The sequence below is a fragment of the Macadamia integrifolia genome, chromosome 13 (genome assembly GCF_013358625.1).
Source record: "Macadamia integrifolia cultivar HAES 741 chromosome 13, SCU_Mint_v3, whole genome shotgun sequence".
NCBI lineage: Eukaryota > Viridiplantae > Streptophyta > Magnoliopsida > Proteales > Proteaceae > Macadamia > Macadamia integrifolia.
This window is the reverse complement of record NC_056569.1, coordinates 22,196,932-22,269,020: the sequence shown is the minus strand read 5'-3', so window position 1 is coordinate 22,269,020 and position 72,089 is coordinate 22,196,932. Positions and strand designations below refer to the sequence as shown.

The 72,089-nt window shown below is 39.0% G+C and overlaps 2 protein-coding genes, 4 long non-coding RNA genes and 1 pseudogene across 7 annotated transcripts; 1 reads left to right on the top strand and 6 right to left on the bottom strand.

Moving 5' to 3' along the window:
• Positions 1 to 17,258: 17,258 nt before the first annotated feature.
• LOC122059408 lies at positions 17,259 to 18,102 on the bottom strand. Its single transcript, XR_006134034.1, has 4 exons — positions 18,014 to 18,102; positions 17,774 to 17,874; positions 17,480 to 17,555; positions 17,259 to 17,382 (listed from the first exon to the last, which is right to left on the bottom strand). It is a non-coding gene; the product is annotated as an uncharacterized LOC122059408 (long non-coding RNA).
• A 3,235-nt stretch (positions 18,103 to 21,337) lies between these two features.
• LOC122059300 lies at positions 21,338 to 22,493 on the bottom strand. The gene is made up of 3 exons (XR_006134021.1): positions 21,900 to 22,493; positions 21,688 to 21,816; positions 21,338 to 21,478 (listed from the first exon to the last, which is right to left on the bottom strand). It is a non-coding gene; the product is annotated as an uncharacterized LOC122059300 (long non-coding RNA).
• Positions 22,494 to 25,534: 3,041 nt separating this feature from the next.
• Positions 25,535 to 30,232, bottom strand: LOC122060143. Its single transcript, XR_006134266.1, has 3 exons — positions 27,121 to 30,232; positions 26,993 to 27,044; positions 25,535 to 26,086 (listed from the first exon to the last, which is right to left on the bottom strand). It is a non-coding gene; the product is annotated as an uncharacterized LOC122060143 (long non-coding RNA).
• A 167-nt stretch (positions 30,233 to 30,399) lies between these two features.
• On the top strand, positions 30,400 to 32,622 carry LOC122058721 (annotated as a pseudogene).
• A 6,963-nt stretch (positions 32,623 to 39,585) lies between these two features.
• LOC122059211 lies at positions 39,586 to 46,386 on the bottom strand. Of its 2 annotated transcripts, XR_006134001.1 has the most exons (5): positions 44,991 to 46,386; positions 41,131 to 44,893; positions 40,982 to 41,039; positions 40,110 to 40,222; positions 39,586 to 39,877 (listed from the first exon to the last, which is right to left on the bottom strand). It is a non-coding gene; the product is annotated as an uncharacterized LOC122059211 (long non-coding RNA). The 2 variants fall into 2 exon arrangements; XR_006134002.1 differs by lacking the exon at positions 40,982 to 41,039.
• Positions 46,387 to 46,608: 222 nt separating this feature from the next.
• Positions 46,609 to 54,772, bottom strand: LOC122059101 (heterogeneous nuclear ribonucleoprotein Q-like). Its single transcript, XM_042621796.1, is given in 14 exon segments — positions 46,609 to 46,773; positions 47,826 to 47,897; positions 49,281 to 49,416; positions 49,485 to 49,660; positions 49,763 to 49,898; positions 49,901 to 49,978; positions 50,834 to 51,004; positions 52,209 to 52,280; positions 53,019 to 53,087; positions 53,307 to 53,375; positions 53,575 to 53,628; positions 53,738 to 53,888; positions 54,510 to 54,576; positions 54,691 to 54,772. Coding segments are annotated over 12 exon segments (1,227 nt in total). The 3' UTR covers positions 46,609 to 46,773; positions 47,826 to 47,897; positions 49,281 to 49,314.
• A 10,761-nt stretch (positions 54,773 to 65,533) lies between these two features.
• On the bottom strand, positions 65,534 to 68,961 carry LOC122059418 (tryptophan synthase beta chain 1-like). Its single transcript, XM_042622190.1, has 4 exons — positions 68,064 to 68,961; positions 67,299 to 67,732; positions 66,666 to 66,760; positions 65,534 to 66,081 (listed from the first exon to the last, which is right to left on the bottom strand). The coding sequence occupies exons 1-4, from the start codon at positions 68,760 to 68,762 to the stop codon at positions 65,897 to 65,899; spliced, it is 1,413 nt and encodes a 470-aa protein (XP_042478124.1). The 5' UTR covers positions 68,763 to 68,961; the 3' UTR covers positions 65,534 to 65,896.
• Between the last annotated feature and the right edge of the window lie 3,128 nt (positions 68,962 to 72,089).

Genomic DNA, 72,089 nt, shown 5'->3' with positions numbered 1-72,089 from the left:
TTTTATGGAGCAAAGATGAATAAGTCATGGAACTAGTCGCAATGATAGTTGAGGAATCAACCGTGGCCTATTCCTGAAGATCTGAACAAGTTTTTCGGCTTGATGATCACCCCATCCATAAAAATGAGACGGAGCTGAGCAAAATGGATTGGAAAAGGTGAGAATAATGGTCCAGAACGGGATAATCATCCCATCAAAGAAGAAAGGCCGACCCGAACAAGATCTCATCCACGAGGAAAGGACGAGCCTACCCCAATGGTTGGTAAAAGATCTCATCGACAAGGAAAGGACGAGCCAACCCCAATGGTCAACAAAAGAAGACCTCATTCATGAGGAAAGAAAGGCCGACCTAAATTGGTCGGTAAACGATCTCATCCGCAAAGAAAGGCTTTGCCCCAATGGTTGGCAAAAGAAGACCTCATTCGTGAGGAAAGAAAGGTTGACCCAAACTGGTCGATAAAAGATCTTATTCTCTAGGAAAGGTGAGCCGAACCCTATGGTGGCAAAAGAAGACCTCATTCGTGAGGAAAAAAAGGCCGACCCAAATTGATCAGTAAAAGAGTATCTCATCGGCGAGGAAAGGCAGAGCTGAGTTGACACTTCAAGACCACTTCAAGACCTTATGCACTGAGGCACATAAATCTGAGCCTCAACTCGGCACCTCAAGCTTTAAGCATTGAGGCACATAAGTCGGATTTTCGGCTTGGCATCTCAAGCCCTTATACACTAAGGCATGCAAGTCTGAGTTCTGGCTCGACACCTCAAGACCCTAGGCATTAATGCACACAAATGCGAGTTTTGGCTTAGCACCTCAAGCCCTTAAATGCTAAGGCACATAAGTTTGAGCCTTAGTTCGACATCTCAAGCCTTTATGCATTAAGGCACGCAAAGTTAGAGTTCTAGCTCCATACCTCAAGCCCTTAGGCATTAAGGCACGTAAGTCCGAGCTTTGTCTCAGCACCTCAAACCCTTAGGCATTAAGGCACATAAGTCTAAGCTCTGGCTCCGCACCTCAAGCCCTTAGGCGTTAAGGCATGCAAGTCCGAGCTTTGGCTCGGCACCTCAAGCCCTTAGGCATTAAGGCACACAAGTCTAAACCCCAGCTCAGTACCTTAAGACCTTACACATTAAGGCACGTAAGTCTGAGCATCAGTTCGATACCTCAAGCTCTTAGGCATTAAGGCACACGAGTTTAAGCTCCGGCTCGGCACCTCAAGCCTTAGGCATTAATGCACGTAAGTCCAAGATTCGGCTTAGCACCTTAAGCCCTTAGAAGTTAAGGCACACAAGTTCGAGCTTTGGCTCAACACCCCAAGCGCTTAGGCATTAAGGCAAACAAGTTTGAGCCCTGGCTCGGCACCTCAAGACCTTACACACTAAGGCACGCAAGTCCAAGCCTCAACTCGGCACCTCAAGTCCTTCGACATTAAGGCACGTAAGTTCAAGTTTCGGCTTGATACCTCAAGCCCTTATGTATTAAGGCACGTAAATTTGAGCCTTAGCTCGACACCTCGAGCCCTTAGGCATTGAGGAGCGAAGTCAGAGTTTCAAATCAACACCTTAAGCCCTTAGGCTTTTAGGCATGAAAGTCCGAGCCCTGGCTCGGCACCTCAAGCCCTTAAGCATTAAAGCACGTAATTCTGAGCTCCAGCTCAACACCTCAAGACCTTACACACTAAGAAACATAGGTCCAAGGTCCGGCTCAACACCTTAAGCCCTCATGCACTAAGGCAAGCAAGTTTAAGCCTCAACTCAACACCTCAAGACCTTAGGCATTAAGGTGCTTAAAACCGAGTTTTGGCTCTGCACCTCAAGCCCTTAGGCATCAAGGCACACAAGTTCGAGCTCCGGTTTGGCACCTTAAGACCTTTCACACTAAGAGACGCAAGTCTGAGTCTCCACTCAACACCTCAAGACTTTAAGCACTAAGGCACGCAAGTTTGAGCTTCAACTTGACACCTCAAGACCGAGCCTCAACTCCAACAAAGACCTTACGTTCTAAGGCGCACAAGACCAAACCTTAGCTCGGCACTGAAGACCTTACGTTCTAAGGTAAGAAAGACCGAGCCAACGGGCTTGGTGGTCGACACTTGAAAGCCCAACTTTGAAGGTTGGTACGAAAAGATAACTGCAAAAAATCAAAAGTAAACAAAGATGTCTTCACTGAACTGAAGATCCATAACTGATCCTGGCACATAATCCTTGTTAAACTTTTACAGGCCAACCTACGAACCTCGACCTATAGGAGTGGGGGCTTATGATGAGGGTAAACATGCCACACCCTCGGGTCATCCCTTGGCAGAGCCGACCAAAAAAATCATTTAGGATGTGCGACAGGGCTTACTCAAGCTTTTTTTTTATTCATTTAAAAAGTGCTTTTTCTGAACTTCCTTGAGCTTCTTCTAGATCCATTTAGGACCTCGTGATTTTTTAGAGCTAGAAAATTTTTATTTAATCTTATAATAAACATCAATTGAAAACTTCCCTGCTTTTCACTCAAATTGACTGAATTAATAGAGATAAGTAGAAGTAGCATACCATCAGTTTTTTGACCTTTTGGAAATCTTCATTTGAAATTATACCATCAGCATTGAAATAATAACATCAGCAGAGTCTGATAAAGCTTGACCCCTCTAAGATCCTGTTAATCTCTTTAGAGCCCGAAGACTTGTGTTAGCAGCATCCAGTTGTCCATCAAAATCAAAAGGCCTTCTCTTACGCGCTTTAGATTTTTCCTCTTCTTGCGCCTTCCTCTTGTTCAGCTCCTCGTCCTTGCCCCCATCATCAACATTGTTAGAATTAATCAATTCTTCATTTCTCCCTCTTCTCATCCTCAGTCTCCATCATCATCATTACCATTATAAGAATCTTCCCTTTTATCCATCTCTTCATCTGATTTTACCCCGGCAACATCCTCACTCTCAGATTCTACACCAAATGACTGGTGTAATCATCACTAGCAAACTTCCCCTCATCGTTAGAGCTACTAAACACAGATTCATCTACAATAGCCTACATCGTACGCTTAAATGTCAGCAAGAAATTTATAAAGTTGAAAAGAAAACCATACCAAAAGCATATGTAGGGATATCTCCATCACTACATTCAATCCTACAGCTCTTGCCTTTTATCGCCTGCAAATGCAAAGTATATTTCATGAACCACCAATCAAAAAAATTGCAGTCCGACTTAAGAGGATATTAGAAGCACCTCCAGTTTTCCAGTGCTTGAAGTAGCAGCAACTTTTGATGGACCAAATCCCTCTTTTGCTAGCTGCCTCGAACCAAAGCAAGGAAAAAATGAAATATGTGACGAGCAATGCAGAAATAACTTCTACATATTTAGTCAGTTTAACTATTTTAAATGCACCAAATACCCCCTTTGCTAGCCGCCTCAAACCGAAGTAAGAGGCAAAGTAAAATAAGTGTTAGGTAATTCAGAAGCATTATACATTTAATTTATAATTCCATTAGGGGGGAGGAAGGTTGACAAAGTTTGGTAAAAGGAATAAGAATGCATCAAGGCAGTGAAAGTAAAGAAGACTATTGTGAGTTCAATTCTAATTCTAAGAGTTAAAAGTTTTTCTAGACTAGCCTGCTGAAAGAGGTTTTCTAAGTGGACCTATTTCTGCAATGTGGAGGGGTAATATGGCAATTCAGTGAGTGGGATCTTGGAAAATGATCTGGATAAGCTATGTGTCAAATTTCAGGCACAAATTCAATCAAATACCTCCCCATATTTGTCCATGAATTGGTGTATTTGTCAATTATCAATCCTTTTCCATGGACCCTCTTTACAGTCCTTAATTGATCAACACTTGATATTACCACTTGGACAACTTCGATTGGGATAAAACTTGACATATGGGCACCTGTCCACGAAATTACACCCCATCTGACCTGCCATATGGCAGAACCAAGGCCTGCCTGGAGAACCCTCTAAATACCAGCCCACATGGTAATACTACTTGAAAAGGATTTCTGAAGATAGGATCACTTAACATACAAAGAGCAGGTCTGTTTCTAGTATTTGCAGGCTCAAGTACAGTATGATAAACATTTCTACAATATTTAGAAGAAAATAAATCATATGTATAAGCAAGAAAGAGTTAAAGTGTGTTCTGCAACTTAAGATGATGTCTTTGATAACTGAGACTAATATATGAAGTGGAAATTGAAAGGGAAGAAAAAAAAACCTGAATTACCAAGCTTCCAACTCCACCTGTACCACCCAATACAAGAGATAGATTTACCTGCAGAAAATTCAGATCTTTCCAGACCCTTATGGGCAGTCTCAATGGCAAGAAGAAGGCCAGCAAGCTGAAAAAAATCCAGATTCTTAGGTCTTGGAGCCAACAATTTCTCTCAACAGCAGTGTATTCTGCTTCTGCAAACGACCAAACTGCTCAGGGTTTTCCGGAGCCTTATCACTGATGTTCCATAAACTTCATCCCTTTCTTTTAGGCTCTCCAGTTGGCTACCCACCTTTACCACCACATCAGAAACATCATAGCTTAAAACAGTCTACACAAAAACCCACAGATTCAGGAAACAACTTAAAATTTATAATGCACAATTTAAAGTTGAGAATACAGCATCGAGAGCCAAACTTTCAATATCCAAGGGAAAAATACAATAAAATATGAACAAGAAAAAGAATATTTACAGGTGAAGAGTCCATAATTCTACTTTGCCCCCTATTTTACTTACTATTGATGGTGGAGTCTAATATCAAAATAATTCCAGGTTATTTTATGTTAGAGACGGGATTGATTGTGTGTGGGTGGGTGGGGGGGTTCTTCAAATCGGCTTTAGAATTGGTCCTGTCTAACTTTTTTTTTTTGTAAAAAAGATGACTTAGAATTGGCCGATTTGAATCCATTCTAGTGATGACCGATGCAAAGCATTCAGAATCGGGATCAGTGACCACTGATGCCGATCTGAAAAGACTGATTCGTCAATCTGATTCTTAATCCTTGAAACAATGACCATTGGTCAATTGCAACTAGCAAGTGTTACATTAGAAAAAGAAAAAAAATTAGTCTAAAGCATGCAAACCTTGTAAGCAGATTAATTCAAGGAAAAATACGATTTAAGTGCAAGTTTGTAAAATGGAAAGAAAGGGACATGTTAGGAAGTGCAGGGTATGAACTGAGTTTTCCCAGACCTAACAAGCAGTAATGATCACGGGATTAGTAGAAAGATCAAATACGTATCATTCTTGAGAAGCACAATGCTTATGGGATTGGAAGAAAACAGAATGCAAGGAAGGGAAAGAAAATTCGAATGTATCTCACCGGAATTCCTCTATAGCTTCAATTATTGGTAGAGCTTCTATTTCACCTTCAAAATATCAAAAGAACAATAAGTAAAGGTGATGTACAAATGATCAAATAAACAAAACCTTGATGCCGTCAAGAATATATAAATGCAAAGAACAGGAACATGAATTAAGGGGTCGAAAACTAGCCCGAACTAGTAAAACTGAACTGGAAATAGCCGACCAAACCAAACTGAAGTCTTATTGGACTGGTCAGGATTTGGGATGTTATGACCCCAAAGCCAAACCGAACCAAACAAAAAACCAGATCTAAATCCAGACCCAAACCGAAACAAAACCGACAAGAAATCGAAATCAGCCCAAAACTCATTAAAAACCAGGTTTTTGCATAATTTTGTATGGCAAACCGAAGCCTAACCGGACCAAAAACCAAAACCAACCCAATTACAAATAGATACAACAAACCAAAGTCATACTCAACTGAAACCAAAATCAAACTTTCCTTATTTGTTAGGTTTCTGTGCCTGAGATCAAAACTGAACCAAACTGATTGACATCCCTAACATGAACATTTCATTTTTATAAGTTAACCTGAACGATGAAGAGATATATGAAATTTAACAAGCATGTGCAAAAAATAATTCTCATTTTTTTTTTGTGGGGGGTGATATTACACTTCAACACCATTTTTACTCCATATATAAGAATCAAGATTGAATGATACAGATATCACCGATACTTAAGAAGGCATGAACTTTCTTCAAGGATTTGATCACGAAGCACTGGATTAGTGGGAATTTAGTATCTTTTATCATGAACAAGTCCTCAGTAGGTTCTAGCTTTTTAGACTTGTACCTACCAAATTGCCGCCTTAAGCAAATCCTATTGTGAAAAGAACTGACATCTTTATCCAGTTGCTCTAAGACATTGAATACCCTTTAAAATTTTACCAAAACAAACCTTTTGTTATCAGCCTTCTCCTCTGTGGTCCTTGTGAGGCCACAACAGCGGTAGCAGATCAAATTGCTACAAGACATCCATCAGAGCTTTAAATTATAATAAGCTACAAAAAAATTATTAAATGCAGAAATCATAAGCAAGAAAAACAAGGCCCAACTTCAGCATGACGTTGATTTTTTATTAGCGCCTACTATTTAGATTAGAGGTTGAATATCATTCCATGTCATCAGTTTGTATTGAGATTGGCTTCATCGGTTTTTCGGGGATTTATCTATTTATTTTTCAAAGCCAACACCTATCTATACTGATAATGCTAGTACCATTTGAACAGCTTCCAATCCAATATTTCATGAGCGCACAAAATACATTGAGGTTAATTGTCAATTCACTCGTGACAAATATCTCAGTAACCTTATTTCTATTCCCTACATAGCTTCTGCTCATTAGATTGCAGACAATTTTACTAAATCTGTGTCTTCAGCTTATTTCTCTTCCCGGCATAGGTTCTACTCATCAGACTGCAGACATTTTACTAGATCTGTGTCTTCAGCTTGGCATTAGTATCTTGCAACCAAGATTATGCTATCCAGCCAGCATTAGTTTGAGGGAGAGTGTAAAGAGAAAGGATAGGATTCTTTCAATGTATTGCTGTTATAATTGTGTAGTATTTCTTTTCATGTAAAGCTCTTTCTTTCTGTAGACTCATCTTGTATGGGTTCACAAATTTTGTGTATTTATATGGTCTTCTACATGACAAGAAGAAAACAACCACCACGGAATCTCAAGTAAAATTCAGAACCCAAACAACTTCAACTCCAGAGAATAATTTTAATAGTATACACAATATCTAAGACGAATTGTTTCAGAAACACCATGACCCAGAACTCAGAGTCAATCGGAGAAGAGACCCCAGAAGGGCAGAATTCTTCTCTCTTAGAAGGCTTAAACACCCATGGAAGGTGACTTAGCCATGGTCACAGCTTGGGTTAATTCTATTGAGGACCAATCCAGTAGGTTTGCAGACATGATTACAGTAAATAAAAGGCTTTGCTTTTTAGGTGAACTGAACTGAAATGAGGTCTATAAATGACCTTGCTGATCTTATGACTAAGCAAGGGGAGATAGTGTGGCCTAAATGGGGTTATGTGTCTTCTTACTCTTGAAGCGTCTGGTTTGAGTAGCAATAATTGTAATTGTAGTGCTTTCAATTTCATATTGCAATGGGAGCCTTTGGTTTGGTATTTATATTCAAGTTTTCAAATCAGTTCCTCTATATCTGAAAGAACATCTCAACTTCCAATTTTCCACAGAATACAACTCAACATGTATTTTTATTCCTTTTCGATGTTTAATCATATTGAGTTCTCCAAAATAGCATCATTTAGTAGTTTTTATAATTGAGAACCATCCATGGCTTGTCTTTCCTTCCCTTTCACAAATCAGAATTGATGAGGGTACAATGCCGCCCCTCGGGTTATCCCTGGGCCAAGCCGACCATCTAGGACATCCCTAGGAAAATCGAACCCTTGGGTCTCCCTTGGCTGAGCCAACCCCTTGAGACATCTCCTGACCGAGTCAGCCATCAGCATCCCCTTGGGTCATCCCCTGGCCAAGCCGAACCCACGGACATCTCTTGGCCAAGTCGACCATCATCATCAGGGTCATCCCTACAAAACCCGACCCCTTGGATCATCCCTTGGCCAAGCTGACCATCCAAGTCATCCCTGAGAAGACCAACCTCCCAGGTCATACCATGGCCGAACCGACCCCTCGGGTCATCCATTAGCCGAGCCAACCATCCAGGTCATCCCTAAGAAGACCGACCTCCTAAGTCATCCCTTGGTCTAGTAGACCTCTCAGATCGCCTATCTACTTGGTCGACCCGTCAAATCGCCACGACAAGGAGTCCGATCTGATCCTCGCAAATGCTAGTACAATCCCAAGGATCACTCTTTGCTAGCTCAACAAATCTTATCACTAAGAGATTTCCTAATTAATAAGGTAACACTTAACTAATGGGACTCTTCTAAAAGATATACTAACAAAAGTGAACCACTTGCCAAAATAGGACTCTCCTCAACCATCTCTCTTCATTTGCTGCCTATAAATATCAAGGTAAGCCCCCCAAAAAAGGGAATCGATCATTTTATAAAAAACTCTCTTGAGTATCTATTTTTGAAGAAATCTAACTTAGACATCGGAGGGTCCCCTATCGCGTCAACCCGACTCTCCTCTGTTTGCTCTTCTGTGTTCTAGCGTGGAGCACGACGTCTTGCAAGAAAGATCACCCGGTCAATTTTTACAGCGATAGATTGGCACCGTCCGTGGGAATGACATTAGTAAGCTACAACACCGACATCTCATGGAGCGAGGATGAACAAGCCATGGCACTAGCCGCAACGGTAGTTGAATAATCAATCGTGGCTTATTCCTGAAGATTGGAATAAGGTTTTCAATGTGATGATCACCCCATCCTTAACAATGAGATCGAGTCGAGCAAAATGGATTGGTAAAGGTGAGAATCATGGTCCAGAACGGAATAATTATCCCACCGAAGAAGAAAGGTTGACTAAACAAGATCTCATCCACAAGGAAAGGACAAGCCGACCCCAGTGATCGGTAAAAAAGATCTCATTAAAGAGGAAAGGACGAGCCCACCTCAATGGTTAGCAAATGAAGGCCTCATTCTTGAGGAAAGAAAGGCTGACCCGAACTGGACGGTAAAAGATCTCATTTGCGAAAAAAAGGCCCATCCAAACTAATCGGTAAGATAAGATCTCATCCGCGAGGAAAGGCTGAGCGGACCCCGATGGTCAACAAAAGAAGACCTCATTCTTGAGGAATGAAAGGCCGACCCAAATTGGTCAGTAAAAGACTATCTCATCCGCGAGGAAAGGCCGAGCTGACTCAACACTTCAAGACCTTACGCACCAAGGCACAAAAGTCCGAGCTGCAGCTCGACACCGCCAACCCTTAGGTATTAAGGCATACAAGTCCGAGTTTCGGCTTGGCACCATAAGCCCTTATGCTCTAAGGCATGTAAGTGCGAGTTTCGGCTCGATAACTCAAGCCTTTAAGTATTAAGGCATGTAAGTTCAACCTCCGGCTCAGCACCTCAAACCCTTAGGCATTAAGGCACACAAGTCCGAGCTCCGGATCAACACCTCAAGCCCCTAGCGTCAAGGCACGCAAGTCTGAGCTTCGGCTTGGCACCTCAAGCACTTAGGCATTAAGCCATACAAGTTCGAGTTCTGGCTCGGCACCTCAAGCCCTTACGCACTAAAGCACGCAAGTCTGAGCCTCAGCTCGACACCTCAAGCCCTTACACACTAAGGTACACAAGTCCAAGCTCCGGCTTGGCACCTTAAGCCCTTGAGGGATGTAAGTCTGAGCCCTGGGTAAGCACCTCAAGCCCTTAAGGCATGAAAGTCCGAGCTCCAGCTCAGCACCTTAAGCTCTTAAGCATTAAGGCACATAAGTCTGAGCCCGGACTTGGCACCTTAAGACCTTACACACTAAGGCATGGAAGTCTGAGCCCCAGCTCGACACCTAAAGCTCTTAGGCATCAAGGAAAGCAAGTCTGAGTTCTGGATCAACACTCAAGCCTTTATGTACTAAGGCACACAAGTCTGAGCCTTAGCTCGGCACCTCAAGCCCATAAGCATTAAGGCTTGGAGTCCAAGTTTCAAATCGGCACCTCAAGCCTTTAGGATTTGAGCTTTGGCTCAACACCTTATACCCTTAGGCGTTAAGGCATATATTTAAACTCCGGCACACATATACCTTACACACTAAGACACGTAAGTCTAAGGTTCGGCTCGGCACTTCAAGCCTTTACACACTAAGGCATGCAAATTCGAGCCTCAGCTCAACACCTCAAGCCCTTAAGCATTAAGGCATGCAAGTTCGAGTTTTGGCTAGGCACCTTAAGCCCTCAGACATTAGGGCACACAAGTCCGAGCTACAGTTTTGCACCTTAACACCTTATACACTAAGACACGCAAGTTAAAGCCTCAGCTCTATACCTCAAGACCATACACACTAAAGCATGAATATCTGAGCTTTAACTTGGCACCTCAAGACCGAGCCTCAGTTCGAACAAAGACTTTATGTTCTAAGGTACACAGGACCAAACCTCAGCTAGACACCAAAGACTTTACGTTCTAAGGTAGGAAAGACAAAGCCAATGGGTCCGGTGGTCGACACTCAAAAGCCCAACTTCAAAGGTCGGTCCGAAAATCCACTACAAAAATCAAAAGTAAACAAAGATGTCTTCACTGAACTAAAGATCCATAACCTGATCCAAGCACATAATTCTTGCTTATTAAACTCTTACGAGCCAATCTACGGAGCTTGACCTGAAGGAGTGGGGCTTATAATGAGGGTAAAAATGCCTCCCCCAGGGTCATCCCTTGGCCGAGCGGACCCCTCGAGACATCTCTTAGCCGAGCTAACCATCATCATCCAGGTCATCGCTGGGAAAACCGACCCCTTGGGTCATCCCTTAGCCTAGCCGACCCCTCAGGTCATCCCTTGGCCAAGCCAACCATCCAAGTCATCCCTGAGAAGATCGACCTCCCAGGTCATCCTTTGGCTGAGCCAACCATCCAAGTCATCCCTGAGAAGACCGATCTCTTAGGTCATCCCTTGGCTGAGTTGACCTCTCAGATCGATACCTCAAGCCCTTATACATTAAGGCATGTAAGTTCGAGCTCCGACTCGACACCTTAAGCCCTTAAGGCATGCAAGCCCGAGCTCCGGCTCGGCACCTCAAGCCCATAGGCGTTAGGACAGGCAAGCTCGTGCTTAAGCCTGGAATCTCAAGGCCTTAGGCATTAAAGCACGCAAGTCCGAGCCTTATCTCGACACCTCAAGCCTTAAGGAATTAAGGCACGTAAATCCGAGTTTTAACTCAACACCTTAAGCCCTTATGCAATAAGGTACGCAAGTCCGAGCTCAACACAACACCTAAAGCCTTTAGGCATTAAGGCACGAAGTCCGAGTTTCAGATCGACACCTCAAGCCCTTAGGCTTTAAGGCACGCAAGTCTGAGCTCTGGCTCGGTACCTAATACCCATAGATGTTAAGGCATGTATTTGAGCTCTGGCACACATCAAAACCTTACACACTAAGACACGCAAGTTCGAGGTTCGGCTCGGCACCTCAAGCTTTTATATACTGAGGCACGCAAGTTCAAGCCCCTAGCTCTACACCTTAAGCCATCAGGCATTAAGGCATACAAGTATGAGTTTTGACTCGGCACCCTAAGGCCTTAGGCATCAAGGTATGCAAGTTTGAGCTCTAGCTCGGTACCTTAAGACCTTACGCACTAAGACATGTAAATCCGAGCCTCAACTCTACACCTCAAAACCTTACGCACTAAGCACGTAAGTCCGAGCTTCAACTTGACACCTCAAGACCAAGCCTTAGCTTAAACAAAGACCTTACGTTCTAAGGCGCACAGGACCAAACCTCAGCTCGACACCAAAGACCGTACGTTCTAAGGTAGGAAAGACCAAGCCAATAGGTCTGGTGGTCGGCACTCAAAAGCCCAACTTCAAAGGTCGGTACGAAAAGACAGAAGTAAAAAAATCAAAAGTAAACAAAGATATCTTCACTGAACTGAAGATCCATAACCTAATCCGAGCACATAATCTTTGTTTGCTGAACTCCTACATGCTAACCTACGGACCTCGATATTAGGGAGTGAGGGCTTATGATGAGGGTAAAAATACCTCCCCCTCGGGTCATCCCTTGGTTGTGCTGACCCTTTGGGTAATCCCTTGGAGCCCACCATCTAGGACATCCCTGGGAAAATCGATCCCTTGGATCATCCCTTAGCCAAGTCGACCCCTTAAGACATCTCTTGGCCGAGCCGACCATCCAAGTCATCCCTGAGAAGACCGGTCTCCCAGGTCATCCCTTGATTGAACCGACGTCATCCTCTGGCCGAGCCAACGATCAAAGTCATCCCTGAGAAGACCGACCTCCTAGGTTATCCCTTGGCAGAGTAGACCTCTCAGATCGACACCTCAAGCACTAATGCATTAAAGCACATAAGTCTGAGATCCGACTCGACATCTCAAGCCTTTAAGGCACATAAGTCCAAGCTCCAGCTTGGTACCTCAAGCCCTTAGGTGTTAAGGGACGTAAATCCGAGCTTATACTCGGCACCTCAAGCCCTTAAGAATTAAGGCACACAAGTTTGAGCCCCGGCTGGGCACCTTAAAACATTACACAATAAGGCACGTAAGTCTGTGCCTCAACTCAACACCTCAAGCCCTTAGGCATTAAGGCACGAAATCCAGCTTTTGGCTCGATACCTCAAGCCTTTATGTACTAAGGCACGCAAGTCCGAGCCTCAGCTCGACTCCTCAAGCCCTTAGGCATTAATGCACAAAGTTTGATTTTTGTATCGATAGCTTAAGCCCTTAGGCTTTAAGGCACACAAGTTCAAGCTCCGACTTGGCACCTCATGCCCTAAGGTGTTAAGGCACATATCTGAGCTTCAGCACACATCAAAACCTTACGCACTAAGACACGTAAGTCTGAGGTTCGGCTCAGCACCTCAAGCCTTTACATACTAAGGCACGCAACTTCGAGCCTTAGCTCGACACCTAAAGTCCTTAGGCAATAAGGCACATAAGTTCGACTTTCGGCTCGACACCTCAAGCCCTTGGGCATCAAGGCACACAAGTCTGAGGTCCGGCTCAGCACCTTAAGACCTTATGCCCTAAGACACGCAAGTTCGAGCCTCAGCTCGACATCTCAAAACCTTACGTACTAAGGCACGCATATCCGAGTATAAACTCAGCACCTTAAGACCAATCCTTAGCTCAAACAAAGACCTTACGTTCTAAGGCACATAGGACCAAACATCAGCTTGGCAACAAAGACCTTACATTCTAAGGTAGGAAAGATCGAGCCAATAGGTCTAGTGGTCGGTACTCAAAATTCTAACTTCAAAGGTCGGTACGAAAAGATAAATGCAAAAAATCAAAAGTAAACAAAGATGTCTTCACTGAACTGAAGATCCATAACTTGATCCGAGCACATAATCTTTGCTTGCTAAACTCTTACAGGTCGACTTACAGACCTTGACCTGAAGGAGTAGGGAGTGTTTACAATGAGAGTAAAAATGCCTCCCCCTTGGGTCATCCCTAGGCCGAGCCGACCCTTTGGGTCATCCCTTGTCTGAGCTAACCATCCAGGACATCCCTAAGAATCGACCCCTTGGGTCATCCCTTTGCCGAGCTAACCTCTCAAGACATCTCTTGAATGAGTCGCCCATCAACATCGAGGTCATCCCTAGGAAACCCGACTCCTTGGGTCATCCCTTGGCCTAGCCAACCTCTCGAGTCATCTCTGGGCCGAGATGACTATCCAAATCATCCCTCAGAAGACTGACCCCTTAGGCCATCCTTTGGCCGCGTCGACCTCTCAGATCAACACCTTAAGCCCTTATGCATTAAAGGACATAAGTTTGAGCTCTGGATCGGCACCTCGAGCCCTTAGGCGTTAAGGCACGAAAGTCCGTGCTTCGTCTCGGCACCTCAAGCCCTTAGGCATTAAGGCACACAAATCTGAGCCCTGGCTCGGCACCTCAAGACCTAACACACTAAGGCATGCAAGTTCGAACCTCAGCTCAACACCTCAAGCCCTTAAGCATTAAGGCACGTAAATTAGAGTTTTGGCTCGACACCTCAAGCCTTATGCACTAAGGCACGTAACTCCAAGCCTCAGCTCAACACCTCAAGCCCTAAAGCTTCAAGGCATACAAGTCCGAACTTCGGCTTGGTACCTCATGCCCTAAGGCGTTAAGGCACGTATCTGAGCTCCAGCACATATCAAAACCTTACGCACTAAGACATGTAAGTCCGAGGTTTGCCTCAGCACCTCAAGCCTTTACACACTAGGCACACAAGTCGAGCCTCGGCTCGACACCTCAAACCCTCAGTCATTAAAGCACGTAAGTCTGAGTTTCGGCTCGGCACCTTGAGTCCATAAGCATCAAGGCACGTAAGTTCGAGCTCCATCTCGGCACCTTAAGACCTTACGCACTAAGACATGCAAGTCCGAGCCTCAACTTAACACCTCAAGACCTTATGCACTAAGGCACGCAAGTCCAAGCTTCAACTTGGCACCTTAAGATCGAGCCTTAGCTCGACACGTAAGTCTGAGCCTCAGCTCGACACCTCAAGACCTTATGTACTAAGGCACGTAAGTTCGAGCTTTAACTTGACACCTTAAGAATCAAGATCGAGCCTCAACTCGAATAAAGACTTTATATTTTAAAGTGCACAGGACCAGACCTCAGCTCAACACCAAAGACCTTACATTCCAAGGTAAGAAAGACTGAGCCAACAGGTCTTGTGGTCGGCACTCAAAAGTCCAACTTTGAAGGTCGGTAAAAAAAGATAGGTGTAAAAAATCAAAAGAAAACAAGATTTCTTTACTGAGCTGAAGATCAATAACCTGATCCGAGCACATAATCCTTGCTTGCTAAACTCCTACAGGCCGACCTACAGACCTTGACCCAAAGGAGTGGGGGCTTATGATGAGGGTAAAAGTACCTCCACCTCAGGTCATCCTTTGACTATCCAGGACATCCCTGGGAAAATCGACCCCTTGGGTCATTCCTTGGCCGAGCCGACCATCATCCAGGTCATCCCTAAGAAACCCGATCCCTTGGTCATCCTTTAGTCTAGTCGACCCCTCCGGTCATCCTTTGGCCAAGTCGACCATCCAAGTCATCCCTTGGCCGAGCTAACCATCTAAGACATCTTTGAGAAGACAGGTCTCTCGGGTCATCCCTTGGCTGAACCGACCCCTTGGGTCATCCCTTGGTCAAGTAGACCTCTCAAATCGACACCTCAAGCCCTTATAAATTAAGGATTTAAGGCACGTAAGTCCGAGCTCTGGCTTGGCACCTCAAGCCCTTAGGTATTAAGGTACGTAAGTCTGAGCCTCAACTCGACACCTCAAGCCCTTAGGATTAATGCACGAAGTCTAAGTTTCGGACCGGCAGCTCAAGCCCTTCGGCATTAAGGAACTCAAGTCCGAGGTTCAGCTCGACACCTCATGCCCTTAGGCGTTAAGGCACGTATCTGAGCTCCGGCACACATCAAGACGTTTTACACTAAGACATGGAAGTCCGAGGTTCGGCTCGGCACTTCAAGCCTTTATGCACTAAGGCATGTAAGTTTGAGCCTCATCTCGACACCTCTAGTCCTTAGGCATCAATGCACGCAAGTCTGAGCTCCGGCTCGGCACCTTAATACCTTACGCACTAAGACACAAGTCTGAGATTCGGCTCGGCACCTCAAGCCTTTACGCACTAAGGTATGCAACTTCGAGCCTTAGCTCGACACCTCAAGTCCTTAGGTATTAAGACATGCAAGTTTAACTTTTGGCTCGGCACCTCAAGTCCTTAGGCATCAAGGCATGCAAGTCCGAGCTCTGACTGGGCACCTTAATATTTTACGTTCTAAAACACATAAGTTTGAACCTCAGCTCGGCACATAAAAACCTTATGCACTAAGGCACGTAAGTTCGAGCTTCAACTCTGCACCTCAAGACCAAGCCTCAGCTCAAACAAAGACCTTAAGTTATAAGATGCACAGGACCAAACCTCAGCTCGGCACTAAAGACCTTACGTTCTAAGGTATAAAAAAATGAGCCAATATATCTGGTGGTCAGCACTCAAAGCCTAACTTCGAAGGTTGGTACGAAAAGACAACTATAAAAAATCAAAAGTAAACAAAGATGTCTTCACTGAACTGAAGATCTATAACTTGATTAGAGCACATAATTCTTGTTTGTTGAACTCCTACGAGCCAACCTATGGACCTCGACCTGAAAGAGTGGAGGGCTTATGGTGAGGTTAAAAATGCCTCCCCTTGGGTCATCCTTTGGCCAAACCAACCATCCAAAACATCCCTGGGAAAATTGACCCCTTGGGCCATCCCTTTGCCGAGCCGACCATCATCATCTAGGTCATCCTTAGGAAACCTGACCCCTTGGGTCATCATTTGGCCAAGCCGACCACTCGGGTCATCCCTTGCCAGAGCTGACCATCTAAGTCAACCCTGAGAAGACGGACCTCCCAGTTCATCCCTTGGCCGAACCGACCCCTCAGGCATCCCTTGGCCGAGCTGACCATCTAAGTCAACCCTGAGAAGACGGACCTCCCAGTTCATCCCTTGGCCGAACCAACCCCTCAAGCATCCCTTGGCCGAGCTGACCATCCAAGTCATCCTTGAGAAGACCGACCTCGCAGGTCATCCCTTGGTTGAACCGACCCCATGAGTCATCCCTTGGCATAGTCGACCTCCCAGATCGCCTACATACTTGGCCGACCCATTAGATCACCTCGCCAAAGAGTCTGGTAGGTTCTAGTGATTACGGGGATAATCCCAAGGATCACTTGTTGCTAGCTTAGCAAATCTCATCGTTTGGAGATTTCCTAACAAATAAGGTAACACTTAATGGGACTCTTCCAAGAGTGAACTACTTGCCAAAATAGGACTCTCCTTAATCGTCTCTCTTCATTCATTGCCTATAAATATCAAAGACAGCCCCAAAAAAGGTGATCAATCATTTCATAAGAAACTCTCTTAAGTAGTTGTTGCTGAAGAAATCAAACTTAGGCATCGGAGGGTCCCCCTTCGGGTTAGCGTGGCTCTTTTTTGTCTGCTCTTCTATGCAGGTCTAGCGTGGAGTACCAAGTTTTGCAAAGAAGATCACCCAATCGATTTTTACTGCAACAAGAATCACACAGAACTTGCACTAAACATCTTACTAAATTTCTTTTCTTTTTTCTTAACCATTCAAATTGCAAAAGTTCCAAATCAAATAGTGCATGCATAAATCCTTACAGGAAATGTCACAAAATATGGATGGAGAATTAAGTATTTGGTTTTAAAGGAATTGCAAGGCAACTATTTTCTAGAAATAAAATAATGGGATTAGTTAAATTAAACCTGAAGTAAAAAGGATGTTCAAACCATGAGTCAAAACACCGCAGAAAAACAAAGGCTTATAATACTTTGCCTGTTGAAATTCAGTAGCTATACTCTCACATCCAGGCTTTGATCTCGACCCATCCAAGCAAGCTAGTGAAGATGCAACAAACTCCTCAGCCTACAAAGCAATATTGAAGTGGAAGGTAATATAGTTTTGGGCCTAAAAAGAAAGCGGTGCAAGCAAAATATTTGTGATGGTTAATCTAAAACTGCACCTCTAGATAGCACATCGCCAAGCGTTTTGCATAATCATCAGCCACATGTTACCTTTGTGGCTTTGTGTACCACTAACTGCATCAGGGTGTTAGGTAATAGCCAAAGCATTAGCCAATGTGTATGTGTCGAGCCCTAAACTGTTTCTACTTTCAAGAAATTCCAATTTCCATGCTTCTTGATTATACAGTTAGAAAATTTATAAAAATTACCCTCTTTTTTTGTTAACAATGTAAAGCATTTATAACTGAACCAGCAAGAATAATTTATTTATGAAAGGGGCTTAAAGATCTCACCAAATAGCAACCTCTCATCATTCTGACATAACCTTTGAAGGCTGGCCTAGTTGTGAAGTATCCTTACTATCCTGTCCAATATGCATTCATGATCTGTATACCTACGAAATGCAATTGAAATTCTCAAGGACAGGAAAACAATGGGAAAAAAAATTCTACATAAATATATATATACACACATATGTGTGTACGCGTGTGTGTGTGTGTGTGTCAACATTAAATGCAAAGTATTCAACTCACAGGAAGAAGTAATCCATCATAATAGGCAACGATTCATTTGTTTCATAGTTTGCATCAATGTAAATGGATGAGGCTGAATATAGTCACACGTCCATCCTGAGTATTCTAAACAATAATGATGTTAGTAACAGAAGAACAATTCCGCTGTGATAAAGTTCAATTAGTCATAGAATGTGAAATGATGTGTACACAATTATATGAAACTACCTACTTTAGAAGCTCAAGAATGAAAATATCTACGATAACAATATAAAAACTACAGAGGATGTGAAACCAAGCTAAAATGGATAAAACTGCCTCCTATAAAGCTCAAGAATGAAATTACCCTCTTCATCCCGCTAAACAAGCCACAAGATGAGAATTTCCTCCATGAAATCTTAATGATAAACTAAGCCAGCAGAACTAGCGCCAGCAGGTTCTATATGGTTTTTAAGAAATGCTATATTCCAAAACCAGATCATTAGATAACAAATATCATAGAACCCTGAAAATACATCTAGTGTTCAACTAAATATACCTAATGCTACAAAGTTAAGTTAATTCAAGCTATCCCACCAAAATATGGTTGTTTTAGGGCTGTGACTTGTTACAGGTCCTATACAGATTTTAAGAAATGCAAGATTCCAAGCCATGGATTCTTCTCATTTATCGTAAACAAAAGCATGATCATAAAAGAGTATCAACTTTTAACAATAGCACAAAGTCTAGAAAATATGTGGAACAAAAACAACACTCAAGATCCCAAGCTACAGTCACATTGTTGAATCAAGGTTCTTGTTGCCTTAATCTAATTTTTTGTTAAAGGTCTCTGTAGGGTAATTACCTTGTTGACATAATGTAGAAGCTTGACCATTTGCCTAAACCATGTGTATGCATATTGATATAGGAAGTTGTTGCCCATGGTCCTAATTACATTATTTGGAATTTAAGAATATATACACAATATGTTAACAAAATGAGATGGAAAGAAAGTCTTGTTTTTATAAGTATACATTAGATTACTAGATTGACTCTTACTTTAATTAGAAGCCAAGATTGGTGGAATCATACATGGGGTCATCATAATGAAAAGGATTCCGAAGCTATTGGACCTCCATCAACTCTTTCTTTGTCTTTCATCATAATTTATTTCAATCAAGGCAGTCATTCATTGGAATTTTAATTTCTATCTAGGTACAGTCAATTGATGATCTAACAAATTTCAAGGTGATTCATATCCATTAGGAACATAATTTTGAAGAGCTTTCAAAATTATCACATGATAGTATGACCTCTGAGGTTATATTGATGGTGGACAAACTAAAGACTAATACCTTGCGGCAGACAACGAACTAGAGAAACTATAGGAAAAAAAAAAAAAAGCAATCAGAAACAGCACAAAAATGAAGAGAGTACGTGAGCTCGGGGGTTACTGCGGTAAAGAAAATATCAACAGTCATTCACTCGCTCTTGGACGTCGTACTTAAACAGAAGAAAGTCACCCTTCAATTGAGAAAAGAAACATTAAAAGAACATATCCAAGGAGTACTTATCAGGGAAGTAAAAAGAGAGATCTAGGAAGACAAATACCTGAACGAGGGGAGATTCATCATTTGTATCGCACAAAGTATATATCCAATTGATTTCAGGCATCAAAGGCGAGAAATTATGAACTATATAATAATCAATCGTAATAAGCAATAAGCATCAAGCAAAAACTTCTTCAAGATTTTGGACTCTCTTTGTTTCCATATTGTTGGGCACAAAATGGTGTAAAGTTAAAACAAAAACAAAAAGAGAGTTTTCAACTTATACCAAGAATAATTGTATAAACAACACAAAAGCATATTAAAATGGCTACTTTCGTTCGACATGCATCAGAAAAAGGGGGGGAAAGTAACCCAAGTTTCTAATACTAGATAGGATAATTTACAGTGCCACCCCTTGGAGAATGCCAGTATTATAGGAACACCCCCTCTCTTTCACCAAATTAGACTCAGACCCCCTACTGTCAGTCTCTGTTAAGTGATTCTATGAAATGACACTTTAGCCCTTACTTCAGCCCTTATGAGTAAAACACCCTTATCTTATTATCCCAAAAATACCCCTCTCTTCACCTGTATACCATTTCATTCTCTCCTTATCACTTTCTCTCCTTCTATCCTTCTCTCCCTACCTGCTACTTGTGATTCCGACGAGTTCCAGCAGAGTTGCTAGTTCTATTGCCGGCATGTAGTTCCCCTTCCATCACCAGCGAGTAGTGCACCAAGTGTTTGGGATTTAGCTCCAAAGCCTCTGATAATAACTCAAACAAAGCAATCCCCAAGCTCCAGCTCCATACTTCCTTCAAGTATTCAAACCCCAAAACATCCAAATACAAAAAGCAACTAGTTTCACAGACAAGTAACTCTAGCAGAAAAGGTTTCAATATATCTTGAGCAACTAATTTATTCTGCATCTGAGTACCATTATACTAAGAATGTACTGAGAACGATCATCATCCAGCATAACTCAGTAATTCAGGAATTCTGCAGGGAAATGGATACAACAGACGGTCTCCAATCTAATTTGCAAAATTATGGCAGCAATGTTATCCAACTCTGAACTTTGAAAAATCCTTTGGACAGCCATATAAATTCATGCCAAGGATATGTAAAATCTGAAGAAGTAACATGGTCAAAAGCAAAAAAACGACTGGTTTATTCAATCCTTTAAAAAAGCCTGATTTTACAACCTGAAAGAACACCGAGAACTGTATAACTAAGTCTGACCAGTACAGTGAGAACTCAACAGGACATTAAGAAAAGAAAAAAAAAATGCATCTCATAATGATCATGAGGTACACATAACACATCAATGACTACCATCTATGAAGCAATATGCTGAAACATATCAAAAGACTAGCCTTATCAAGTATACCAACCGCATGGTGATAGTTATTTTTCCTTTTTCGTCTCCCTTAAATATATCGGTTATTTTATGTATGGTGTATCTTCAGTTGATATTATGCCTATCCTATTGAATTAACCAGAAGGCAATATTCCTGGCAATTGCCAAGAGATAGCAGATATGTCAATCAGATACAAATTTGGATAGTCAGGTACCCCTTTGAAATCTCTCCATTTACATCTCTACCAAAAATCCTACAACCAGAGCATACCTTTAAAAAGATTCTGCAATACTTTTGCAACAACAGCTACTTCCACTAGATTTTTTCTACTATGTCCAACATCTTCCAATATCTCTCTTCCATCAGTGATATTTGAAGGTGTAGGGACCATACATAGGTCCAGGAAGATAGCATCTCTCATAACTTTTATCCTGAACACTAGGAGCATCCAAAATCTAGTTGCAGTAGAACTTTGCTTTTGGAAAAATACTGAATTGAGGATGCATTCTATACTGCATATTAAGAAGGTGCTTTGGATGCTCAAGAAAACTCAACCTCTCAAATAGACTCCTTCCAAAACCAGCTTCACTAGATACCTACAAAAAAGGTCAGGGAACTACTATCATCAGTTACAATGTAAAGAACACATGCAAAACTCTAGCTGGATAGATCAATGGTATAAATATCCTCAAGAGAGATCAAACAAACAGTTTCCCACAACCACAATTCATGAATACAATATGTACAAGTACAAAGGTAAAGAAGAGTTGGAGGAGGGAGAAGGAAAGAATAATTTTAAGTTCACCTTGCTCTCAACCATTGCAGGAAGCTGACACTCATCACCAATGAGAATAGCATGTCAAATGCCTGGGAGTTGTAAAGGTATTGCTGATTCACATTCCTTTAACAGAGCAGCTATTCAAACATCATATCTCTACAAATCAATCAATCAATCAATCATCATAAGTTACTGATTAACATGCTTTAAATTATAGATTTTGATGATTTATGGCTTACCTGCAAACCAGAGGCAGTTCTTACGGATGGGGAGGTTAAGGGGCCATTGAGCAAAAGAAGGTGTCTCTCCAATCGGCAGCGGGAGACTTGAACAGATGCAAATCGGAGATATAGACGACCTTCTTGCCGATGATATTGTGAGTATAGAACTATTTCTTGACCTCCGTGTCTTGCTCATTAAATCTTCGAATGCCTTCTAGCATCTCCTCCAATAGGTCTACAGGGATACCATGATTCACTGCCTAGAAGAAACTATATGTTTCCGATGCTTGCCGAATCTGGTCAATGATTTCCTTCCTTCGAGTCAGAGACTCAGTTGGGTTTCCATTAAATTTGAAATTGAAGGTGCCCTCCTCTAGGTTTAAGTCTATGACCAGAATTGTCAAATGGGTCTGACGGTGGCTCTGAATGGAACCCAGCTAATAGGGTAGATCATGGAGAGCTTCGGGTGGGTGGATGAAGATACGAGGGACCTTATCCAAGCCGGCATCGACAAGACCCTTCACACCTGCTTTAGTTTCATCAAATTCCCTATGCTCTTTTATTCGATCATAAATCAGAGTAGGAGAGGTACCGCCTGAAACTTCATCAACGCAGGAGACGGCAGCCATTTTTTCGTTTCCTTTTAAGTTTTAAGTGGGTTAGGGTTATGGTGAAATCGATTTGGGGACTACAAGTACTGAGGGTAATTTTGGTACTTCATTATTTTTAAGGGAAAAATGGAATTTAGAAAAAAAAAAAACCGTTGATGTCAGCATTCTTGATATATTCTGTAACAGTGATTGACGGTAGGGGGTCTGAGTCTAATTTGGTGAAAGAGAGGGGGTGTTCCTATAATACTAGCATTCTCTAGGGGGTGGCGTTGTAAATTACCCTTATAGATATTGTTTCATAATGGGAGAACACACAACAAATGGATCCGTGTGAAAAACATATGGGGGAATGTTGGCTCCTTATGTTGTAGCTAAAACACACAATACAGAGAAAGAACCAGTCCTGAACTCAACTTACTTTAGTACCCCCAACTCTTCCGCGCTTTCCATTAACTTGTTGTGACTAAAATATACATGAAAGAAAACATATATTCAACATAAAACTGTATTTCGAAAAAATTAAAAAGACTAAATAGTTTTTATATTTTATAGGGTATTTTATAGGGCTTTCTACAACAGGAGGTTCTGTTTAGTTACCCTCTGGAAATGAATCTTTTCGCCTTACTGTCAGAAGGGTTCTCAAGCCAGTTTATGTACTTAATAAAGCCCAGCATCCAATAAGAGCACACATTCAGTACCTGGGGAATGGCTTCCTTGTTGGGGGGTCCTTCTCTTTTAATTTTATGGTCACATGATTGCTTCACATCTACATTGCTTGAAAAGAAAGGAAGACATTCCATCTCTTCACACACTACCTGTGGAACCAACTCAATAAAACCGAATCATAATTATAACATGAAAGCAATAAAACAAATATTTAAGTAGATTTGTACATCCAAACAAGATCTGTCTAGCCAACCCCATCATTATTGTTTGGAATACTCATCGAGGCAAAGAAGCTCTGAAATTCTGCGATAGTTGCTGCACTAAGCCAGACCCCACAACATCCTGCAAATGAAGGTATGTACACTGTTATAGGTCTATCAAATGGGTCCAGATTCAACACCTACTAATAGAAATAAGGTGGCTTATCTTATGGTACACCATAAAACTACAATTCAAAAAGCAGAAATGCATCACGGCAGACATTGGGAAAACATAGATTTCAAAGCAATGCCCTGATTCTGAAAGTTGGAACATATAAATAAGGGTGTCTCTGGTTCAGTCAAGATCTGTGACAACCATCACTCCAACGGAGGGCTAAAGCCTGCTCTGGAATTTGTAACTGCAGATGAAGATTAGGGGAGGAGTAAATATAAAAAAGAGAGTTTAGGATTTGAGATTTTTTTCATGAAAACAAAGAAGAGATGGTGGAGCAGAACACTTCCCCAATTTGCTTCTGTAGGTTTTCTAGGGAAACTTCGAATGGGGACGAGCATTTTAAGGTCCAATTATGTTGTTCATAGTTGGCGCTTCCTCCCTTCAGGAAACAGACTTTCAAGCCTCATTGATTTACTCTCTCTCACTCTTTCCCACTCCACTCCCCTTTCTCCCCTGCCATAAAAGACACAAGATAAGACTGGTCCAAATCTATAGGTTAATTCTTAGAACTCGAAAGAAATCGGAATAACAATTTAACTACATCAGGAGGGACCTACTTAAAAAAAAACCACCAAGTTTATCAAAATTGATCTAATGAGGTAAAATAAAAAAGGATGAAACCTATAAATTTTAAGCATGACGAAAAAGCAACAAAAAGTACGACAATGTCATTGAAGGCGTCAGTTATTGCTATAAGTAACTCTGGCATCACATTGATGAGGCTGCAGTCAATAAAAACACAGCTAACACTTGAGTAAGCAAAAGAATAAATACCTCAAAACATCAAAAAAAGTATGATACCTGAACGAATTTTTGAAGAAAGGGATAGACATTTAACAAAATCAAACAATGAATCCAACAATACGAATGATTAATTTCAATCGCATCATCTTAACCTCAAATGATAAAATAGGTGAAATGAACAGGTGAAAACAAGCTGAACATGTAAACATGCACTGCAGAATGCCCAAAAGGATCAATCAGCCATTTGATTCTTACAGTCTGACCAAAATCCTGTTTAATAAATTAATGTCCCAAAGTTGTCTAATCAATCTTTTCAATATACTATGGTGTAGCCTCATCATGCATGCACATACCCACATTTTTACAAAATCCATATAAATATTAAAGGACTGAAAAGGTGGGAAGCAAATTCCTATGGCAACTCTTTACAACACTACCAGTACTAGTAGAGCAAGAAACCTAGCATGTTATATATAACAAACTATAGGGTAAATGAAAATCACTACAACAACTATAATCAATGAAATAAGTTAAATCTATAAAGAGAACAAGAAGATCACTCAATCAAGTAAACCTTATGTCAACTAGGCCGTTGTTCTTCTCGTCAATCTGCCGATCAAGATGGTTATTACCAGGAAGAGTTGGAAATTAGGTCTGGCCAAACCAATTATCTAATTTCCAACCCTTCCTGGAACTTACCACGAAAACTTACCAACCTGTAGCATTGTAAACAAGATATTTTGAACCTCAAATTTTATAAAGTAGTTATGATATGATTTTCTACTTGCCCTATGTAGAGACTAACGCTACCACAAATTGTGAATTAATACATGTCACACCAGAACGTAGACTCAAACCTAATATGGTATTACTTCCAGTTGACAGATTCTACCAGATCTGGTGATTTGATAATTGATGTCATATTAGACTTCATTAACTCATTGGCTTTGAGAGGGTCATTCACCCTACTCCGACCTAAGCTGAATAAAAATAAAAAATAAATAAATTATTACATGGGACTCTAGATTTCCCACTTTGGAGGAACATGATTCTTCAAATAACCCATCCGATCTGTTCACCTCCAAGGGCTTTAGGAGTTTAGTTATTAGAACCGGAATTGGATCCGTAGTGTGACAGAATCTGGATCAACATCAGCAGGGGTTAAGCCAATCTAATATATACAATAGAATTGGCCAATCCACTGAATATGGGTTTGCTACCACAAATCAGCTATCCAGAATGATCTGGATCATAAAAGCTGGTCAACTTGGTTAAATTCACCAATACAGCACAAATCTCAATGTGTAAATTTCATCCCAAAATGAGAAAGTCATGCAGTGTGTCCAAAGTTTTAAGTGACTAAATTGCACAAGGATCCACCATCATTTGGGGTACATCTCTAGCCCTTTCATAATTTTGAACTAAGTATGAGCGACAATGTATATTTATTTAGGTTGAAACTTAACCATAGAATGGGTATGAAATCCTCTATCACATAGACTGATTTATGTCCGCTACTTATTATGCATGTTCCCATTTGAGAGAAAGAGAGAGAGAGAGAGAGAAAGGGAAAGGGAAAGGGAGAGGGAGAGGTTGGTGTGGGGGAATACTCAGCTCAAATGTAGAGGAATCCATTAGTTTGATACTCAGTTGCTCATCCCAACAAATATTATGAGTTTCTGATTTTGCATTGGAATCCTTTCTATTCAGCCCATGTATCACTAAAATAATCTTCGCTTATTCTTTTGCCTAATAAAAGTGAATAAGAGACAATTAGTGGAAATCACGGAAAATAAAAAGTAGCAAAAAACCTTCACATAGAGTGCTTTCTATTATGACAGGGCTTACTCAAGACTTTTCTTTTATCCATTTAAGACATGCTCTTTTCTGAACTTCCTTGAGCTTCTTCTAGATTTATTTAGGACCTCTAGATTTTTTTGACCTAGCAGATTTTTATTTTCAGGATTAGTCTTATAATAAACATCAATTGAAAACCGTCCTGCTTTTAACTAACGCACTGACTGGATCAATAGAGATGGGTAGAAGTAGCATATCATCAGTTTTTTAATCTTTTGGAAGTCTTCATTTAAAATTATACCATCAGCATTGAATTAATAACATCAGTAGGGTGTGATGAAGTGTGATCCCTCTAAGAGCTTGCTAATCTCTTCAGAGCCCGAAGACTTCTGTCATCAGCATCCAGTTGTCCATCTAAATCAAAAGGCCTTTTTTCGCGCGATTTAGATTTTTCCTCTTTTGGCTCCTCCCTCTTGTCCAGCTCCTCATCCTCGCCCTCATCATCAACATTTTTAGAATTAATCAATTCTTCATTTATCCCTCCTCCTCATCCTCAGTCTCCATCATCAATATCACCATCATCATCATTACCATTAAATGAATATTCCCCTTTAGCCATTTCTTCATCTTCTGATTTTACCTTGGCAGTATCCTCACTCTCAGATCTCACTCTCATATTCTACACCAAATGACTAGTGTAATCATCACAAGCAAACTTCCCCTCATCATCAGAGCTACTAAACACAGATTCATCTACAATAGCGTAGAGCCGTACACTATGCATCTATAATTCTACATTGTACACTTAAATATCAGCAAGAAATTAAAGTTGAAAAGAAAACCATACGAAAGGCATACGTAGGCATATCTCCCTCACTATGTTCAATCCTACAGCTCTTGCCTCTATTGCCTGCAAATGCAAAGTATATTTCATGAACCCCCAATCAAAAAAATTACAGTCCAACTTAAAAGGATATTAAAAGCACATCCAGTTTGCCAGTGCTTGAAGTAGCAGCAACTTTTGATGCACCAAATACCTCTTTTGCTAGCTGCCTCGAACCAAAGCGAGGGAAAAATGAAATAAGTGATAAGCAATACAGAACTAACTTCCACATATTTAGTAAGTTTGGAACTTTTAAATGCACCAAATACCTCCTTTGCTAGCTGCCTCAAACCAAAGTTAGAGGCTAAGTGAAATAAATGTTAGGTGATTCAGAACCATTATGCATTTAATTTATAATTCCATTAGGGGGGAGGAAGGTTGACAAAGTTTGGTAAAAGGAATAAGAATGCATCAAGGCAGTGAAAGTAAAGAAGACTATTATGAGTTCAATTCTAATTCTAAGAGTTAAAAGTTTTTCTAGACTAGCCTGCTGAAAGAGGTTTTCTAAGTGGACCTATTTCTGCAATGTGGAGGGGTAATATGGCAATTCAGACAGTGGGATATCTTGGGAAATGGTCAGGAAAGCTATGTGTCAAATTTCAGGCCCAAATTCAATCAAATACCTTCCCATATTTGTCCATGCATTGGTATATTTTTCAATTATCCATCGTTTTCTGTGGACCCTCTTTAGACTGCTTAATTGATCAACACTTGATCTTGCCACTTCGACAACTTTGATTAGGATAAAACTTGACATGTGGGCACTTGTCCACGAAACAACAGCCCCATCTGACCTACCATATGGCAGAACCAAGGCCTACCTGAAGAACCCTCTAAATGCCAGCCCATATGGTAATACTACTTGAAAAGGATTTTTGAAGATAGGATCACTTAACATACAAAGAGCAGGTCTGTTTCTAGTACTTGCAGGCTCAAGTAGGGTATGATAAACTTTTCTATAATATTCAGAAGAAAATAAATCATATTTATAAGCAAGAAAGTGTTAAGTGTGTTCTGCAACTTAAGATGATGTCCTTGATAACTGCGACTAATATATGAAGTGGAAATTGAAATGGAGGAAAAAAAACCTGAATTACCAAGCTTCCAACTTCACCTGTACCACCCAATACAAGAATAGATTTACCAGGAGAAAATCCAGATATTTCCAGACCCTCATGGGTAGTCTCAATGGCAAGAGGAAGGCCAGCAAGCTGAAAAAAATCCAGATTCTTAGGTTTTGGAGCCTTCAATTTCTCCTCAACATCAGTGTATTCTGCAAACGAACCAAACTGCTAAGGGTTTTCTAAAGCCTTCTCATTGATGTTCCATAAATAAAAAGCATTCAAAATAAGGATCAGTGACCACTGATGCCGATCTGAAAAGACTGATTCATCAATCTGATTCTTAATCCTTGAAACAATGACCATTGGTCAGTTGCAACTTGAATGCGATACATTAGAAAAGGAAAAAAGAAATGTTACTCTAAAGCATGCAAACTTGTAAGCAGATAATTTCAAAGCAAACTACGATTTAAGTGCAAGTTTGTAAAATGGAAAGAAAGGAACATGTTAGAAGACGCAGGGTATGAACTGAGTTTTCCTAGACCTAACAAGCATTAACAATCACGGGATTAGTAGAAAGATCAAATACGTAACATTCTTGAGAAGCTCAATGCTTATGGGATTGGAAAAAAACAGAATGTAAGGAAAGGAAACAAAATTCGAATTTTCTCATCAAAATTCCTCTATAGCTTAAATTATTGGTAGAGCTTCTATGCCACCTTCAAAAGATCAAAAGAACAATAAGTAAAGGTGAAGTACACAAGATTACATAAACAAAACCTTGATTCCTTCAAGAATGTATAAACGCATAGAACAGGAACATGAATTAGGGTGTCAAAATCTAGACCGAACTAGTAAAACTGAACTGGAAATAGCCCCGGACCAAACCAAGCCGAAGTGTTATTGGACTGCTTACTGTTTGGATGTTATGACCCCAAAGCCAAACCAAAACAAAGCCAACAAGAAATCGAAATCAGCCCAAAACTCATTAAAAACCAGGTTTTTGCATAATTTTGTATGGCAAATAGAAGCCTAACCGAACCAAAAACCAAAGCCAACCCAATTACAAATAGATACAGCAAACCGTCAAACCGAACTGAAACCAAAGCCAAACTAAAATCGGATTTTCCTTATTTGTTTGGTTTCGGTGTTGAGATCGAAACCGAACCAAACTGATTGACACCCCTAATGTGAACATTTCATTTTTACAAGTTAACCTGAACAATAAAAAGATACATGAAATTTAAAAAGCATGTGCAAAAAGTAATTCTCTTTTCTTTTTCTTTTTTTTTCTTTTTTTTTCTTCTTCTTCTTCTTCTTCTTCTTCTTCTTCTTCTTCTTCTTCTTCTTCTTCTTCTTTTTTTTGTGGGGGATGATATTACACTTTAACACCGTTTTTAATCCACATAAAAGAATCAATATTGAATGATATAGATATCACTGATAGTTAAGAAGACATAAACTTTCTTCAAGGATTTAATCATAAAGCACTAGATTGGTGGAAATTTAGTATCTTCTATCTCAAATAAGTCTTCAGTAGGTTTTGGCTGTTCAGACTTGAACCTACCAGATTGCCGCCTTAAACAAATCTTGTTGTGAAAATAACATACATGTTTATCCACTTGCTCTAAGACATGAATAACCCTTTAAAATTTTACCGAAACAAACATTTTGTTATCAGCCTTCTCTGTGGTCCTTGTTAGGCCACAATAACGGCGATCAAATTGCTACAAGAAATATCCATCAGAGGTTTATAATATAATAAACTACAAAAAAAATTATTAAATGCAGATATCAAAAGCAAGAAAAATAGGGCCCAATTTCAGCATGACGTTGATTTCTTATTAGCGCAGCCTCCTATCTAGATTAAAAGTCCTACTTTTAAGATTAGACAGTGAAGAGTCCCCTGTAGCTTTCCCACACCAGCAGTTCCTCCTATAGTAATACCACAACAAGGTGTAAATGACAAAGGAAGGAGATAGATCAGTTCTAAAAACGTGCAGCATATAAATGATCAATTAAGGATTTATTTTTTAAATCATCAACATGAATGATATTCAGAAACAAATAGAAGACATAAGCAAAACTTATCTGCAATTCTATAATCTTTGCTATAAGTAAGGCTCATCTACATCCAAGTTCATGTAGTAGTGCTTTTAGCTGCCAAAAAAAAAAAGCCAAACTTCATATATATATATATATATATTCTTTTGGGTGGAAGGGGGTGTGGAATAATTTCAAACTACATATTTGGAGAACTAGTATAAACAAGATAATTTCATTTTTGGGAAAGAAATCTATTACATAAATCTTACCTTGTCGTTACCTAAGTTAAGTTCCTGCATGATTGAAAAAAAACTATCAATAAATTTTTCTAAAACCAAGAATTTGGTTCTTGTAAATCCAAATAGTGAATAAAACTAAACTTGCACTACATGATAAGTGCTAGTAATCAAACAATAGGAAATATCACTCCTCTCCCCTGTACTTCGGCGAAACATCATGTTCCCCCTAGACATTTTGAAAAAATATCACTCCCCTCCCCCAATTCTGAAAGATTCTATATAAACTGCCCATTTCCATGAGAAATGGTTGTTAAGTTATGAATATATATTTTCTAATACCCAAAGTACGCTCACACATGTGTAATACTAATTATAACTATTTAAAAAGAAAAATTAAAGAATAGTGCATCTCATCTACCTCTTCAATCTAAAACCCTAAATCCTCCATTGGTTATGCCGAGCGATCAATTGCAGGTGCGTTGTCAGATCAAATGTTGAAATTGAAAGGGTTTGAAGGGGATCTCGGGTTTGGCAGCGTTGGTGTTTGTTGTTCACTTGGATTGGTATCTCTTTCCCTATCTTTCAAGCTCAACAACCCTCTCTTCTCTCTGTTTTCTTTTAACACTCCTCAAATCTGGAGCCATCACCCGATCATTGTTACAGTTTCTCTCTCTACCTTTACAAATTTGATTTATATATATAGAGAGAGAAAAAGAGAGATAGGATGATACATTGATAGAGAGAGATGGGTCAAGAAAACCACACAGCCCCAAAAACGAAGTGGAGCAATTGGTGGTTCGCTTCCCACCACGACTACTAAACTCAACGATCGTACAACTTCTGGCTTACCTCGTGGCCATCAGATCCGAAAGACTTTCAACAACCTCAAAATTATAATACTTTGTGGCATTGTTACTATTCTTATCCTTAATGGCACCATCAGGGTCGGGAACCTCGTCGGTTACGCCAAGGCTAAGGCCAAGAACCAGAACCTCATTGAAAAAACTAATCAAATCCTCACTGAGATTCATTCTGATATTGATCCTACAGACCCTTCTGAACTTGGGGAGCTAGAAATATCAACCCAAAGGTTACCTATACTCTTGGCCCCAAGATTTTCGATTGGAACTAAGAGCGCAAGATTTGGCTCCAAAGCATTCCCCATTTCCCTAATCACATCAATGGCAAAGCTTGAATCTTGCTTGTTACTGGGTCTCCTCCCAACCCTTGTGACAACTCAATTACTGATCATTATCTTCTCAAGCCAAGCAAAAACAAGGCTGATTACTATAGAATTTATGGAATTGAGATCATTTACAATTTAGCCCATGTTGATAGGAGCTCACTGGTTATTGGGCAAAACTGCCCTTGATTTGACTGCTCATCTTGTCACACTCAAAGGTGGAGTGGCACTGGTGGATGGATAACGATGTCTTCTTCACGGATATAGATTCCAGAAGGTCACTTTGCCTATTCCTAAGTTCTTTAGTCTTCCCCTTTAAACCCTTTCAATTTCAACTATTGATCAGACAATGAAATTACAATCGATCATTGGGCATCACTAGTGGAGGATCTAGGGTTTCAAATTGAAGAAGATGAGTTTGAGAGAGAGGAATCCTCCTCTTTAAAATTTTCTTTTTAAAAAGTTATAATTAGTATTAAAAATGGTTGTGGGTAGTTTGGGTATTGGGAAATATAAATTCATGACTTGACAGCCATTGCTCACAGAATAGGACGGCTGACAGAATCTTTCAGATTAGGGTGAGTGGAGTGATAGTTTTGAAAACGTCTAGGGTAAAATGATATTTCGTCAAAGTACTGGGTAGGGGAGTGATATTTCTTCATCAAACAAAAGTGAATGTTGTCTTTCACTTTGTATCCCCTTTAGAACTCCCCTTTATTCTTTGGTATTCCATTTTCGCTTAGAATTCCGATTGCCAAGATTAGACAGTTAGGAGTCCCTGACGCTTTCCCACACCTAGCAGTTCCCTCCTAGAGTAATACCATAAAACAAGGTGAAAGTGATAATGAAGGAAGGAGATAGATCAGTTCTAAAAACGTGCAACACATAAATCATCAACTAGACTTGCTAGTACACATTGGTGCTAGTATTTTGACAGGTTCACCTTTTTTCTTTCTCCTACAAATAACTAAAAAATGATTTATTTCTAAAGTCATCAACTTGAATGATACTCGAAAACAAATAAATGATATGGGCAAAACTTATCTGCAGTTCTACAATCTTCACTGTAAGCAAGGCTCGTCTATATCCAAGTCCATCCAATGGTGCCTTTAGCTGCAAACAAATAAAGACAAACTACATATTACAACTACATATTTGGAGAACTGGTATAAACAAGATAACTTTGTTTCTGGGAAAGAAATTTATTGGATAAATCTTACCTTATCATTACCCAAGTCAAGTTCCCACACAACTGGAGAAAAACTATCAATAAATTTTTTGAAACCAATAACTTGGTCCTTTTAAATCAAAAATTATATGAAATGAAACTTGTGCTACAGCATGAGTGGTAGTTATCAAACAATAGTGAATGTTGTCCTTCAATTTGTATCCCCTTAGTCCCCCCTTTTTCTTTGGTCTTCTTTTGGGTTGGTTGCCAGTTGTTAGCTTGCTTTTGCTGTGATCCCCCATTTTGGGCTTGGCCTCTTGGCTTCCCCCCACCTTTTTCTTCCCTTGTATATTATCTTTCTATTTTAATGCATTTATTATTCATCCAAAAAAAATAAATAGTGAAATGCTTAGATGATTTGAGAGACAATTGATCTTAGGTTGTAGGTTGGGGAAGTCCTTATTTGTAATTAAACATATTCCTGTAAGATTATAGGGAGCCAATTCTTTATTTTTGGTTTGTGGCCAACAAATTTCCTAGGCTCAAATATAGAATGGTTATATTAATGTTGGGGAAACCAATCTGAGATTTTGCTCACTTAATAATGACAAAATACACATCAACGATAAATGAATACATGATTACAGAGAACCAAAATTCACTACTGAAGATAGGAAAAGCAACCATACTGCTAACTTCGGTCCGTTGGCTTTAGCAAGGTGCTAATTCTGTTGTTGTAGTTTATGTTTGTTGATTCCTAATTTCAGTAACTCAATCTTACTCAATTCGATGATTTTGCCACCAATAAAGGTTAAGGAAACACAAGAAAAATATAGGAACAAAAAACAAATAATTTAGTTCCAATTAAAACTGCAAAAAGTAGAGTGGAAATAATTTGATCATGGAAAAGGATACTTCTTCTCTACCAGAATCGTGAAGACCTCCAAGTTTTCCTCCTTTCAATGTCTATAGAGAAAACCCCACTTAGCTATAGCAAACACAGCATAGGAAATAGGCTAAGAGAGAATAGGTATCATAGAATGGTGAAGTGAAAATGAAAAACTCTTCAAGATCTTTTTGATTTGTTCTCTAACTGTGGATAAACAGATTCGTGATTTTCGCTTTGGTGTGAATTGGTTATGTCAAAGAGCCTATTCCTCACTGCACTTCCCAAAGAAGATCTATTGGCCATTTTATCTCCTCCCATGTTCCCTATCAACAAGAAGAGCTCACCAAATCACTCCAACAAACCCTAAACAAAATGTGATTAGGTTTCCAAAGGAAAAGAAATATAAAAATAAATTGCCCACAAGAAGTCATATGATTTTATCAGATGGGTGGCAACTTAAAAAGAGACCTAATGGGAAGAAAATATTACCTGCACTTTCCAAAGGTTTTGAAAGTTTCTTTATTGGTTGATGTAGTCAATGTTTAATAAATAGTTTGAAATCACTTCTCTCTGCTTTGCAAGGAATAAATAAGTGATCCATTCTTGGAGCATGTGTTACAGAACAACATGCTCCAAGATGGAGGAATGCCAGATGAATAGCCAAAAGCATTCAACTTGCGAGAAAGAACTCTAGTCAGGCCCAAGAGTAGACAACTATCCAAAATATCTATTGAAAAATTTACTTGTCTACCTCAAAGCTTCCAACTCAATTCAGCTTGGCATTATCTAAAGTTAGCCACATAGAATGCCTTCTTGTCTACCCAATGAGAATTTAAATAGTTTAAATCTAGATGAAGCCAACCTTAGAAATATTAATGAAGATGTTCAATCAAATGATGTTCCAGAAAACAGAGATAATAAATGTTATTAAATAATAAACAAACTTCTAATACAATAAGCACAAAGCATATATCTAATTGATTTTAGGCATCAAAAGCGAGAAATGAACTACATAATAACCAATCGTAATAAGCAATAAGCATCAAGCAAAAACTTCTTGAAGAATTTGGATTCTCTTTGGTCCATATTGTTAGACACAAAATGGTGTAAGTTTAAAAAAAAATAATAATAATAAAAAATAAAAAATTGAAAGAAAGAAAAAGAAAAAGAAGAAGAAGAAGGAAAATTTCAACTTATAACAAGAATAATTGTATAAACAACACAAATGCATATTAAAATGGCTACTTTCATTTGGCATGCATCAGAAAAAGGGGGAAAAAAGTGACACTAGTTTCTAATTATAGATATTGTTTCATAAAAAATATGGGGGAACACACAGCCAATGGATCTATGTGAAAAACATAAGGGGGAATGTTGGCTCCATATGTTGTAACTAAAACACACAACACAAAGAAAGAGTCATTGTCCTTAACTCAACTTACTTTAGTAGCCCAACTCTTCCATGCACTCCTTTAACTTGTTGTGCCTAAAATATTCATGACAGAAAACATATATTTCAACATCAAACTGCATTTTGAAAAAAATTAAAAAGACAAAATAATTTTTATATTTTATAGGTCGTTCATCAATAGGAGGTTTGGTTTAGTTACCCTCTGGAAAGGAATCTCATTGCCTTACTGTTAGAAGGGTTCTCAAGCCAGTTTCTGTACTTAATAAAGCCCAGCATCCAATAAGAGCACACATGCAATACCTGGGGAATGGCTTCCTCATTGGGAGGTCCTTCTCTTTTACTTTTATGGTCACACGATTGCTTCACACCTACATTGCTTGGAAAGAAAGGAAGTCATTCCATTTCTTTACATACTACCTGTGGAACCAACTCTATAAAACCAGATCATAATTGAAACATAAAAGCAATAAAACAAATATTTAAGTAGACTTGAACGGCCAAACAAGATTTTTCTAGCCAACCCCATTTAGATGGGAAACGCTTAGGTGAGTTAAGTTGAATTATGATTGAACCATGAAAGGTTTATCTAGATGGGAAAATTAAAGGGGAGAGTCAAGAAGTGATACAAAGTACACATTCCCTGTCCCTCCCCATCCTTTTCCTCCTATCTCCTGCCCTTTCTCAAACGCCAACTTTCTCCCAATCCCTCCTACTCATCTGTTCGTATAGTTCTAACAACACCTGCTACAAAAGTAAACAGACATCGACATTGTTCTCTCTCTTGATTAACTTCTAAGTGTATGATAAACAAAAAGCGTTGTCACCTTGCACCTCCCGTCTGCTTTTTCACGGAATCAATGACTATTCGTAACTAATATTGCAAAACACATGCCAATCCAATAAAAAATCATGTAGTAACCTACCAAATCAGTCTGGTTATTAACATAATTCATATAGTGGATAGATGTAGTACCCAACAAGCTTTGGCTTCGGGTAAAAGGTTATGTTACAACCATAAGACTGCTATATTATATCAGAAACTCCATTCTCACCCTTAACTGTAGATGCTGATATTCTCTATCATTGAGGCAAAGAAGCTCCAGAATTCTACGACAGTTGCTGCACTAAGCCAGACCCCACAGCATACAGTGAAACCAACAATATAAATGATAACTTTCCATATCATCATCTTAACCTGAAACAACAAAATAGGTGAAATGAACAGGTGAACACAAGCTTACTCGTTTCTTTGGAACTTGAACCAAAGTGTCTTGATTAAATAAACCATGTACTGTTTATGGGAAACGCGAAATAATGCAGAACATAGATCTCATTTTGCTTGCTACTTGACAAATTTTCAAGTTTCAAGGAGATGTGGCTTGTACTTCTCATCAAACTGGTAAGTCAGCCTTGTCCAAATATATTTAACCATTCAAAAAAAAAGGATCCAAAAACATTTTGATGCGCTTCTCTAGGTTACCAAAAACCACTCATTGATGGAAGATGAAAATGGGTTGGTTTTCCTAAAAGTGAATTAATCGGAGTCGGTAATGCTGTTAAAATAGGGGGAACTTGCTGCTTTTCATTCTCAAGTTGGAGCTTAACTTGGGGATGGCAATTAGAGAGTCCTGTAAAATGACCTTGGTAAGGGAAAGGAAAAGTACGTATTGTGCCAGAGGTGGAAAATCAAACTTATTGAAGTCTTCCATATACTACATACTTCTTATAAGTTTTGCAATCCCAGTTTAAATTTCAGGGGGGAAGAACTAGTTTAGATATATTTTCATCAGGCAGGAGAAGGTTTACACCTTATTATCAAGCGATGGCACTTAGAAATCCCCATAAATGACCTTAGTGTGGGAACCACTCAATTGAAATGCAGAAAGGAAGTTGGCTACAAGGAAAGTAGTAAGCCACAACTCTCATGAGAAAAGCAAAACTTGCTTAATAGAGAAAATTACTTGCTAAACTGAGAAACTTGCTCCACTTTATTAAAACCCAATAAAGAGCAATATATGAAAACCATTCAATATATCTTTCAAAATTGAACAATAAAAACATGTAGTTCCATTGATGAACTCATTAATGGCATTTTTTTTAAAATGTACCTAGATAAATTGCAACATTTAAAAGCACAAAACCCAACAGTTGGGAGAAGAGTTAGTAGAGTTGAGTTGAGTTGAGATTATAAGGAGATCTGAAAAACTAATGTACATAAGCATTCGCATGAATAGATTTGTATGCGGTTCTTGCATATGATGCAGTGACGATGAGAGCACAAGCAATATGTTCCTTTTCTTCAATGATATTATACTTAGCTTCCAAAAAAAAAAAAAGCAGAGAAACCTACATAATTGGTGCGATTGGTCCAACGGTAAAGGTATGAATGTTGAGACCTGGTGGTCAAGTGGTTGAAACAGCCTCTCGACATTCTCGGGGTAAGGTTGCGTAGTTCTCGTCCCCCTAGACCTCGCACATATGGGAGCTTCGTGCACCGGGTACGCCCATAGAAACCTGCATACATTAAGTAATTATAATGGTCTATTAGCAAATTTATGTCGTGGATCACATATAATGCTTGGATCAACACTAGTAAACAAATATCTCTTGCACCCAATTACCTTGTTCATGGACAACAAAAGCAACACTGCATCAAATGCAAGAATCACAATGTTAAAGATAACATTAATGTATCATTGAAGTATCAATCATCTCTCTCTGAAGAAGGAATACATACCATCTCTTTACTATCAGTCAGAAGGCCAGTGGCCCACCAGATGACACTTATAGAAGCCTATTGGGTCTCAATGTCAGTTAATTGGCAACAAAAAAAAATGAGTCCAGTAAATTTTCAATTATTTCCCTAGTCATCATCCGCATCGAACATCTCCAAAGCAAATAATATCATCACAATGTTCAATTTGTTCAAAAGAAAAAAGCCAGGTGGGGGGGGGGAGTTCTTGAACAATACAAACATAATCAGTTTGAAAATTATTAAATACTGCATTCCATCAACCACCAAACCTAAAATGCTTGTTTGAAAAAATTCCACTTTCTAATATAACAATATTTTTTTTGCCACTAACCTGGACAACCAAACACATGACTAATCAGTATTCAGTAATGCTTCAGGACGCTAACCAGTCAATTGGTCAATTAACCAGACATTTGTTAATGCAGCATGGATTAAGTTGGATCTATTAAAGAGGTAATATACCCAGATTTGAATAGTACATCAACATCTGGTAAAAATCTAAGGAAAAAGGAATATGCCAATTGAATGTCCAACATCAGGCTTTCCTTCTGTTTCTTTTTTCTTTTTCTTTTTTGGGGAGGGGGCAGTGAAAACCTCCAACCTCATGCAGGGCCAAAGACCTCTACTACCACAACAAAAAATAGCTTCACATGGTTAGTATATAATTATTGAAAGACATGGATTTTTAAATATGTATCAATAAACCTGGATACATGGAAAAGTTTAAGATACATATTAATACACTTACAAAATTCTAGCAAAATTTAATCATTATACATCACGTTAGAGGGTCAACAAACAGGTATTTCAGTTGGAAACATTACTTTTCAAGGTAGAAAAATGTGTTGATTATTTTAATTTTTATTAAAATGTTATTAACAAAATTGTGATCTCATTCATCCAAAAAAAAACTGTGATCTTTTATATACAAAATTACACTTTATAGATCTATTAGAGGATTTATTGATCATTATTAGAGGATTTGTTGATCATCAAAAAATAATTATTTCATCTTTAGATACTTAGGATATTTTTTCAAAGGAAAATTACAAAAAGAGATTTACATCTTGCATCTTTTCCTTTTTCAGGGATTTTTCTTATTGACACCCCTTAAGGTGTCTAATAATGTGAAACCTTAAAATTTTCCCTCTTAGTTTAACACAAATTCCTATTGGTGAGAATAAAATCTGTCATTTCACATGTGTATTCGCAGGGTGTGCGAGACAATGACAACTCTTGAAAGTGACATAATGGTAAGTCACTTTCAAATAATTCTGAAAACTCCCTTTTATCCCTAACTTAGAGAACTTATGGGAATAAGACAAGGGGCAAACAAAAGAAGGTGACATGTTATAGGTACACCCATAAAGGTGGCATTAAGCCAATCCCTTCTTTTTCCTATATAAATATAACTTCCAATAAATTTCAACTATTAGATGCAATGCCAGCTGGCCTGTATGTGAATAAATTTCAAACCTTTTGTTTGTTTACGTTCAGTGTGCCAATATAAAACTTTAGTATTGAATTTTCCTTTTTTCTACATTTTGTTGTTGTCGATTTTTCCAGGAAACAGAGACACTATCAGGTCTGGCTTGAGTCATCAACCACCACACCCCAAACTATTTCCACTATCTCAGTTATATAAACACTGGCTTTATGCAACCGATTTGAAATAAGAAGTTTTTTTGTATGAAAGAAATAAATTATGTTAAGAGACGAATCAAGCCTTTTCCTTCTCCCTTTATAGTGAAGACACACGTGTAAGCCCCTTGGGAGCTAAAAACTGAAAATATCTAAAGAAGATTTGCACAAGCAATGAGATGAAAGGAGCCTACATTGACTTGATAATGAAACAATAAATGTATAAACACATAAGAAGTTAAGAAAAGAGGGAGAACTGCAAACAAAGCATACATATACACACCTCTGCTTCTAGTGAGATTATGGAATCTATCTTAATGGCAAACAATTGAGAAAAAAGTGTAGCTCAATTTACAGCTTCCTCAACCTACTAATCAATTTGATCCGTTGGCATGCAATTGGGCCATATCGTAACTGTATTTTTCCATGGGATGGCTCCAAGTTCTTTCAGCTGCAGATGAAGAAACCTATTTCAAGATGAAAGAACATGAGGTATCATGTCAATGACTTGGACAACTGAGGATCCCTATGCATGCACTTGAACTTGTGTTCATTTTCAAATAGAAAACATACTTGTCGGATTCACTTAATTACTTTCATTTAAAGTAAAAAATATGCATTTCCCACCTGAGGAAAGGGTGACCAACCAGCGCTACACCCCCCCCCCCCAAAAAAAAAAAACTAGTCAATATGACAAACCTCATTTCCATCACTGTTGATTTAGTTATGGCCCTCTTAGTGTATTTGGCACGACCATAAGTGAACTTCAGTGATTTGTATGACCTCTCCTCAATCGTATAGTGCAGTATCTCCTAAAACAAGAGAAGAAATACAAAACAAAAAAATAAATAAATAAATAACTTGAACAAAGACGGTTCCAAAATCAAAACAAAATAAGAAATAAACTAGCCTTAAATGCAAGAAATTACTAATTGGAGAAACCATACTGATAACACCTCTCTGTACTGATAATACTAGCACCATTTGAATTTCTTCCAACCCAATATTTCATGAGCGCACTAAGTACATTGAGGCTAATTCTCAATTCATTCGTGAAAAGTATTTCAGTAACCCTATTTCTATTCTATACATAGCTTCTGCTCATTAGATTGCAGACATTTTTACCAAATCTGTCTTCAACTTATTTCTCTTCCCAATATAGCTTATACTCATCAGATTGCAGAAATTTTACTAAATCTGTGTCTTTAGCTTGCCATTGGTATCTTGCAACCAAATTTATGCTATCCAGCCAGCATTAGTTTGAGGGAGAGTGTAAAGAGAAAGGATAGGATTTTTTCGTTGTATGGCTGTTGTATTTGTGTAATATTTCTTTTCACGTAAAAATCTATCTCTATAGACTAATCTTGCATAGCTTTGCAAATTTTGTGTATTTATATGGTCTTCTACATGACTTTATGACAGAAAATTTTACTAGTTTACAGGGAGTACACACTCTACCCAGACACTTCTTCCCAACATTCATACAAAAAATTCCAATTAGCAAACAAATTGCAAAACTTGAAGAAACTTCAATCAAATGCACATTTCACGTAGTGGGTTCATCCTATTACCTCTCACAAGCCCCAAATAGTATAACTGACCGACACATAGCACTAGATTGCCCCAAGCCTGACATACAAGTATGAAAGGAAAGCCAGTAAACCATAATCTGGCGGTGCTATAAGATGGTAGAAAAACGAGCTGCAAACCAAAAGCTTACCCCCTTCACAACCGAGGTCATGGGAGCTTGAAAGAGGAGCCTTGGGTGACTTCAATGAGCCTGGTTCCAACTCCAACTGATCCATGAGGAGAGAGAAAGGTAGGGATTACAAGGCTGGTGGTACCCCTATTTTTCCTTCTTTGCTCCTAAACCTGTCTGCACAGCGTCAAATATTCATCAATATATCTTCTAGTTGATGGCTGAAAAGCTTAAACAACTCTTCCTACATGGTGCAGCATCTATTGGAGCCCTCTACTCTTTGAGGGTTTCAAAAAACAAGAAGTACAGTGGAGAGACAAGTTGTTAGTGTCATATCAAACCAGCTATAATACCAAGTTCAATGTAAAAAAATGAAATAAGATGAGAGAAGAGAAATGGAAGAAGAAGAAGAATAAGGTGAGTGAGTCCAGCCCCTGGCAATATGTTCGAAGGAAACATATTGGGTAATAATTTCCACCACCGGGTTGGCTCACTTGCAGATCCAAGTCAGATCTATAGTCTCATATTTGCAAACCAAATTCCATTCCTTAAGATTAAATATGTACCCACGCATATATTCGACTACCTAAATAAATTCACACAAACTTTCAAGTGTTAAACTTCTTTTGATGTTATCAAAAACAACTTAAACTAAAAGGTAGATTGTCACCCATTTACAACAGGATAAAATAAATATATCTGAAATCTTTCTAAGAACACGATGATATTTAAATTTAATTGTTCGTGTTTTTCACTGCACCATCATGTTGAACATAGAAACATAGTAGGAAAGTATATGCATAAAGTCGCATCCGTTAGAATCTGTATAGAATGTTCTATTGGTCTACATGGGTGTTGTAATTTGAGTTACAACTTCTTTCCCAATTCCACAATCAACAGGTATAGGGCCAACCTAAAAATTAAGTATCATTATTGAACAAAACAAGAACATGCTATTAAAATTAATAAAGACAAAGGGAATGGTTATGTAATCAATACTAAGAAGACTACTAATACATAAATGGATCAATGTCCAAGAGGGTAGGCATAGAGTGAACTCAAATTCAGCATGCTTTTTCTCATTATACACCCTGGTGATCTGCAAATGCAAGCATTATTGGTACAGAAAACAAAAACCATGGAATCTCAAGTAAAATTCAGAACCCAAACAACTTCAACTCCAGAGAGTAACTTTGATAATGCACAATATCCAGGACGAATTGTTTCAGAAACATCATAACCCAAAGCTCGGAGTCAAGAAGGGAAGAATTCTTCTCTCCCGAAAGGCCTAAACGGCCATGGAAAGTGACTTAGCCATGGTCACAGCTTTGGTTAATTCTATAGAGGACCAGTCCTGGAGGTTTGCAGACATGATTATGGTAAATAAAAAGCGCTTTGCTTCTCAAGTGAACTGAACTTCTCATTCCAATGGAAACAAGGCCTACATACGACCTTGTTGATCTTCTGAGTAAGCAAAGGGGGAATAGTGTGGCCGAAATGGTGTTCTGTGTTTTCTTACTCTTGAAGGTTCTGATTTGAGTAGCAATAATTGTAATTATAGTGCTTTCAGTTTCAAATTGTAATGGGAGCCTTTGGCTTGCCATTTTTGGCCTGGTATTCATATTCAAGTTTTCAAATAAGTTCCTCTTTATCTGAAAGAGCATCTTAACTTCAAATTTTCCATAGGTCACAACTCAAAATGTATTTTTATTCCTTTATGTTTAAACATATTGAGTTCTCCAAAATAGCATCATTCAGTAGTTTTTATTATTGAGAACCATCCATGGCTTGCCTTTCCTTCTCTTTCACAAATCAGAATCACACAAAACTTGCACTAGACATCTTGCTAAATTTCTTTTCCTTTTTCTTAACCATTCAAGTTGCAGAAGTTTCAAATCAAATAGTGCATGCATAAGAACCTGACAAGAAACCTCACAAAAATATGGATGGGGAATTAAGTATTTGGTTTTAAAGGAATTGCCAAGCTTTTGAAGGCAACTGCTTTCTAGAAATGAAATAATGGAATTAGTTAAGTTAAACCTGAAGTGAAAAGAATGTTAACAACCATGAGTACAAACAGCGCAGAAACACAAAGGCTTATAATACTTAGCCTGTTGAAGTTTGGTCGCTATACTCCCACATCTAGGCTTTGATCTCGACCCAGCCAAGCAAGCAAGTGAAGATGCAACAAACTCCTCAGCCTACAAAGCAATATTGAAGTGGAAGGTAATATAGTTTTGAGCCTAAAAAGAAAGCGGTGCAAGCAAAATATTTGTGATGGTCAATCAAAAACTGCACCTCCAGATAGCCCATCGCCAAGTGTTTTGCATAATCATCAGCCACACGTTACCTTTGTGTACCACTAACTGCATCATGGTGTTGGGTAATAGCCAAAGCATGAGCCAATGTGTCTGAGTGGAGCCCTAAACTATTTCTACCTTTAAAAATTCCAATTTTGATGCTTCCCAATTGTATATTTAGAAATTTATAAATACCCACTTTTTTTTCATTTTTTTTTTGTTAATAAGTAAACCATTTATAACTACAACAGCAACACAAATTTCTTTATGAAAGGGGGGCTTAAAGATTTCACCAAATAGTAACCACTCATCATTCTGACATAACCTTTGAAGGCTGGCCTACTTGTGAAGTATCCTGTCCAATATGCATTTTATGTAAGTGAATTTCTTAAGGACAGGAAAACAAGGGGGATAAATCTGTAATATATATATATATATATATACACACACACTAGTAAAAGATGCATGTGTGGTCTTATGTTAGAGAAAGAGAGAAAGAGAGAGAGAGAGAGAGAGGCAACTAATGACTATTGATAGTTTAAATAAAATTTAATACAAGTAGAGGCAATTGATGACTGTTATAGTGTGCTTCTTGCATTATATTAAATGTTGCATTATCGAGGGTATTTCCAGGTATAACCTGCATTAGAACCTAGACCACATATTCTGTTTTTGTAGTTACTATTATGCTACATTACACGGTAAGGTGGGTCTGTTTTCCTTAATTTTTTTTTCTGAAAAGTAGAACACTCAGTAGTTTCAAGTTATAACATTCTTTTTCAAATTAATTTCGCTCTGATTTTTATGATGCGTAGACTCTGCAAAATAGCCTATAATAAGTTTCATCTTGGAAATTTCTTGATAAAATGTCAAATAATTTAAATATTATAATATTCCTTATGAAATTGAAAGAAATTGGAAATTTTCATCATTGAAACTACCACTATATTGGAAATATTTTCCTGGTCTATTTCTTTCTTCTTGTAGAAGACCTCAAAGTTGAAGCCTATGACTAAAAAAAAAAGAAAAACAATAACAAAAACAAAAATATCACGGTATAAAAGAAAAATCTTGCAATGTCATAGTTACGTTAAGATAAAAGTGTATTTAAATTTGCAGATGAAAATGAAAGATAATCGTCACTTTTTTTTTTTTTTTTTTATATACAACAACAATTACAACTGGCACTTCGCAGCCAGGTTTAATGCCATTGCCATTTTATGTGTTCTCTAGAGCGATATCTACACACGATTAGTCCTTTGGAGAACCCTAAGAGATCAGCCAGGCCCATCGGCTAGTCCTTTGGAGAAAACACTCGATCATCCTGAAAAGTAGCCTCAAATACCATGCAGATAATACCAAAGTTTTTAAAGCATAGAGAAAAAGAGAATCAAATTGACATACAACTTTCTCATATCGATCCCTCTCGGTGGTGCAGATCTCAGATTTGCACATCAGCCGGTGCTCGTTCTTCCAATAGATGCCTGCAAGGGATCACAACCCAAACCGATCAAACAATGAATTTAAAAATAAATAAATAAATATACAAGACAATGTAATTGGTTGCGATTAAGTAGTTACCTTTCTCTTGATAGTAGAAGGAAGAATCCTATAATGGCTCTGTTTCTCCCAATTGCAAAAATAGAACTAAATCACAGCACCAATAAGTAAGAGAGAGAGATTGATCATTGCCTAGGGTTATAGTCTTATGCCAAGAAACAAATACTACTAAGAAACAACATAATCTAAGAAACATTACTAAAAATTAAGAAGAAACACTTTTGCTAATGAATCACCACTTGGCGTCTTGACCTTCTTCCTGCAGCAAATATTTCGCTTTCACATTCTAAGTTTTAGTGGAAGATGCATCAGTACATCTAGAATAAAAACTTTTGAACCCTTCCAGACACCATCCATCGGACCAATTCAATACGGCCGATATCTACGCCCACGGCCACTGCTTCCCACCACTTGAGCTTCCACCACTCCTGCCACTGCTTCTCTGCTGTTGAGCAGGTGGGGTGTGCGGCTGTGTTGCCCGCAATGACTGAACACAATAGAATATGAAATATATCCCGAGCAAAGAATTTGGAAATTGGCACAAAAAGTGGCTATTGATGAAATTTTAGAATTTCCAGAAAGGTAAACAATGTCAATTAGTCCTTGCTAAGGAAGCTGAAAGATACAAAGCACTCTAGATCCCACAAAAGATGTTTGAACCTTTCTACTCAGAGTATATTACTTGCAATAGGATGGTTCAAACTTGAGAAATCCAAGGTTTTCAAATCCAAAGGCAATAATATCAGAAAATGCATAGCTTTTTCAGCATATGATTAAATGACATGTGGATTCAAATATTGGTGGGGAAAGACTGTAAACCATGGGAATCAGTTCTTCCACCGTCCACATTCTACTAGTCAAAGTTTGTTTCTGCATATGGCAATGTCCCATTGTCCAGAATGTAGGAACTACCAAAGACGCATTTATTCATGGGGCGTAAAGGATGTGAATTGGAGGACTTGAAATTTGTGCTTACAGGATATATCCAATCCATCCATCAGGCAATGTCCCATTGTCCAGAATGTAGGAAGTACCAAAGATGCATTTATTCATGGGCAGTAAAGGATGTGAATTGGAGGACTTGAAATTTGTGCTTACAGGACATATCCAATCCGTCCATCAGGCAAGAGCATTGGCATCATCGCCATGCCAACAGGAGTAGGCCCTCTGCCATAAATCAAAGACTGCAAGAGAAAAACAGTATCAGAATAGCAATAAGAAGATGTAAGAGCAGTTCAACCATCCAACTGTTTTTTGTTCAACAAGTGCAACATCATAAATAAGCTACCAACAAAAGTAACTTTTGGGTGGAGTTCAAAATGTATGGAAAATGAAAAAATAGCAGGGGAGATGGGATGGGGGAACACACTAATTGTCACACCCCGCCTCCACTCACCTGAAGGCTGGCGGCATGGACACGCACACGTGTCCACCATCCATCCAGGATCCACGATGCAGTACTTTAAGTTCATAAGATTATGAAATGAATTCTAAAATCACATACTTATAATATAAACAAAATATATATCAACTGGTGATTTCTATTGATATTTACCATATTTACACAAAAGAATGTTTTCACATCTTAATCATAATTTCAGTTATGCCCCCATAGGGCTACATCTGTTAAGTACAAAAAGAATCAAAAATAGAAGATGATACTCCCATTCTCAGAGTGCTCCAACTGCACAATCATCGCACACGCATCCCTCCTCGTGCGCAACCAGCTCCTCATCCCAGAGGTCACCTCTGTAGAGAGTCGGGACCTCGATTACAGTTTCCAAAGGATTTCCTGAATCAACATCTAAAAAGGGGCAACAACAAGGGGTGAGCTTCCATGAAGCCCAGTGAGGGTAACACACACAAGCAGTCATGACAATCCAAGAAAATGCAACAGTATGAATATTCATGCCCAACCACATCAATATGAATGCAATTATGTGAGTGTGATGACATGATCCATTTATTATTAAGCAATTCTAAGCAACAATTTCTAAGTCCAAAAGGGGGTATAAGTGCTACTGCAACGTAGGTGTTATCCCCAGTCATGAATATACGTTATCAGTCCCCAAGGATACTAGCTAGTTGCGAGTCAGGAGCGTGCCGGTTCCGGAACCACATCGTTACCCGGCAAACCCCTATTAAGAACCCTCCCACGATACCACTACATCGAATCCAACATCGCATGTAGGGTATACCCGTCATCTAATCAAACATCACGTGAGGGTCTGTCACGACGCTGGCATCTTCGCACCTCAGTCACCGGAAATCATCCCCAACCACGGACCGTCGGACGAGAGGATTAGCCAATACGTAAACCCTTATTGACAAGGGTTGTAGCACCAGGGTGGTTATCTTAGCCCAATGCATTCTAATATGCCACAACATAATTCAATCACACTCACACACTCACACACGCCTTGAGCATGCAGTGCCGCCAGCACCAACCGTTGGTCACCCTGCACCCTAGTCACACGCACAGACACACACACACACACCCTGAGCATACAGTGCCGTCGGCACCAACCGTTGGCCACCCTGCACCCCAATCACACACACACACACACACCCTGAGCATGCAATGCAGCCGGCACCAACCGTTGGCCACCCTGCACCCCAGTCACACACCCACACGCACACATGCACCCTGAGCATGCAGTGCCGCCAGCACCAACCGTTGGCCACCCTGCACCCCTCTCACACACACACACGCACACATGCACAATCATAGTCCATATTCTCATGCCACATCAACACCATATATAAGGAATAATATAATAATATGCAAAATGATAAAATTCATTCACATATGCATTATGATGCAAGCATTCCATAAAACACACACAATCCCCCCACCTCGTGTTCTAGATGGCGGTAGATAGTTGATGGTTTCGTGTTGCGTGTCCCCGTCACTTCTCAGTTCCACTCCTAAGATACAGTGTTTTTAGGTTATTCGGTTATTCATAGAGGAGTGGGACACTAAGACTCGTGCCCCAATTAAAAGGATTAAAAATTAACTATAAAATGGTTCACCAGTGGATGACCATTCGCCGGTGAGTTCACCGGTGGATGAATCCGAACAGAATGCACATCCTGTAATATTTTCACCGGTGGATGGTTCCTCCCTTCACCGGCTGGCCGGTGACCATCCGCCGATGAAGGTAAAATTGGGGTTTTCTTGCCCAGATCAGCCCTATTGGCCCTGTCTCCCCTGTGTATGGTGGTGAAAATACGTATTTTTCAGTGGGGTGTCATTTCCCAACTCCATTCCCCTTTCTCCTTCTTTTGTATAGTTTACAAATTGGGTTTTGTGATTTTAGGTTGGATTTTCATGTAGGGTATCCTCACACACTTCACTTAGCTTAGGTTTAGTGAAATTAGTGAGTGGATCAACATAGGGTTTCAAGATACACCCAATTTCCTCAATACACAAGTCTAGGTTAGGATACATTGGGGAAGACTTAGGCTGATCTCATGGAATGGTCATTAATGGCTCATGAGTTCACTCTCGCACACCATACCTAGGTTTAATTTCATTTTCCCCAACTTAAGATTAGGTTAGGGTGTTAGGTCATAGAGGATTTGTTCAAATTCCCAAATCCTAGGATTTTGGGTAGGGATTTCATAGAGATTTGTCCTTAGACCCAAGGATGAGTGAATAACCTTTCCAATGTAGGTCTCTTACTCTAATTTCCCTCTCCCATTATGTAGTATTTATGATTGGGTAGGTGGAATTTGGTTGGGTCTCCATTACTCCCAATAAAGAGTGAAATGGGAAGGAGAAAGAGAGAGATAGCTAGAGATTTATGTGTGTGTGTGGAGAGATAAGCATATGGGCTTACCTCAAGAATGGAGCCCTAGCCTTCCTCCTTGCTTCCTCTCCTTCTCCTTTCTCCCTTTCCTTCTTTCTATTTTGGTAGGAGAAGAAATGTATGGTAAGAGCCCTATTTATAGCGACTTAAGTCCCACTAAGGGTTGTTTGGGGAATTAATGGGTTTTTACCCAATACTGGTTATTCCGTTATTCGGCACTAACGGGCCCACCTTAGGGTGTCCGGATACGTTAATCTATTCCCCAATAGGTTGTACCAACTATTGGGGGTGGTTTGATGTGCACGGGTGCGAAGATCCGGGTCCCACGGCAAATTTACCCATTTTCGGCCAGTATTCTCACCGGAGGGTGTTCACCGGTGGACATCCACCGGTGACCATCAGCCAGTGAAGGCTGAACTGGTCACTTTGTATGGCGATTTCTCCTCTGTTTGAGTGGGGCCTTCTCCAGGGTTTCTAGTGTGTGTGAGGTTCAACTGACCTTTCCCTTCGGGTCCGGAATCCCTTCCAATTACTTAAGCATGGGTAGCAAGTGCAAGTGGGGTCGCCCTTCCTTCCTCGGCAAAAGACGGATGCAACCCAGTGCTCACTGGTACTGGCGTCCTCCGGCGTCGCACCTGAACATTAAATAGGAAGTTTTAGGGCTCGGGTATAACACTAATTGTTAGGTAAAGAGGCATCTCACCTGCGTAAATCCTGCAGAACCATACCCAGCACCAAGAGCACCATAGGGACCCCCAACCAAACCATAACCAACACGAGGCAGATAGGTTGGAAGCAAAGCTGCTTTTTGTGAATTCACTCCTCCATCAGCCTTTCGATCTGATTGTGGTTGTGCAAGAGAACACTCCAGCACTTGTCCTGTTGATGAGAATAAACACATCATTTATAAGGCCACAATTTTTTCATTTTCTTTGGTTTGGGTGGGGCAGGGGGAAAGCAGGGAAATTATGAGGGTATCACCATCTATTTCATATTTCTCTGTGTTGTTCAGTGCCTTCATGACACTTGACCTCTCAGCAAAATGAACAAAACCAAATCTGTTCTTTTCCTGTCCAAACTTTGCAGGTGGCAGCACTACTTTTGTAATCTCTCAATCTCTCCATGGTATTCGAATAGTTCCCTTAGCTTATCCTGTGTTATGTTCTTTGGCAAATTCTTCACATATACTGCCTTCACCTATATGAAAAACAATAGACTAAGCTAACTTGAAGAGAAGAACAACGGACGCCTCAATTAATTGGGGAACAAACCCAATCCCAAAAAAGCAAGAACTAGGAAATTTGACTCCAGTATCTTGATGATGATTGACTACACGTGGAGGCAGACTGTACAACCATGACAATGAAGTTGATCTTATTCATCTTTCAAAAAATATCTATATTCTCAGCTGAAAATGAAGACCAAGACTGGAGTTTCGCGGAACAAGTAAGCAATTTATTGGATTGGACCGATGACTTGTGCCTTAACATTTTGTGATTCTACCACTGTGTTATAAGGACTTATTTTATTCGATCAATGAATTAGCCCACTATGAGTCTACTGCAATTATACAAATCAAAAAAGAATTTGCACGGATCCATGCAGCCAACCCCCATTAAGTAGGGATAAGGCCGAGTTTGTTGCATAACATTCGTCTCTAGGAGAATATTCAATCAGAAGATGATAACCAGAATATCTATCATAATATTATGAGTCCTCAAGCGATTCTAAGATCAATGGTAGGCATGGTCTAATAAACTCAAAAGCCTTACCATGGCATAACTCTATTGCTGAGTTAAAAGGGCCTGTTATATTCAATTCGTGAATTAGCCCACTATGAATCTACTACATTTATACAAAATCAAAAAAGAACTTTTTTTTAATCTATAACATTCATCTCTTAGAGAATATTCAATCAGATGATGATAACCATAAGATCTATCATAATTCGATGAATCCTTAGAAAATTCTAAGATCAGTGATAAGCATGGTCGTAATAAACAACCATTGACTATTCCAATGAGACAAACAAACCATATATGAAAGTAGTACCTGTGAAGAAGAAGCAGACTCATTCTTAGGGTCAGCCCAACTCACAGTTGGAACATTACTATCTAGCTTAACTTTTGAGCTCGACATCTTCTGCCTTGAACATTCAGCACAAGCATGGTTATAATATTCAATGAAAGCAAAGCCATGGTTACGGCTGGAGTTCTGTGGAACCTGCAATTACAAACAAATAAAAGAACAAGTCTTAAATTCAATACATCACGACCAGAACCAATAATAATAATAGATATTCAACTCCAAAAAATGACATACAACAAAAGAAAGTGTAAATTACACCCAAGGTTCCTAATGTTCAAGGAATCTACCTTGATGTGAAACAGAGATGTAAGAAAGATTTCTTCCACAAAACCGACTTCAGAAGAAAGGAATAATGTGAGAGAGAGAGATCGTTGCCTAGGGTTATAGGAATGTGGGAGAGACAGAGAATAGTTAAAAAGGAGAGAAAGGAATAGAGAAACTATATTTAACTATAGTATTTTTTATTTTTTTTTGAAGAAATTTTTTTTTTTCATTTTGGAAAGATGGAGGCATTTATATTTGATAATAGTATAATTTTTTTTAAATATTTTTCTTATTTTGAAAGATGAAGGTATTAAAGATTTAGAGAGAGTGGAGAGTACCAAAAAAATCGAAAAAGTAACAAAGATGAAAGAAGTGGTAATGAAGGAGTTTAGGTATTTAAATTTAAAATAAGGATAATATCGTCCATAAAAAGATTAGCCATAAAGCATTAGTACATGCACTTATGTAATAGTATGATATATATATGTGTGTGTGTGTGTGTGCGCGCGTGTGAGTGTGTGTGTGAACATTAAATGCGAAGTATTAAACTAACAGAAAGAAGTCATCCATCACAACAGGCCACAGTTCATTTTTTTCATAGTTTGCATGCCCATCCTGAGTATTCCAAACAATGGAAAGAAAGTCTTGTTTTTATAAGAATACACTGGATTACTAGATTGAATTTTACTTCAATTAGAAGCCAATATTGGTGAAATCATACATGGGTTACCAGAATGAAAAGGATTCCGAAGCTATTGAACCTCCATCAACTCTTTCTTTGTCTTTCATCATAATTTTTTTCAATCAAGGTACTATTCATTGGAATTTTAATTTCTATCTAGGTACAGTCAGTTGGTGACATAACAAATTTCAAGGTGATTCATATCCATTAGGATCATGATTTTGAAGAGCTTTCAAAATTATCACATGATAGTATGACCTCTGAGGTTATATCGATGGTGGATAAACTAAATACCAATACCTTGCAGCAGACAACCAAACTATAGAAACTATAGAAAAAAAAGCAATCGGAAACAGCTCAAAAATGAAGAGGGTGTGTGAGCTTGGGGGTTACCGGGGTGAAGAAAATATCAACAAAGTCATTCACTCGCTCTTGGACATTGTGGTCAAACAGAAGAAAGTCACCCTTCAATCGAGAAGAGAAACATTAAAAGAGCATATCCAATGAATACTTATCAGGGAAGTAAAAAAAGAGATCTTGGAAGACAAGTACCTAAACGGGGGAGATTCATCATTTAATTCAAATGTGAAGCCATCAAAATGATCGTAATGCTAGGGCAATATACCTGTGAATATTTGTGTTTATTAAAGGAAAGGTCAAAAGAGGTGCAAAGTATAAAATTTCCACAAACTAGGTTGCCTAATTCAATATAAAGGACATAATAATCAAGGTTGAAATTGTTATTCTTCTTGGTGTCCCATATGATGAAAAAGGCAAAGCAATATATAAACCAATTGTGAGTCTTGTGAAGACAAACCAAGAGACTTTGAACCCTGCCATACAACCTCAAGTCTCTTCTCGTCATTCAGCTTTGCTCTGTCTTAGTAATCAATCCGAGCCCAAAAAAAGAGAGTCAAACCCTAACTGCAAAAGTAGTTAGGAGCTTGAGAACCTAACTACTCAAGCAACAATTCTCTCTGCAACTTTTTGAGAACTGGATTAAAAAAATTATGGTGATTTACATCAACCTCCCTTGCCGTTTGCCAATATTACATCATCCCCCCTAAAAATCCATTTATTACATTTAAACCCAAAAAATTAACACCATTAGAGAGGTGTTAGATTTGAAAATTAATGGACAAAATTGCCCCTAACCCTTTATAAGACCCTCTCTTCTTTTATATATCCATACCCATCACAAACCCAAGGAGAAGGACGCCCTATGATGGAGAGGAGCTGATAGTTCCGGCTGCCAAGTTGTCGCTTTTGTAACTGACATTGAGAGATAAAACGAACTGAAAAAAGCAGTAAATTTGACAAAATCCACCTAATTCAGCTAAGAAAACTGCGAATTCATGACACCAACTACATAAATCCGAAACCGAATTCCTTTCTACTAAAACCAGTAAACTCAAAACCGACAAATCTGAAAAATTCAGAAACAGAACACGATCCACTATATCGAAATTCCGCCAATATACCATACCATACCTTCTCTAAGAACCAAGGATCAAAACTTCCCATCAAATCCACCCTCAACACCGAGTGAGGTTGTTTAGTCTACAGTAACACTCACTAAAAGCTCTAGAAAACAATGCAGATTCAATAACTCCCTCAACTTGATTCCTTCACAGAGATAAACTCCAAAGCCTAGAATCCCAATAGAGTTCTTTGTTCAAGAAACCCTAGAAATGGAGATTTTCAGAGGAATTCCAATTCGCGAGAGAGAGAGAGAGAGAGTCTTGAACGGCTTGGAAACTTCCACGACTTTTGCATCAACTCCAAATGGCGCCCAAAAAGGGTTTGAAATTACCTGAAATTGAAGTCTCAGTAGGTGAAAACACACAAAGAATACTTCGCCTGAGATGACAGTACTACGCCCGTCGCCCGTCGCCCGTCGCCTGAGATGAGAATAGTCTCACAACTTCCGCCTGAGACGAGAATACTCTCACAACTTCGCCTGCAAAGAATACTTTGCCGGCAGAAAACTCTATGTAAATCGTCGCGTTCAGAGAAGCCTTCGTCGGAGAGGAGAAGCATTCGCCGGAGAGGAGATCTGAACTCGCCAAGCACCTGTGAAGTATGTGCAGAGGAAAACGATGGCAGCAGAACATAAATGTAAGTGGGAGTTTTTGGGTTGAAGATAGAAAAGGACAAAATCGGTTTTTCAAAAGTATTCAATCAACCTTAACGGACAATCCCAACAAAGATGCTAACGGTGTAAATTTTGTAGATTTAAATGTAATAAACAGATTTTTAAGAGGATGATGTTATATTGACAAACCTCAGGGGAGATCGATATAAATCACCAAAAAAAATTATAGCCATTCAAAAGTTCATCAACTTTCTCTCTGCAATTCTCTCCCTCTGCAGATAGAAAACATAATTGCTGGATTCACTCAATTGCTCTTATTTAAAGTACAAATATGCATTTCCCACCTGAGGACAGGGTGACCAACCAGTATGATAAACCTCACTTCCATCACTGTTCATTTAGTTATGGCCCTCTAAGTGTATTTGGCACGACAAGGAGTGAACTTCAGTGATTTGTATAACCTCCTCAATCGTACAAACAATTTAACAAGAGAAGAAATACGAAAAAACAACTTGAACATTGACGGTTCCTAAATCGAAACAAAATAAGAAATAAACTAGCCGTAAATGCAAGAAAGTACTAAATCGGAGGAACCATACCAATAACGAGTATAATACCCATGCCGCGATCCATGCTGCATCTGAACAGATTTTAATAGGTGCAGCACTGCAAACGGCAGATGACAAGGTCAAGATCAAGAATGCAAAATTTAAAGGACCATGTGGTTCAAAAGAGGGAACAACGGAACAGTTCGAGAGAAAAAACCCATTTATTGAGGACTTGGGATTGATCTGATCAGAAAATTGCGACTTATCACGTCAATCTTCATGGCAGAAGCAGAAATTTCATTCATCCTCGCCATGAATCCTTTTAACTGAGCAATGAAATCGTACTCCAATAAAATTAAGAAGATCAATAAAAAAAGAGGTTCATCCGTTTTGAAATCCATAGTTGAAGGTTGATGATTCGAGCAGAATTAAACTTCTGAAACGGAAGTAAAAGTACTCAAATCTCCTCGATGATTTCTCTGCCGTGGTTTTCCTCTCTTCACTGCAATTCTGTCCCAACGCATCAGTTCTCTTTCTCCTCTCCCACGACCCTCTCTGCTTCTATTGGCCCCGCTTTTTCTCTCTCCCCTCCCTTTTGTCCCCTGACATCTCGTACTTCTCCTTCTCTTTCCCTTTCCCTTTTAGAGGGATCCTTCATTCGCTGATCAAACGAATTATACAATAATCAACGAATAACAGATTAAGAAAAAAGAAAAAGAAATAAAATCCAAGAGACTGAATCATCGATACGCTTTTTTTTTTTTTTTTTTCTAACTATAGGCAGTGATCTCCCCTACAGCCACCGGCGGCAAAATCGATTTCGCTGGTGGCGTTGCTGGAAATCTGGCAGACAAGTTCCTAAGAGGTAATTTGTCGCTCTGAAATTCGTCAGGTCCTTCGTCAAAATTGAAAGCGAAACTCAATGGATCATAGCTGAAATCAGCTGAGTGTCTACGACCTCTTCCCATCCGAGAGATGACATTCCGGCATTTTTCTTTGAATTCTGGGAATTCGTGAGCTCTCGATCTCAGCCATGAAGACGAAGATCTGACGAGCCTCGGCCTGTCTTCGTCTCCGAGTTGCTCATGGTGATCGTACCATTTGCTTCAGCGATGGAGAATGAAAATCACGTTCGTATACCATATAGAGAGAGAGAGAGAGGTGGGAAAAGCTTAAATTTCAAACTTTCAGACGTAGATCCAAACGGCTTGAAATTTTAAATGGAGAAAACTATACAATACGATTAGTCTTACGCTAATACACTACACCAACACAAACGGCTAAAAATTTCCAATGAAAAAAACCATAGAATACGTTAGTCTTTCGCTAATACGCTACATGGATACAAACGGCTAGAAATTTTAAATGGAAAAAACTATACAATACGCTAGTCTTACGCTAATACGCTACATTGATACAAATTTTGAACTGAGAAAACCGCCAAATTTTCAGACGTTAATCTTACGCTATACCGGATACCGCTATATCGATACCAAACGGTTAGAAATTTTAAAACCAGAAAACCGTACAAGTTTAGACACAAATAACATGGATTCCAAGCCGGTTTAGAAAATTTGAGGGTAGAGAACGATACGGTTTGGTTTTTTTTCTCTCCTTTTTATATTTTTCGACATTAAGACCTTTTTTTTTTAGGTTTTCGACACTAAAACAAAGCCTATAATTTTTATTTTTATTTTTATTTTTATTTTTTTATTTATTTATGTTTACTAGAAGCTAGATTGATACCAAGGACCCGTTTGATAACATTCCCATAAACGCATTTCTACGTTTTTCTATTCCAATAAACGCAAAAACTGAGTGAAAAGCGTTAGATAAAAGTGTTTCGTTTCACCTTGTTTTAGAAACAAATTTTGAAATTTATATCAATTTCTGGTACAAGAAACAAAAACGACGAAACAAGTTCTGGAAACGACTTGTGGACATCATTTTTACCCCTGCCCGATAATATTGCCTCGACATTTCACCTCACGCTGAAGTTCTCTGTTGTAAAGAGAATAAGGGCCTTCATACTCCTCTGCAAATACGAACCAAACTCCAGCGATACCTCTCAAGGCAACCCTCGTGAAGACGATTAGAGGTCCCGTGAACTTCGCATCTGTCTTCTCACTTGCAAAGATACGTTCATGATGCTGCAAATCGTACCCCGAGTAAGTTGTAAAGCAATTCTAGGTAAGGCTACAAAAGAGGCAAACTCAATCGGTCTTCTACCTCATATTATCCTTCCACAAGCTTCATGCGAGTTTGGGTACTATAGATCTTCAACCTCAAGCTTCAGTGCCTTCGGTTCCATCGACCCTTACGCTTATCTCTATTCCTCTGCAAGGTAGGATAATGTTCTCCCCAATTTTACAGAAACCCTGCAAATTTGTAATGGAAAAGGTTGGAATATGTGAATAGAGTGATTGTTTGTTCTTTGATCCTACTTTGCAGAATTTCTCGATCGAAATTTCTAGCGGTTTAGAAGTCCAATTCGCTGGGTACGATCTACTTCAACTAATCTATTAGAAATTGGTGGTTTGCTTCAAGAATAGTAAGGGGATTTAACCCTTTTCTGATTTTTACCATAATGCACGAGTGGATTTCTTCCTCTCATATGATTCGATTCTGTAGGGTTAAGGAACTGTTACATATTCCTGTGATTTTAAGGTGTTAGACCTTCCATCCTTTTTTTTATCTTTTTTTCCATTCTCAGTGAAATGTATATGAAATCAGTGATATATGTGTGGAATTGTGGAAATAATTCTTTGAAAATTGTGTGCACTTCCACTAGCTATGATGCATGTTCTGTTGTTGGTATTTTACTTTCTTTTTTCTTCTATTCTCACTACAATGTATATGAAATCAATAATATGTTCTGCCATTTCTGTGTCAAGCAATAAGGTTTATCAGACACCTAAAAATCCGTTTCTATTCCCAGGAACGTGAAAAGCCATGTCTACAGTTTATAGACACAAAAGCGTTATCAAACGGTGCCTTGATAGTCTTTTTCTATTTTTTTAGTAAGATTGATAATTGATAGTCACATTGATTGGAAACATTCATCTGATCCTTATTTCATATGATAGAAATGTTGGTTGTAAGATTGTATGTTTCTAGTGATTTGATAACAAAAAAGATGCTTAGTCACGTGATCCTACAGCAAACACAGGAACATGTGAAATTACCATCCCACCTTATGTGAAATAAAATCCCATTGATGTTGATGCATCTTCACAAGCTCTCATTGCCTTGCAAATTGTGATGGTGCAAGGCTTACACGACCAAAACCAAGCATCAATCTCTTGCCCATTATTTTACTATCGCAATTTCTATGATATAAAATGCTCCAACTTACATGGAAAAAAAAAAAGGATGCTGGACATGCTAACCGCTCCAAGCATGTGTGTCAGACAAATTTATGTACGGCCTATATGGGGAGGGACAAGGGTAGTGGTGTCTTTTTTCTAGGAAGTGGGGAGAAAAGCTCAATAGAGTGCCTAGTATTTTCCCTAAAACAATGCTAAATGGACAACTATGATCCAAACCTAGTGTTTTTAATAAGATGAATGGTTCTTTGTCCCTTTAAATGAATAAAAACATTTCTACCAAAAAAAATATCATAATAACAAAAACATGATGCTTAAAACTTAAGAAATAAGAGAAAATATTGAGTCAGAGACACATCATACCGGCCTCCACCCTCAGATCATCATTTCCTGAGCAAAGAAAGACCTTTGATAGAACTATTACAAATCATTAAATAAATTAATTTAATTTAGTACAGCCCAATTGACAACAAGTAAAAGTTAAAACACTCTTACGACCACACTACATCCTCTTGTCTAGTATAAGCCTAAGCAACTTCTGAATTCGTCCATGCCTCTAATGAGTTGTATCCAATCTTCTAGCTAGATTTGAACCCTTAAAGAAGTCCTTCGACGTTTGTAGACCTCATCTTCCTCCACACCATAATCAAGCCCCACAAAATTAACTTTGCTTTGATACACAATGAAGGTGGCTCATCCAACCTGATAATTTAAGGCATCAAAATTGCTAACAAAGATAATTACTGAAGAAATCTAAGGCTTCGGTAGAAAAATAGGATATCAGAGAGATCTAGAGAGAGAATGTGTGTTGTACACTAATCAGCCCATCCATGCACACTAATCAAAACTATTAAATTGGAATACTACCTATTGGATAATCAAAACCCATAGACCAAACTATGTAATCATCGTTGTTATATCCTACCCAAAAAAATTCACGACTGTCACTTTTTTTTTTGTGAAAACAACTATTCATATTACAATGGTAGAAAATGTGCATGGGTGATATATAAGCACGAGAATTGGGAATCAAATAACTCAAATATGGTAAATCTCTTTCTACTTCGTGCAATCAGAACTACATGTTGTATTTTAATGGTTCAAAAGAGTTGTTGGAATTATATATAGACTATATTGGATTCCACGAAAAAATACAAATTTCATAATTTTCTTTCTTTGTCAGCCTAACCCACAACACGTGGGACCCATCTCTCACAAAGTGTCCTACTCCTTAACATCACCTATTATGATTTAACAAAAATGTGACCCTAGATAAAGTTTATAAGATGGAGTCTTATGATTTTACAGGGGGCAATGCAATAATTTTGCACCCTTTTTGTGTCAGTAGGCAAGGTCCACACGACTTGCAGGAATGCTGGTAGTGTTTTTTGTTTTTTTTTCCCCATATGTAATATACAATTATAGATAAATGATGTTTAATAACATAACAACAAAAGTATTTGTGAGGTAAAATAGAGGATTAAAACATATTATTTTAATCAAATATCCAATTATTGAACCGATACCTGAATATTAGAATTAAAATGGCTACAACAATGGAAATTTTTCATATCAGTCAAATATTTTGATTAAATAAACAAGCTAAATCCGTTTACAGCCCTATACATATTAAATATCTGATGGGTAGAGATGATTACAAATAAAAGGGAACAACAAAAAAATTAATTTGCACATGTTAAGCTCAAGCCCGGCCTAACTAATATTTGATCATTCCCAATGCAAGGGTGCTATCCAATGGGTGCCAATCGAGATCAACCAATTAATAGCTCAACTCAGCCCAACGGCCCCCGACATGTTTCAAGCCCGTTTAGAGCAAGCTCAAAGTTTGTAGAGCATGTTTACTCAACTCGACACGTTTAAAACCCGTTTAAAGATAAATGTGTCATTTGCATGTTTAAGGCTCGTTTAGTTTGATTATTGATTAGCTCGATTAAAGACCAATGAGGCCCAACTTGACCAATTGTCACCCCTATATGGGTGATAAGAGGCGTAGTTGAAGAGTGACTCCACTGCAGGAGAGGATCCAGACTCTTCTCATCCGAGCCTTGAATAAAAACCAAGTTGTTAGGTGCAATGTTAAGTTCTTGCTTCTATTTGTTTGAGCCCTATGGTTGCTATTATAAGTAAAGCAAAGCAGAGAGGGTATTGGCTGAACGAAACTTGGTTGCAACCCCTGGTACAATCCAGGGGAATGGAACCTCAGGGGTATGGGTGGAAGATTTCACCCTAGGTCGGTATTTTCAAACATGCCCCTGGGAATCCATTTCCTTGGTTGTTACCATGGGGTTGCAGCTACTTGGCAGCAACCCACTCGAGCAGTAGCGAAATTTTTTCGTATTGGCTGGGCGACATCAATGTACCTTTTGGTCTACATTTGGGTGATATATATAACTTGTAGTTAGTTAAAATTCTTTCCTGCATCGTCATCATCTACTTCTTCTTCTTCTTTTCAATTAATGTTGATGGATTTTCTGAACACAAACCATATAAACCCATAGAGGGAAAAGCATCAACTAGTCCTAAAGCCTATTTGCTGCATAAATCCCTAGGGCAACTAGCACACCAATAGCCACAGAGACACTGAAAGCCATCTTTAAAGGTTTATTCCATCTCAAAACAAAGCCACCCAATCTAAACTCAAAACTGTTTTGTTGAGTTGATTTCTTTGGCATTGTAATAGAAAGGACTTTGCCTTTAAATTTCGCATGAATCCCATCTGCATCACAGTCATTCGGAATGCGAAAATCCTCATGGAAACGGCTCCATCTTTTCCTCTAGAGAATGCTCTCCACTGATCTTCAAATTACTTAGATAGTTGATCTGCACACTTATTTGACCCTTCTTGAAACCTACATTGAATAAAATGATGACGATGAGGAATTTGAAAGCGACACCCTATACAAATAATTTACTGAAATACCTATGTAGACCTAGAAAAAGAAAAAAAAAAAAAAAAAACTCCTAACAACCCTTACAAATCAGCCTACTTATGCAAGGGATGAAATACAAGACATCATAAACCTACCATTGAACAATCGTTTTCAAAAAATTAAAGGCCAATCCCTTTTTTTCTCCTATTCTATTCTCTCGGATCCAGCTCCTCTCCAACACGTTAAGTGGGCGCCCAATGTGGCATCCATCGGGATTGGGAGGACCCAGACATGCCAAGTCCTCCCAACCATCGGATGCCATGTTGGAAGCCCAACGCGTTGGAGTCTTGGAGAGGATATGTTTCCATATTCTCTCAAACCTTGTAGTAGTGGGAGCCTCCTGCACTGGGATAGGATTCCTCTCCATATAGAGAGCCCAGAGACCAGAGAGTGATCCCATGGTTGGGGTGACCTCGGGATGCATGCTTGGGTTGTCCCAATCGTGGGATCACTCTTTGGTCTTAGGGCTTTATGGAGAGGAGCCGGATCCCATGCATTGAATTGCTCTTTTATTTTTTAAGGCGAAACTGATGTACCACTTCCACCAAGACCTATAAGGGTAGATTCCCCTCGAGCTTAAATATATAGAAGATCAAACTAGACGAATAGAGGGAGAAAATAAGTTAAAATTTTTAATGGAAAAGATATAGAAATATAGGGTACCAGGTAGATGGATGACAAGAGTATCATGACCTTCTTCTTCGTTCCAGTTCATCATATGAACGTCTCAGGTACAATTGGCTTTGGCCTTGCCTTCTATCTCTGGAGATTTCTCTGCCTCTTCTTCTTCTTCGATGTTGAAATGAGGAGTTCTAATATATCTTCTGTATGGATCGGATTAAATAAGCCCATCCAAAAAAGACTTTAATTATTCTTTACACCCCAAATGAGGACTTAACTTCTGCTATGCACAGAAGCAGCAGCCAAGGCAAGAAAAAGATATTGGAAGGACATGTTTGTAAATATAACGAGCTTCATGGGTAAGTTGAAGCCTTGTAGAGTTGCTGCCTTGCAGGTACAAAGTTATGGTTGTGACGGGTGTGTTTGTTCGATTTTAGACGAGTAGAAATCGTCTGAAATTCCCATCTGTACAATTCCATGCAATTCTACCCCAAGCGACGGACACGTGTACCCATTATATATCCACGGTTGAGATTTAATCTATCATAAACCACTAAAAAAACCGTCTTCAACCAAACCAGTAGAGAACAAACCGAAACAAACCGGTTCGGTTCATAGTTTGAAATAAAAGCTGTGATGTTTTCTTTGGCTTGCTCTCATCTGGTACGACTCTCTCTGTCTCTCGGCCTCTCTCTCTCGGCCTCTCTCTCTCGATCTCGACTCTTCCTCTTGGTCAAATATCGACCTCTCTCTCGACTCTCGCTCTCGGTTCCCTCTCTCTCTCTCTCTCTCTAGGGATTAGTCCGGCGAGGCCTCTGGAGTAGGGTGGAGTTCCTTGGCTCGCCGGCGGTGAAGTTAGTCGCCGAAGACACCGGAAGATGCTCGACTCTTCCTCTCGGTCAGATCTCGACCTCTCTCTCGACTCTTCCTCTCGGTCAGATCTCGACCTCTCTCTCGACTCTCCCTCTCGGTTCCCTCTTTCTCTCTCTCTTTAGGAATTAGTCCGGCGAGGCCTTTGGAGTAGGGTGGAGTTCCTTGGCTTGCCGGCGGTGAAGTTAGTCGCCGAAGTCACCGGAAGATGCTCGACTCTTCCTCTCGGTCAGATCTCGACCTCTCTCTCGACTCTCCCTCTCGGTTCCCTCTTTCTCTATCTCTCTAGGGATTAGTCCGGCGAGGCCTCTGGAGTAGGGTGGAGTTCCTTGGCTTGCCGGCGATGAAGTTAGTCGCCGAAGTCACCGGAAGATGTTGATTCAAGTTCAAAGCTTGCTTTGACACGACAATTTGGTTGAGAGGGCTGGGATTGTAGCGCCTATGGGGTGGTGGTGGAAGTAGTTCTAAGGGTTTTGAGGGAAGCATCTTTGGGTTTTGGATTTTCCGAGGAAACCCTCGAAACCAAAGAAAAATGGAGGATTAGTAACTGATCAGTGAGCACTGCGAAAAAAAAAAAGAAAAGATCCGGTGCGGATCCAAAAATTAAACAAATTATTGCAAGAAAAAGATAATTTCCGAGGAAAGCCCAGTGAAGTCTTATTAGACTATATAGACTATGAAAAAGATAATCTCCCACTTTTGGGGATCTCTCTAATCAACCCAGGAACACTTTTGGTGATCTCTCTAATCAACCCAGGAACCCAAAAAGGGAGATAAGCAGATTGTGCTGGGGAAAAAGTGGAGAACCAGACAAAGAAAATGGATGAGAATAAGTCCAAACAGTCTCTCTAATCTACTTGACGTGGGTAGAAATCGTCTGAAATTCAGAGAGACAGAGAGGGAAAACATCACAGTTTTATTTCAAACTATGAACCGAATCGGTTTGTTTCGATTTATTCTCTACTGGTTTGGTTGAAGACGGTTTTTTCAGTGGTTTATGGTAGATTAAATCTGAACCGTGGATATATAATGAGTACACGTGTCAGTCGCTTGGGGTAGAATTGCATGGAATTGCACAGATGGGAATTTCAGACGATTTCTACCCGTTAAAATTGTTTGCAATTCGGATCTGGTACAATTCTGTGAAATACCACCTTCAGGGGGTGACACGTGGCTGATACCAATGCAACGGTCCAGATCTGGTACAACTAATAAAACCTTTAATCAGTGAAGAGTCATTTAAATCAAATCTGGACCGTTGCATTGGTATCAACCACGTGTCACCCCCTGAAGGTGGTATTTCATAGAATTGGACCAGATCCGAATTGCAAACGATTTTCCCCCAATTTTAGCACTTCTTCCAGCACTACCTTCCCGAACCGGACTCCTATTCCTCCTTCCTCCAGGGCTCCGGCTTCTTCCCCTCCTGTCTTGGGTTTCTGCTCCTGGGCCTCCTGCCTCGCTCATCATAGTAATGGGGATCCTGGTTGTCATTCCTCCTACCGAAACCAGATCCACGGCCACCACCACCACCGCCATCATGTGGATGCGTCTCATAATTACGATGCCTGAATGGACTTCGACTCCTGCTTCGACTGCGGCTACGTCTTCGGCGATACCTATCCCGAATTGCTTCGGTTTCTGTTACTACAACATAATAAGAAGCAGCAGCATTCGTCACCTGCCCTTGGGCTTCTTCCAAACCCCATCATTTGAAATCCCTCCGGGTGCCAAGATTCCACTATTGAAATTCTCGACAACACCACCACCACAAGTGTTTTGGGCCGCACCAAAAGAAGAAGAAGGTGGAGATCATATAAGGGACACTACCTGTGAAGATACTGGGAGATGATTCACGGCGACAAGAGATTGACTGTCTCGCTCTCCCTGGCTTCAGAGCACTCTCTCCGGCCGAGACATCAAATCACAGTCTCTAAGCGTTCCCGGCTTTTGCAAGCGCGTGAACTCTCATTCGTCCATCGGTGCGACTGCCCTGGAGAGAGTGCTAGTTTTCTCAGTTAAAGAAGCTTACACCCTCACAAGGAGGATGGAATTAGGTACTTCACATTATACAAGGGTATTTTGGTATTTAAACAAAATATATATCAGCTGATGTTAGCATTTAAGGTATATTCCGTAACAGAGACTGACGGTAGGGGGTGCAAGCGTAATTATTATATAGGGATGTCTCTCTAATAGTGACATTCTCTATGAGGTGGCGTTGTAAATTACCCTAAAAAATATATGGCTTGTGAGACCCTATAAGATGCCCAATGCTACAAGAAAATAACATATATACTAGATTAGCTAAATGCTTCTAATCATATAGAGTTTTTGTAATGTTTTCATCATGTATGGGTTAACATTCAGTCATTGTATGGGTTTGGATTAGTGGATGAGTATCAATTATTGTTAGGCTCGGTTAGATGAATCCCAATTGAAAGTGATCTCCTAATGAGAATTATGGATTAACGGCGTTAAAGTGTAAACATTAATGGATCTATTTACAATTAGATCTTATTATGGGAGAGTTTTACTTGTATTCTATTCTAGGGTTAGTCATTTCTTTCCATATATATAAACGTAACTATGCCTATTAGTAGCTATTAATGTTATAAGTTGTACAGAGAGGGAAACAGACAAGACTGACAAGGAAATAAAAGAAAAAAATCGTCTGCAATTTCGATTTCGTATAATTCCGTGAAATATCACCTTCAGGGGGTGACACGTGTATTGATACCAATGCAATGGTCCAGATTTGATTTAATTGACTCTTCACTGATTTAAGGTTTTATTAATTATACCAGATCTGGACCATTGCATTGGTATCAATACATGTGTCACCCCCTGAAGGTGGTATTTCACGGAATTATGAGAGATCGGAATTGCAGACGATTTCAACCCGGAGAGAAAGCTGTGAAAAACAAGAAAAGAAAGGGAAAAGCTAGCGCTCATAAAATCTTCATCAATACAAAGTGGATCCGAGTATATTCCGATTGAATTTATTAATATTATTATTTGTTTTCTTTGATCCACCATATTGATCCTATGCTAAAACCCCTATCAGTTTTTTGCCAAACTTTTTGATTGCCTTTTTAATTTTCTGGATCTGTTATTATCTGGACTTATATCATTTTATCTCCAAAACTGGTATCTTGGGGTTTGCTTGAGTTAAGTTAAAGATATAAAACTGTAAAGAAACAACGGAAATGGTTTTTTCTTATGGAATCTACCATGCATCTCTATCAGAATCACTATAGATATAGGAAGAAGTAACAAAAAACCTGATGATGTCTTGAACTCTCACTTTAATGCGAAATTAATGGATACAAACTATGTATTCCATTGGAGTTTAGAATTTATATGTATTAGATGGGAGTACATATCCAAAATAAGTTTACAAGTCATCTTAACCAAACAGGTGTGAATTTTAAATTCTCACATAAGTTTCCAGTCTGTCTAAAAGTTCCATACGGCCAAAGCTAATTAGTCATAGAAGTTTAAATTTCTTGCATTTAAAAATCTCAACAAGTTTGATTTTCTTAGGAAGTCTAACAACTATGATCCAAATAGATCTTCAATAGAATCAGCTAAGAGACTTTCTTAATCTGCAATAAGAGGACATGAGTGGCCATCATCATCATCATCATCATCATCATCATCATCATCATCAATAGCCATTAATGCTGCCATGGTTGAAGAGGGTAGGGAGATCCTTGTCTCCTCGACCACTGCAATTGACAACTACCTTGGCCTTGTCAGGTAAAGTAGGGCAAAGCTTCTCAAGAAATGCTAAGGCATGGGAGGATTCCAAAGCTGGGAGTATCCCCTCTAATCTGCATAACCGCCGGCAAGCTGCAACCAATAGTAGAAATTCCATCATCCAAAATTGATCAGTTTGAATTACCACGAAAGACTACTTTTGTTTTTTATGGAAAAAAAAGTTCAATTTTGTTATTTTCAATAGTTTTTCTATTAATTTTTGAGTAAATATTTTTCATACATAAGAAAGAATTCCCTTGACAGACAGACCTAATTTTTCTTCCAGAAAAACTTTTGTCATAAAATTTGGTCATTCGGTATATAGGAAATATTCCGAATTGACCATGTAGCAAATATCAACCTCAAATGCAATCGCCATCCTCTCATATCTATATATATATATATATATATATATACTACATCACTGTAATCTTTTGTACCTTCTTAATAGTTTAAAAAATTTTATATATTACGCAAGTTTCGTCACTTGATAAACTTGATATGAAATTTAATAAATAAGCAGAAAAATCTTGGAGTCCCTTTTTCTACAAAATTTTAACTAGATTTGACTTGTCATGTGATACAACTAAGTGCCTCTTAATAATATTCTATCGTAGTTGTATAGGAAATGAAACTCTATAAATTACATATAATTAGATTGCAATATTTTTTTATACCATGAAGAGCTTCTTCATCCGTCACATTGTAGAATTCAGCGCGTCTTGTGTCTTTAAGAAAGCTCAACTCTGGTCCTACCCCTGGGTACTCCAACCTGAAAAAGAGAAGATTTTTTATTTATTTATAAAAAAGATAAACAAAGATGAAATATTTTACACTTCAATCATAGTTGGGCCCTCGAGAGGATTGAGATAGAGGATCGGCTATTTTAATACCACTGTGATAGATTTTGGGAGAATTCAATCCCATAAACAGGATTAAAAGATGAGGGAATCCAAAACCATATCAATCCACACATCAAATCTTTTTCCTAACCAATATGGGGCCAGTCCCTATATGATTGATATGGGATCGTAACATATATGACAAGCAATGAAACTGAAACTATATGAAAGTTTGAATGAAACTTGGCTGCTGTCTGGGTTGCAGCCAAGTAGCTGTAAGTCCTGGTACCAGCCAAGAGAATGGAATCTTAGGGGTAGGAGTGGAAAAATTCACCTTGGATGGGTATTTTCAAACCTGTCCGTGGGATTCCATTCCCTTGGCTGTTACCATGGGGTTGCAGCCAACCCGAACGGTAGCGAAATTTTTTTCGAAAAATTTTCCCATATATATATATATATATTACTTACCCAGCAGCAATGGAATGAGCCCCAACAATCTGCCCTTCTGTGCTCTGCAGCAGATAGCTCATGGCGCCATGATAAACACCCACTTCTCCCCTGGCGAGAGTTGCAGAGTGTCTCCCACTGTCAAGCCCAAGTCCGGCGCCCTCGACACCGATCAACCTAACGTCTTCGTCTTCCATGAATTCATGAAACAAACCCAGAGCGTTGGAGCCACTCCCTACGCACGCAACCAAAACATCTGGTTTACCACCCCACCTCTCTATGGCTTGCTTCCTTGTCTCTTTACCGATCACCTTCTGAAATTCTCTCACCATGCTTGGACATGGATGAGGTCCCACCACTGTACCACTTAGGTAGTAATTAGTTTCCAAGTTCCCAACCCATTCTCTGATAGCTTCTGAGCTTGCATCCTTGAAATTTCCATCTACACTTCTTACCTTCAATATTGCAAAATGACCATGTGAATTCAAGCCCCAAATTAGATAGAATCTGGGATCAGGTTTCAGTACAAAATTGGTCCATGGATTTAAAATATATTCAATGAAGAGAGAGTGGATTTCAAATTTACCGATTAGGGACGTAAGAACCTGATCCGCTCTCAATTAGATAGAGGCATGACGTGTAAGTTAGGAAAAAATTTTTTTTTTATACAATTTTACCCTTATCCTGGATCAATATATATATATATATATATATATATATATTTTTTTTTTTGGTAGAAGGTAAAAACTCAAATTGATAGCATGAAAAAAATGAAAAATACTATACCTGCGCCCCCATTAGCTTCATTGACATCACTTTTTGGGGCTGTTTCTCCATGTCCACGGTGCCCATGTAGACGATGCAATCCAAGTCAAGCCTAGCGCAAGCAGCCGCCGTTGCAACGCCGTGCTGCCCAGCTCCGGTGGCTGCCACCACATTTCTCAGCCCAATGCGCTTGGCAACCATGGCCTGTGCCACCGCGTTGTTGATCTTGTGGGACCCTGTGTGGTTGAGATCTTCTCTCTTTAGGTATATCACCGGCCCTTCCCCATTCCCTTTCTTGTAGTGTTCACTCAACCTCTCTGCCAAGTAAAGAGGTGTCTCCCTCCCTCCGAAGTCCCTTAATGTCGTTGCCAACTCCTTTTGAAACTCGGCATCTATAATCACAGAGTTGAACTTAGCTTCAAGCTTGTTCAGAGAAGCTATAAGGGTTTCTGGTACAAACTTCCCTCCATACATCCCGAACTTCCCTGGAACTAATGGCGCAGATGTCCTCTCTTTTTCGACTATTGGAGTTTCTACTGTGGGTGAAGAACGTTGGGTGACCAAAGAATTCATGATTACAAAACTGCTTCCACCTTTGTGAGTAACTCTGAGACTCTTTCTACTGGGACTCGTAAAATTCCTAGTTGATGGAAATTTGGAGTCAGGAACACACTTGGGTTGGATCATGTAACTGATCATGCCCTTGCAACAGCAATCCATGGATGGGGAGAGAGAGAGAGAGAGATGGGGTCTTTTGATAGGTTTAAGATGGAGGTGATGATCGTTTTGATTTGTATAGAGCTGAGGAATACGAGGATGGAGTATATATCTGTGAATGATGAAGTGTATCCTATATATAATTAAATGATGAATAGGGAAGGATGACTGAGATGAGTAATGGACTTTGACAAGTTTTTCCTTTCTTGGGTCCTATCAGATTTTTTTTTTTTTTTGGGTAATCCATTGTCCTATCAGATGACCACGCTATCAAGTGTTTAGTCAGTCTTCCACGGATCCATGTTAAACGCGTTTCTTTTAGGACCTGCTTGTTAAATGAATTCCACGATTTTTTTCTGATCCCTTACATTTTGGTATGTTGTATTGCTGCCATGATTTTTATTTTATTTTATTATATATATATATATATATATATTTTTTTTTTTCTTTTGTGATAAGTGCTGCCATGAGTCCTACTGCTGTCCTTGTCTTCTTTTATTTTTTGCTGATTGAGAAAGAGAACTGATGGTGATTGATTCATCATTTGAGGAATACAATGTACTCGAGGATAAGGAGCTTTACTTTATATGGGAATTTTTTGTCACTCCCCTACTTGGTCAATATTTATCAATTTTTTTTTTATTTTTTATCTTTTTATTTCTATTTTTCTATTTTTTTATTTTTACATTTCTTTCTCCCCCGTTTTTTTTAAATATTCAAATTACCTTTCCTTTTCACTTATAACATATTACACTTTTTTCATATTGATTGGTTTAAAATATAGTTTGAACCAAACCATTTACAAGTTTTGTTTCATCCAATCATCAAGGATATTGACATAGCTGATGTGTCTTTAAAAATGTTATTTATTTATTTATTATTATTAGTATTTTATTTCATCTCATCCAATAATCAGGGATGCTATTTATTTATTATTATTATTATCTCATCCATCATCACAAATTTAACGATTTATTTTTTTATCGGTATTAGATTGGTATTGGTCTCAGCCAATCTAAGGATTAAAAAAAAGAATAAAAAAAGTGTGGCACTCGATTGGAACATATGATACCGATATAGATATAGATCGGATATAAAATTATTCTTTTTTGAATTTACAATTTCCTTGGTGATTAAATGAGACAAAACTTGTTAGTGGTTTAGTTCAAACCATGTTTTAAACCAATCAATTTGAAAAAGAGTGTAATAGATTACAAGTGAAAAGGAAGGGTAATATGGGAATTTAAAAAAGCAAGGGAGAAAGAGATGTAAAAATAAAAAAAGCCAGAAAGTATCAACAAAAAAGTAAAAGGTAGGAGTGTTTTAATAAATATAGGCCAAGTGTGGGGGAGTGATAGTAAATTTCCCTAATTTGTATGGTGGAATTTTACCAAAATTTTTTAAGGAAGAGGTTCTCTTAGCCATTGGGGATAAAATTTGTAAGGGGGAGGTTCAATGAGCCATTGGGGATTGGGGTTGGTGTCTCTCTCTCTTATTTTCACATCTCTGTACTTTTATTTACGTTAACATTTTGTTGCATCTTATTGTTATGCTTGCATATAATTCTTGTTTAGAGAACTCTTTTTATAGCTTTCACAGTAGTTGATTCCACATAATGATCATGTATAATGATATTATCTTCCATGCCAAGTCAATAGGTTCATAGGAAAAGTACCTCACGACGGTATACTAGGGTAAGATTGTTCATTTAGGGCTGAAACCCAAAACCAACCTATCCAAATAAAACTTGGAACCTACCCTTCTCGTCACTAAATGAGATGGTTATGAGAGTTGATTTTCGAGCCAATTATTAATTGAGAATAGACGATTCTGGGAGCAGTTTCCCAACGGATCCAAAACTAAAAAACTAATAAGGAATCAAAACCACTTAGACACATTTAAGATCAAAATTTACTTATTTAGGGTTAGTTAATACTTTTAAGATTTTTTTTTCCAAGGGGTGAAGAGTTAATACTGAAAGAGTTATAACTAATATAAAGATTATCTAATAAATAAAAATAAAAAATTAACAGAGGCAAACCCTGTGACAAATTACCATTGTCAAACAAACTACAAGAATGGGTATTCGAGTGATGACATGGTTCCTCTTCCATCCCATATTACAAAAGAGGTAGCAATTGACGGTATGACGAGACAAGATTTAGATTCCGTCGATTTCAGTTCTCCGTACTGATGGTAATGCCAAAGATGGGGTAGCGCCTTTCTTCAGTTTGCTCATTTTCAATTGATTGTTTGTTTCATTTTCTTTCTTTCCGTTTCCTCTTTCGCTTTTTAATAATATTGATCCTTTATCAGAGAGAAAAAAAAAAAAAAAACACTTAAGTTTGAGTGGTTGAAACTTTGAAAGCTTAGAACTATTAAGGAACCTTAATCAGATCCGGTCTATGTTGTAATTATTAAAAAACACTTTATATTTAAATGTTTAAGAATATAAGTGTCAAGAACTGTTAAGGAACTGGGACCAGATCATCTAATTATTGGACGGGTTAAGATCCTAGCTTTGAGAAATTTTCTTAGTTACGTAGAATGATTTTGATTTACATCCTTATATTAGAAGATCCACATTATCAAAGAGGAAAGAGAATTTGAGAGGAGCAACTTTTAACCCCGGCATCCTTCTCCCAACTTTTAAGGGGGAAGCGTTTCTTGTGAAGAAGTGTGATTCCTATATACGTGTAAGTTTGATCAATAAGAGCATACAATAAAGCATTCACAAAGACGCCCCTTTCCATTATCACAGGGTAAAAAGATATTCACGAAGATGTCCTTTTCCCCATTACATGGAGGTCAATCATTTCACTTCCAAGTATATGGACGCAATGGCCCACACTCTCCCACAGAAACGTTATTTTCTCTTTTGTTATGGAAGGACTCCTTTTGCTCACGTGATGGCCCACACTCTCCTCTATGGGTGGACTCCTTTTGCTCACGTAGACCAAGCCCCCTAAGAGCTATGGAACCTTGAGGTTAACTTTCTCTTTATTTAATTCCCTTGTATTCACTGTAAAGTCCAAACACTCTGGAGAACCATTTATTGGGTTTCCAACATGGTCTCACAGAAAAAGGTATGAGGCCTATATTTGTTAAGGACCCATAAAGCATGGCTCAAGTGTAATCTGAGAGGGGATATCTTATTGTACCCATCAGATTAATTAAAGAAAAATGATAGCTATCATGAAGTTCCATGAGACTCTCAATGCAATAGCTCCACTTGCGGTGTCATGCCTATTTTTATGTGTCTTTCTATGAGAGTTGGGTTCTTATTTTCTCGAGGGATACCATTGAAGGTGGTGGTGTGTTTCATATGAG

Bases quoted from the DNA above. Each gene is read 5' to 3' on its own strand.
- LOC122059418 (XM_042622190.1), bottom strand. From the start codon at position 68,762: ATGGATTGCTGTTGCAAGGGCATGATCAGTTACATGATCCAACCCAAG. The intron at 67,733-68,063 runs GTATAGTATTTT...GCAATATTGAAG, and splicing joins TGAAGCTAATGGGGGCGCAG to GTAAGAAGTGTAGATGGAAA. The intron at 66,082-66,665 runs GTATAAAAAAAT...TATTGGTTGCAG, and splicing joins GGATGAAGAAGCTCTTCATG to CTTGCCGGCGGTTATGCAGA.